Source organism: Ochlerotatus camptorhynchus, unplaced genomic scaffold (assembly GCF_037179485.1).
Source record: "Ochlerotatus camptorhynchus isolate MF236.1 unplaced genomic scaffold, CSIRO-AGI_Acam_v1.1 ptg000494l, whole genome shotgun sequence".
In the NCBI taxonomy this organism is placed as follows: Eukaryota; Metazoa; Arthropoda; class Insecta; order Diptera; family Culicidae; genus Ochlerotatus; species Ochlerotatus camptorhynchus.
In genome coordinates this window covers 1729013-1801101 of record NW_027040979.1, presented here as the reverse complement: position 1 = coordinate 1801101, position 72089 = coordinate 1729013, and the positions used below count along the sequence as shown (strand labels likewise).

Sequence of the window (72089 nt, the reverse complement as noted above, 5' to 3'; positions counted from 1 at the left end):
CCAAAGGGGGAGTTTGGTAAAGAGAGATGAAAAAACCGATTTGTACCTTCCTTAAAAGTTGTTCTAGCTCGCTATTCTAATATCTATATGCAATCTTCACACTGCCGTACTCTAACGGAACTATCAACTCTATGCTTTCATATACTCCATCTATCGTATAAAAATTACCACTACAGTCTGTTATTTGAAATTAGCATCTTCAACTATGTAAATCGTTGACTTCACGTAGAAGTAATACTAAAAACATATAGTCAAAGTACAAGTTTATTTATTTTATTGTCATTATCAGTGACCAAGCCCCCCACCCCCGTGTCATCCAGTGACGCTACGCCACTGCCTGGGGGTACCCGGAATATATCCGGGTGTAGTCTATTTGGTGAGGCTACCAATCACCTTATCATCATATTTTAATGTGATTTAATTCAATTCATATTCAAGCAACTTCCCCGGGGTACCCGGAACATGTCCAAGTGTGTCCAATGTGGTCTGGAACACTTAACACGACTTGCATTGATCTTATTTTTGAATTCTGTAGTAATTTGATGTGTCGCATGATGGTTTTGATACGTTTTCCGTTAAATCCAGCGTGAAGGCCCATATTAACCGGATCTTATTCCGGCCATATCTCCGGAACCGGTTCACCGATTCCAAAACCGTTGAATAGCGTTCAATGGGTCCTCAAGACCTATCATTTGGCGCCGAGTTTGTCCAAATCGGTTAAGCGGTTGCTGAGAAACGTGAGCGCATTCATTTCGTTACATACACACACACATACACACATACACACGTACACACACACACACACACACACACACACACACACACACACACACACACACACACACACACACAGACATGTTCCGATCTCGTCGAGCTGAGTCGAATGGTATATGACACTCGGATCGATAGTCGGTTTTTCAAGTGATATCTATACCCTTCTTTGTAAGAAGGGTAAAAATCATGTGGGACTGATATGCGATTATAGGCAGGCTGCATTTCAAACTTGCATTTCATTTGCTGTACATCATTTCCGCATTCACCATCTTCAGCTAACACTTCTGAAATGAGTGAGTTTGATAGAACCACCAGCACCAAATTGTCGGTGTACACTGGCAATATATTGGAGTTGTAAAGTTGTTCCCTGGTTGGTTTCACTTTAGTCCAGTTCATATGCTAAATGACTTTGGAGCAATTTTTAGTTTGAACGGCGTGCAGTTTAAATAGATTAAAAACAGTCAGCTTACCGGGGGTCCACGGTATTATATATTACGTATTACAATAGTTCAATAGTTTTGTATACCGTGATATCAATTCGAGGCAACAGGGGTAATTTAGGTAAAATAATCCAATAACTGCAGCGCAATAGTTTTAATATGGAAATGTTTCCCAGATATTTATCATTCATGTAATGCTTTAAATTTCCAATCAATTTGAGAAGCGGAACATTATACGAGGATTTTTTTTTCATATACCAGGATTTTGTTTTCATATTAACAGTAAATTTAGCGAAAATGATACAGAAATGTGGGAAAACTCCTTTCTGGCACCATTTGTTGCAAATAGCGTCATTTGTTATATTCATGCCACAACACGAACCACTCAACCAGTTTACATCTTTTGCACCCTTATTCTGCTAAACCGGTAGACAACAGATTCACGACCATCATGTTTACCTTATCATCCCTCGAAATACCGCAAATCGCTAGTAGGACGACGACGGGTAAAAGCATACTTCATCTCCGGACGATTTTAATAACAGTTTTAATTTTAAACTCGACGTCGGAGTATTTTGTTTGCTTAATCTTGCTTTTAGCCGTTGTAGGCAAACAAACCCAGTTCCATCCTCCGACCGATAAATTTTCATCGGAACAGATCCAGAAGAGTGGTGAAATCTTCCCGAGGTAGTCAATCGGTAGTCGTTGAAGGGGAATATTATCGGAAAGTTAATATTTGACTGTGGATGGGTCGGTGAATATGAATTCGGTTCACTTGGAGGAAGTCGGGTCCGTACGCACACGTAACATAGACGGATGTCAATAAAAAGATAATTAATTTCTTCGAAGAGTGAACCACTTGCCGATCTCTAATGGAGACGGTACGTATGTTTTTGGGATTCCGTGGGTATGGGTTTCGCTTAAACAGATCTTCTCAAGGTGCTTTATTTTCGTTAATTAGTTTTCCCGAACTGATATGGGTTCCACGATGATGATGAAAATGTAATCAACGATGTAAATATCGTGTCGTCGATTGAACAGCCGCAATTCCAGCAATTGCTTCCATTGAAACGTGCTGAGCATTGCAAAACATCAGCTTACCAACCGACCAGCTCAAGTTGTTTATTACCCTGGATTAAATCCCACTGCGACTCAAAGGATCTGCACAAAGCTGTTTACGACAAAGCTCCCTCTTCAATTCCCTTACCTCTCGGAAGGCTGGCTTTAAATTTACACAATCATCATCATCCCTTTGCCCCATCGTTAGCTTGCTTCATGCGAAGGATGCGTCGAACGAAATCCACCGAATTAACAGATAATTCTCCGAAGAGTTGTAAATGATATTTACGGGAATTAGATTTCAATAAAACCTCGATCGCATCGTCCCCTTACCCTGTTTTCCCAAAACCCACCCCCATTAGACTTTGCAGGAAGGAAGTGAAAGTCTACTAATGCACGTTCACCGAGCTCTGGTAGCATCGATAAAGGTAGACAACGACGGTGGAGACAACACCAAGGAGATTATGTTCCGTCTGCTCTCCTCCCGGTCTCGACGAACCGAACGGTATGCAAACCCGGAGAAGCAGAGTAAGCATCGATTCAATCGTTTGAAGTGCTGACAAATTTAAATTAAAAATGCTTGAAAACGATTTCATTAATTTTGCACTTGAAGCGGGAGATTGGAGGACACGGAAGAAGCACTACAATATAACCCAGCTCAGTTGCTCTCACTCCGCCGCCGGCCGTGACAAGGAAGCAAGGCACATGCGAAGAGACACGTGCTCTAGTGAGCTAAATTGATATTTATACGCTTGGAGACTCCATGGTTTCTGGTGTGACAAATCCAAAGCTACTGGGTACTACTGTCTGTCTAGTGGTGGGTGTCGGCAAACACCTTTTTCATTAGCATTCTGGGCAGCACGAGCATTTGGCCGGAGAGCACATGCTGCACGACGAGAGGTTGTTGCATTCGGAAGCGGTAGTGCTGGGATGGCTTGTGTCATAAATATTGATTATCGGAATCAAGAGCCGATGAGTGCCAGGATGATCGGTTGATATTGCATTTTGAATAATAATAATAGAAAAAAACTATCGATTTCTACGTTAAATTTTGTTTGTGAAATTATGTGATCACATTGAAATGTCGGAATGATTTAACTGTTGATAACCACTAAAAAAATCATTTCTGAATGCTATTAGCCAAGTGAATTTAGATTATAAACTGCATTTTTTGTATGATCACCATTTTTGCTGATAAGATAAAAGTTGAAGCATTCCATCATCTGCGCTATTTATTTTCCTATTCCATTTTTATTTGTACTAGATATACTCAACACAAATAATCATCATATTGTATGTAAATACATCAAACTGCAAAGCAGTCACGTTTTCTCTTCTTTCTTTTTTCGATCATGCTCAAAATCTTCAGAATTCAATTTGATTGAAGCCTTCAACCAACGATGAAAAAAATAGAACTCTGGATCGAAATCCAATACCGCTTTTTATGAAATTCATGATTTTCTTCCCGCAGCTCCCAACAATCCATCTGCCTGTTGGAAAATGTTCTTGGATTTCGGTTGAGAAATTGCCGTAATTTGAAATTCGCGTCATCCTCTTGAAACGAGTGCCGACGCGACGCCAAGAGGAAAGAGTGCGAATTGAATTTCAACGCGGTGGATTTGTTCCAATTTCCACGATGACGACCGCGGCGACGCCGTCTAGAAGCTGATGCCTTTGGTTGAAAGACATAAATCACTTGCTACCAACCAACCCTTTCCGTGTTGCTGGTTGGGTGCAGATTTGAAGTTACTTTAAAAAATGACTTTAAATGATGTCATCAGACGAAGAATGGTTGAAAGGCATCATCGAAATAAAATCGCAATCCATAAACCGGAGAACGGCTCGAAGAGCGGGAATCCCTTCGGTCTTTTTTTTTAAATCCCCTGGCATTAGGAGGATATTGTGTTTATTCGGTAAGGATTGCGGAAGAGGTGCAACATGTTTGTAAGAGTGTTGTTGAGAATAGAGAGAGAGAGAAAAGGGCCAGGATTAGGTGGAACGAGCTGTAGCCAAATCTCTTTGCTGACAGACAGCCTTGCCAAGGGGATGGAAAAAAAGTAACATTCAAACGGTGAGGGTTACGATAAGTGTTCCCACTGTGAGGGGGATTGGGAAAAGGTCGAAGGGAAATCAATCCTGCCAATTCATTTGATTGCTGTTTTTCTTTCCTCCCTCTATTTCATCTTACAGTTCATATGACTGTTTTATTACATTTTACTGTTGGCGTAACTTCCGTCTGATTGCGGTGTGTTACTTTCAATCTGGAAATACAAGTGATACACAGTGAACTGGTGTAGCTTATGGTCATCGTGATCGGTTTTAAGTTAAATTTTAAGCATATAAATGTGCCATGTCAGCTAATTTAGATAATTTGACATCATGCCAAAAACTGTCGAATGCTTTTTCTATGTATAGAAGAGCAACTCCAGTTGAGTAGCCTTCAGATTTGTTTGAACGAATTAACTTTGTAACTCTTAAGTGTTGATGAGTTGTTGAATGCCTATGGCGAAAACCAAACTCTTCATCTGCAAAAATTGAGTTCATATTGCTGTGAAGCATTTTCAAAAAGTTTACTTATTGAAGAAAGCAAAATTATTGGCCGGTAGCTAGAAGCTTCAGTTGGATTTTTATCCGGCTTCAAAGTTGGAACAACTTTTGCATTTTTCTATTTATCGGGAAAGTTTGCCAAACGGAAACATCTGTTAAATAATTTTAACAAGAAAAAGGTACTCTCTGGAAATTTTTTGATGAGGATTTAGAGAATTCCAGCTTTCATTTTATAAAACTTTTCAGTTATAGATCATACTTCGCCCAAATTAGTCCCCCAGGTATCATTAAAAATAATTCAGATAATCCCGAGCAACCTGATTCTCAATAGGACTAGTGAGACCCAAACTGAAATTATGGGAAATCTCGAATTGCTTAGCAAGTTTCTGAGATTTTTTCCCGAATTTGTAATCAAAATTTTTTCACCTTCTTTAAGCGCTGGAATAGGCTTTAGAGGTTTTTTGAATTTTTTAGTGATTTTCCAGAAACGTTTTAACTCTGGTCTAATTTCTAAACATTATTTTCAAAAGTTTTGTTCCTCAGCTCAGAGAATCGTTTTTGAATTTGTTTTTGCAAATCCCGCCAGATAACTTTCATGGCAGGATCGCGTGTGCTTTGATATTGCCTCTTACGGACATTTTTAAGACGGATCAAGAGCTGAAGATCGTCGTGTATTGGCGTGAGGCTGCACTTGCTTCAAGTATAGAGTAGTCAGAGATTCAAGAGCATTATGTTGAATCTTGTTGAAATACAGCATTTGGCTTCGGACAGTACTGTTATTTGATCCACGGAAGAACATACTTACTTAAAATCCCAATGTAGACCTCCGTGTTGACCTTGTCGCCTTCTGAAATGAACACCGGGTCCATTTTTTTTTGCCATCGGAAGCCACCAATCCAAACACAATAACGCTAGCAGGATGCTTGGTCAGATACACGTTCTTGTGCTCGTCGGCCACGTCTTTTACCGGGAGAGAACTAATACACCGGTTGGTTCTGGAAGTGGATACGGGATCGACGGTAAACATGCTCTCGTCGGTGAACAGGATTACCGGATTTTTTCGCTTAAGGAAGTTCCAGATTTTCGGTTGGTAATCATGTGAGTTTTTTTTTTCGTGCCCTCGACTTCGCCTTGCAAGCTTCCTTTACGATTTTCCGTGCCGTAAAGTCACTGATCCCGTGTTCCTTTACCATTTTCCTTATTGAACGCGCTGGATTCACCCGAATCTTCCTTTTGATAGCAGCGATAACCCTCGGAACCCGAGCTGACCTCGGACGACCGGTGGCCATCTTCGCGAATAGTTGTCCTTTCTTTTCTCGGTCTAAAACCCTTTTGACGGTCCACCGGGACACTCCCACGGCGATTGAAATGTCTTTTTGCTGCTAGAGTTCATTATTATTAGGTCGAATGTGTAACAGTTGATAAAAAAAATAAGAAAGGTAAAGAATAAGTTATGTCCATCTTACTGTAAATTTCAACCTTCATTTTTTAAAAGTTAAAAATATCTCTTTATCATACAATATTGAGACTATCACTACATTTTTATTCAATTTGCCAATATTATCGACCTACCACCTCCTAGGACACCCCTTTCTATGCAGAAAATAATTATGCGCCTAGCCACCAAGACCAATATGTCAAGTCTTCTTTCCTTTATTTAACGTCAGTCTCTGTTCCGCAATCTAGTGCCAATCACCGACGGACATCGATTGCCATCCATTGATGGCAATCGAATGTGCAGGAAGGCAGCTTCCACACCTGCGTAGGATATCGCACCCATTCAACACACATGGGCCGGGACCAACGGCTTTACTTCCCTTCCTAAGGAAGACGTGACCAGAGATTTTTATGCCTTAGAAAAATCCCACCGACCTCGTAGTACCGAGTCATCATAGTAGTTAATTGATTCAACATCACACTTTGTACACTTTGGTTACATACGACCTGTCCAAAAGTGATTCCAGAGCTCAAACCTCCAGGTACACGATAAGAAAAAAGATCCCAAAGTGACTCATTTTCGCAAATCTCGGCACTATATTGCAGGAAGCCAAAAGTAGGTAATGTGGATCGAAGAATTTTCATTTGATTGTGTTCAATTAGTATAGAATTAACAATTTGCTTCTACCCAAAAATAGTTAGTTGTACCCAAAAGTAGTTGAAAGTACCCAAAAGAAGGCAAAAATGAACTGGCCGCTGGATATTTTTTCTTATCGTGTATGTTTTTGTTTTTGAATCATCCTTTTGCCGCCTTTTGCATATCAGCTGATGGCTTCGAACAGTGAAACCAGAACGACACATATGTTTTTTATAGAAGATTTCTAGGTTCATTTACTTTCATTTTTTGTCTTTAAGAAATATAAGAAATTGTTTTAAACATTTATGGTTTCTAAATTGAATACAGTTTAAGCACCTTAAAAAACAATTAAAGCATTGGTTTTACACACTTTGATTCAATTAAATCGACAACACTGGATACGATGATAGATAATTCGTAAACACACCTTCGTAATGCGTTGATTGTTCCGGAAGTGATGGAGGGAGCGTTTATTTCACCACATCCGCAAATCACCTGCCAGATCAGGAACTTCTTTGCAAATTTCGATTTTTTTTTCTTTCGAACATCATCCGGAACATCGAACTTAGACTCGGCAACAAAATATTCTTGTCCAGAAAGTTGACGGAAGTCGGCCTTGACGTAAGTTTCATCATCCATCACGATGCAAGACGATTAGGTGAGCAACTTCGTGTAAAGTTTCCGGGCGCAGGTTTTCGCAGTGATGTTTTCAAAATTTTTTCACGGGTATTTATTGTTTTGGTGACATGACTGGAACTACTGTATGAATAACTATGAAACTAAGGTGTAAACAATACACTATGAATAAGATTTACTCAAATTTTCAGGTGTTTTACGGTTCAAAAGTTACAGAAAATTTTCGGAGCGCCATTTTTGTCGAATACACGTTTTAACTATACATTACTTCAAATCTCTCTCCCTTTACTTTAATTACCAGCCACATTTGTCACAAAATTTACCACAGCTGGCAGGCATCCTTTAGTTCTACCACTTAAGAAGTCCTGGCGATGCGTCTAAGCTCTGATATTGAACGGATTTTGCAAGCAATACCCCTATAATGATATTTGTTGTAAAGGGTGTCCACGATGAAATTGCCACACTATGAAATTGCTCTAACTTTTTAACCGTTGGGTAGAATTTAATGAAAATTTGGGTGGATTTAGTTCATAGTGCATTATTTACATCCTGCAAGTTTTAAAGTCCTGTGATCAAAACTCGCGGAAATTGAGTCGAAAGAACAGCTCGTGCGTGATAAAATCTTGCGCATTCATCACGAGAACAAGGATCTCTCGCATCGTTCCATCGCTAAAACGTTGGGAATCGCGAATTCCACGGTGTCGCGAGTGATTAAGCGGTTCGAGGAACGGTTGACCACCGATCGGAAGCCCAGAAGTGAAGGAAAAAGTATTCCGTACAACACCAAAAATCACAACCGCGTAGTTGGGGCCTTCAACCCAAATCCGAACGCCTCCGTTAGGGATGTGGCTAAGAAGCTGCACCTAAGCCGAAGTTTTGTCCAGAAGGCCAAAACTAAGGCTGGGCTTCGAACGTTCAAGGTACAAAAGGCCCCTAATCGCGACGAGAAGCAGAACAAGTCCGCCAAAACCGTGCCAGGAAGTTGTACCTCAACATGCTGACGAAAGTTGAATGCTGCATCATGGACGACGAAACATATGTGAAGGCCGACTTCAAACAGATCCCCGGCAACCTGTTTTTCACGGCCAAGGATAAGTTCAGCGTTCCGGAGCATGTCCGCACTCAGAAGATGTCCAAATTTTCGAAGAAATTCCTGGTTTGGCAAGCCATCTGCACGTGCGGGAAGCGGAGTGCACCTTTCGTGACCCAGGACACGATGAACGGACAGGTGTACATAAAAGAGTGCCTCCAGAAGCGGCTGCTTCCTCTCCTGAAGGCCCACAACGTCCCAACAATCTTCTGGCCGGATTTGGCCTCATGCCACTACTCCAAGGACGTGCTGAAGTGGTATGCGGACAATAAGGTCAATTTCGTGCCGAAAATGTTCAACCCTCCCAACACTCCGGAGCTCCGCCCCATCGAGAAGTACTGGGCGATTATGAAGCAGCACCTTCTTAAACGACCTAAGGTAGTGAAGACAGTCGAGGAACTGAAGAAAGTATGGGTTTACATGTAAAAAACGGTTGATTCACAGGTTGTGCAGAATCTTATGGCCGGGGTTAAGGCCAAGGTGCGGGCATTTGCGTATGGACTGTAAATAAAATACGAGTAAAATGGCAAAATGAAGTTTAATAGTTATTTCTCAATCCCTGAAAATTTGATGGCAATCGGATGAAAACTCGAATTTTACGAATAATTTTGTGTGTGGCAATTTCATCGTGGACACCCTTTACACATTTTAAAACAAAAATACTTGAACCTTTACCGATTTTACCCATTTAGAATTGCATATTTGTTCAATTGGTAACAATTATTCTGAATTTTTAATGAATACAATGACTGGATGGAAACAAACTTCAATTTAGTCAATTATTCCAATTGGTTCAACCAACCGGGGGATGTAAGATTCGCATATAATTATGTGGGATTCATCATCAGAGGATGTTAGTGGAGACCACATGAGCCGAGGATGCGATATACCTAGCTGCAGTCCACTGCAAGAAAATGGAAAAAGAAAAAAATGTGGTGTGTATTAGTGAGTGAAATGAATCATGTCGAAAAAAAGATTGCAGGCGGAGTGAGGGACTCGAACCGTGATCGTTTCGATTAGCAGGCCTGTTTTTTTTCACTGCTCTCTCCATGCTTCTGAATATGCATAGCCTATAAGCAAACAAGAAACGCTCATTTCCTCTCATACTCGACTTCGTATACTTTTTCTGCGGGACGAGTGTGTACTTCGTTCTACAATGTTATAAATAAAAAGCTTACTGCATTTGGAAGTTGAGTGTGTATACAATGCTTGCAATGATGAGTTTTCACCGTTTGCTCTCCATTTTTCAAAATGACGTCCAAGCAAGAGGAGCAGCGTGTCAAAATTTTGTTCGCGCGGCAAAAGAATCCGACGTTCTCACACGCCAAGTTGGCAAAATTGCTGGATGTGGCCAAATCGACCGTGACAAATGTTTGTGTTCGGAGAGCGTCTGTCGACCGCCAGGAAGCCTGGAAGCCTGAGCAATCGTAATCCGGACGTGGCAGCGACGACGAAGATGGTGGCGGCGAAATATAAGCGAAATCTTAACCCCTCCATCTGGGACGTCGCTAGCAAGCTCAATGTCTCCCATACTTATTTATTTATTTATTTATTTATTTGTCGTCAATCAGTGTAGACCGTTTTACAATAGTGCTGTTGCCTTACATGCTATTTTAAAACATACGTTTTATTTGAAATTGTCAGCAAATGTAGACTGCATATACAAATATCTAAAAAATAAAAATTGTTTTAAACTTAACGAGATGAAATCCTAGCAGTTAGTGTTCTCCTTACTGTATCTTTAGACATCGTTAGATCTATATGCTCACAATAATTATTATACACTCTCATCATTCTATTAATTGGTCCATTTTTACCATAATTCGTTCTGTGAGGTGACAGTTGAAATACATTTCGAGTTCTTAACATGCGTGATGGTACGTAAAAATTTAATCTTGCTAATATTTTTTCTGAATTTACGCGTTGTGAGATAATATCATTGACAAAGGAAATCATGGAAATTTCTCTTCGTTTCTTAAGTGTTTCAATGTTTATCAACATGCAACGGGACTCATAAGAAGGAAGGGGAAAACAGGTCCAGCCTAGTTTCCTAAGAGCAAATAACAAAAACTGTTTTTGAACTGATTCCATACGATTTATATAAGTTTCATGGTATGGAGCCCAAACCACACTGCAGTATTCGAGAATTGATCTCACGTAAGCTATATAAAGTGTTTTGATGGTATATGGGTCTTTAAAATGATAACTAAATCTTTTTATGAATCCCAATACTCAATATCCCCATACAGCCAAGAAACGAGCCGGGTTGTCGACGTTTAAGTAGGTGAAGGTGGCGAACCGAGATTACAAACAAAACACGTCGGCAAAGCAGCGGTCCCGAAAGCGCCAAACCAGATTCGTCTAACAAAGTTCGACTGTGTCGTCATGGACGACGAAACTTCTGGGACAGAAGTTTTATTATGCATCAGGAAAAGGGAAGGTGGCTGAAATGTTTGAAACCATCAAACTATCGGAGTTCCCGAAAATGTATCTCGTCTGGCAGGCCATATACACGTGTGGTCTAAAAAGCGGCATTTTCATTACTACGGGAACCATCAATCAAGAGATCTACGTCCAGGAGTGCCTAGAAAAGCGGCTGCTCCCATTCCTAAAGCAACATAATAGACCTGTGCTGTTCTGGAAAGACTTGGCGAGCTGCCACTATGGGAAAAATGCAATCGAGTGGTACGATGCGAACAACGTGGTTTTGATACCCAAATACCACAAGCCTCCCAAGAGCCCAGAACTCCGCCCTATCGAATTGGGCCTTGGTCAAACGGAATCTAAAAAAAAAAAATCCATGGAAAACGAGCAGCAGTTTAAATCTAACTGGCGTTCGGCGACGAATAAGGTCGATGAGACCACTGTGCAAAATTTGATGGAAGGGGTTAAGCGGAATGCACGGCAGTTCTTATTTGGCAAACCAAAAGAATAAACGAACATTTTTTTTTTCTTTAAATATATGAATTAAACTACCAAAAGAAAAATAAGAAGATTTTTGTGACATGAATTTTGACTGAAAGAAACGATTTTTTTGTCGACCAATTTTCGCGCGTTCCAGTCTTTATAAAAGAAAAAAAAACATTACATCACCTGCAAGGTAAACTTCTAACATTCGTTACGATGTTCATGAACAGAGGATGATAAGAAAAAGAACTACATACACTAATTTATATAATTTTTTGGTTTGCGTGTAGAACCAACCCTGGGCAAAATGAGAGTTCCTAAACGAAAGTCCTTCGAATGTCTCATAAATAATGGCCTCATACGTCAAAATGTCAAAACTGCTACTCGCCCACACAAGCTTACACCACCATCAGGTAGGGCAAAACTTCACAATATTCAATAATAGGCTTTACACAACTTACTCAACACTCATGCATATTCCGAGTAACCTTTCGATTGTGACCGGAATATGAAAGGTAGGTAGATTAAACAGGGTTTTCTTTTTGGATTAAACAATTAAACGTGAGATTTCAAGATTCGGTAACAAAGATAAATATATTCATGATATCAGACTAGGATTCAACTAGGAATTCTGGCACTTCGTAAATTTTTTAGAACATCTTAGAAATTTTGAAAATGAATTATATTAAATTCCAACGGTTATTCATGCCATACCGCATTGCCGGACATCAAATTTCAAATTCAATACTATACACATTTTGTAGATAAATATTCTTGAATACTAAAAATTAATTGAATAATCTCCCATTTGAAAAACAGATTCCAACTAATTTCATGATGATCTTCCTTAAATAAATACATGTTCCACACCACACACAATCCAACAATTTCTCCCAAGGAAGTAATTGAATCTAACCTTAGGCAATAAAGTCAGAATGTTACCAGTTAATAACATAAATTATGTATTTCATTCCCACGCCGTTTTTCGAACCGTGTTAGGTTTCCCGTTTCTCCAACATGCAATTCTTCCTCGAAAATAACATCAAAACAAATCAAGGCAAATAGGTATAGCCATCGGGCCACTAACGACCGGGTGGAAACAGTTTTCCTCGACTTATCAGCCAGCAGCCACCTTTCAGCGTCGATGGCATAAAGGCATAAAATAATCATAAAAGTTCCACCACAATTCCCCGTTGGGACGTGTGTCTACCGTTCCGCGTGGTCGTACCGAGTTCATCAAATATTCACCTTGGCGTGGCAATTTGTGCTCACCCAAAAACGAGGAGGGTTGGACTTCGTCGTCGTGGAAGTCGGTGGTTACCCGTTTGTCGAGGGTAATTTCCCTCCGGGAAACTTCCCCTAATTTGATTCAACTTCAAACGAATAAACGACTCCCAGGTGGTGGTGTGTGGTCTAGCGTCACATCGCACAGTGCAACCTGTTGATTTTAGGAATGATTTGCGAAAAAAATACTCTAGCATAAGGATGAGAGATTTTGATGAATTTGTTTGGATTCATACCATAATGAGAAGTAATTACAGGTTCGGTTTCACTTGAAATTGCTCCAACATGTGATCACACAACGTCTGTACACACTAATCGAGTTAGTACGGTTTTATCGAGTTTTTGAATTGCGGAACTGTTCGGTAAAAGTTTAAAAATCTGTGGAAAATTTATTAATGAGAAAATTTGTTCTGAACTTGTACATACTAAGTTCTGTTAACCCCATTTAATGATAGAAAATAAAATTGATCGATTTCATTGATTCCTTATGGATAACGGTCATTTGAATTTTTACCGACTTTTTCAGCAATTCAAAAACCCAGTAAAAAAATACTGACTCCTGTAAAAAAATCTTAGTGTGTACCGAACTATGTACAATAGAATCCCCCAATTATCTCGTGAATACTCTCGCTCTCTCGAATCACCCTTCTTCATCAATCAACATCGTGTGAAACCGTGGTAACCAGCGTTAAATGGTTTCAGATGCCCCTCATTACTAGCCCAACCACCGACCGTCGTAGCGTCTCAACTTCTTGCAAATTCCCTGCTGCTTACGAAAATAGCAAGACCGACGAAAGAATCCCATCTGGAACAATCTCAAAGATAAGAAATCAGAAACGAAATGGGAAAAGTCCGAGCGGCAAACACAAAAATAGGAAAATTGAATTCAGTCAACTGCCTGATGTAAAAAAAAGTAAGAGAAAGATTGGAGTAGACGAGCAAAGCAATCATTAAAAATAGCTGTTAAAAGATTGAATCTTCCAGATTACGGCTAAACGAATGAAGTGAGGACGGTGTTCTGCTGTCCTTCTTGGCCGGGATGTGATTTCCAATGCCATGCGGTTCTAGAGGGTGCGTGATTGCTTTCTACGAATGGACTTTGGGGTGAATCCCTATCAACGATATTGTTTTTCTGCTGTTTGTGAGGAGATAACGACCGTAAGGATGCTACCTAGTCTATTAGGTTTGTTTGCTTGATTCTAAGGGAAGCCTTACTAGGGGTATTTACAAGGCACTCGACAGTTTCTGAGAAAATATTGAGGGATGATGTTTCAAAAACTATCTATAATTATGTTTTAAAATAAATTTATCAAGTTGCAAAACTAAATTTATCAACAAGTTTTAAATTACTCCTATAAACCCTGGAAGAAAGAGCGACTGACAGTGAAATGGTTAGAACAGTGAGTTTTCCACATATGTATTTCATATTTTGTGAATAGAAAGAGATTTTATTACTTGTCATGACTGTGAAGGTATCGAAAAACTAGAAAATTTTAATTTAAATTAGAAGAAAAATTAAACAGGATTAAGACCTCCCTGGAATTGGAAGAATATCGATTCCTTACCGATTTGACATACAAAAGCTCACTGGAAGCACAAAAAAGAAAACTTCCAAGTGCACCCTTCAAAAGGAGACCAGCCACATACACCTGGATAGGATGCAGAATGCACAAAATTGTATGTATAAAAATCTGATGCTTTTAAAGCTTTTCGTAGACACAAAACCTCCACATACTTCGAGGATTATTCAAAGCTTGAGACAAAGCAGAAACAATTAATCAAAGCTAAAAAAACGCGGTTACTGGCGCAATTTCGTCGAGGTACTCTCACGAGAAACCTCAATGAACACCTTGTGGAATATGGTTAGCAACATGCGTAACCACTTATCTTCTACTGAGAGTGAAGAATACTCCAACCGATGTATATTCAATTTCGCTAAAAAGGTCTGTCCGGACTCAGTTCCAGCACAATATATTCTTCGAGAAACGTCTCCAAGCGGCGGCTCTCTGGATAGACCATTCACAATGCTGGAATTCTCTATGGCTCTTCTTTCATTGAACAACTCCTCACCGGAAAGCGATATGATTAAATTCAATCTTGAAAAATCTCCCAGATATCGCTAAAAGACGCTTGCTAGACTTATTAAATTCTTTACTAGAAAACAATATATGTTTTTTCCTTGATTTGTTTTTCATCGATCTTGTTTTCCATGCTGAGCACCAATGCTACCGACGTCAGAGAGGCAGCTCCCACACCTGGACCCTACCTATCGACCCATCAACTCATGCACTGGGGACCAACGGCTTTACTTCCCTTCCGAAGGAAGGCGTGATCAGAGATGTTATGCCTCAGAACATCCCGGCGGCGCCGACTGGGATTGAACCCAGGCCTGGTGCGGTGAGAGGTAATCACGCTTCCCACTACACCACCGGTGCTGCTTCAGAAAACAATATTGTACCGCCTGAATGGGACAGGTCAAGTAATAGCCATTCGAAAACCTGGCAAACCAGCGTCTGACCATAATCTATACCGTCCGATTGCTATGCTTTCGTGCATTAGGAAATCGTTGGAGAAAATGATCCTTCGGAGACTCGATCAGTGGGCCGAATCAAATAACTTGCTATCAAATACACAGTTTGGGTTCCGCAAGAGCAAAGGAACAAACTATTGTCTAGCGCTGCTTTCCAAAAATATTCAACTGGCCTTTGCGCACAAGGAGATATTGGCTTCAGTATTCTTGAAAATTCTTTTAGACAATCTGCACAGATGTGGATTTTCTGGAATTTTAAATAATTTCTTGTACAAATTGTTGTCAGAAAAGCAAATGAACTTCTCTCTTGGACAACTGTCAACTTCCAGAATATGTTACATGGGCCTGCCCCAAAGCTCATGTGACAGCCCTCTTCTTTATAACTTTATGTGTCAAAGATATCGACAACTGTTAGGCAGAACAATGCACGCTAGGACAACTTGCAGATGATGGTGTGGTTTCCGTAAGAGGTTCACATGCCGTGAACTTGCAAGGACCATTGCAAAGTTCCTTAGACAACTTGTCTTCTTGGTCTAGGAATCTAGGGATCGAATTCTCGCCGCAGGAAATTGAACTGGTAGTGTTTGCTCTAAAGCGGTACTCAGCGCAAATGCAGTTTAATCTTTTGGGCAGAAACATTAATCAATCATTGTCTTTCAAGTACCGGGACTGGTTAGATTTCAAGTGCACTTGGAATACCCATATTACGTATTTGAAGCAAAAATGTAATCAGAGGATCAACTTTCTCCATTCAATTTGCGGCACATGGTAGGGTGCTTACTCTAACGGGAGACCTCATAACGCTTTATAAAACAACTATTCTCTCTGTTCTAGAGTACGGCTCTTTCTGCTTTCTCTCGGCAAGAAAATGTCACTTAACACTCCGAATACGATGCTTCCGAAAAACGTGTAACGGCAAGTTTGCAATGGCACAACTTAGCCATTTATTAATGAATTTCAAAAATTGTGGTACCTTTAGAATTTCTAGGGTTTCTAGATTATTTTGACTGCAAAAAAAAATTGAAAATAGAGTCGTCTACTTTTTTAAAAAGCGAAAAGAGTTGTTACACGTTTTTTTGAAAGGTGTGTTTGTAGGGTTTTGCAAGTGTCGCAAGATCTGTAATTTAGATTAATGGGCACAAATGTTCACAATTAGGCAGAATACAGTCATGGTTCCTATATATGGATCCTGGAGACAACGGAATGGTCCTCGAAAAATTCGGAACATCCGTGAAAATGGTCAATCCATGATCCTGATCCTAGAGCTCTGCGGTTTTTTTGAAAACATTAGGAGCTGTGATATAAACAAATATTTGGGGTTGTGACATAATCATGTACCTGGATGGCCATGGGACCGTCCTCCGGAAGATCCGGAATATCCGTAAAAGTGGACAATCCATGAAACTGATCCTAGAGCTCCGTGTTTTTTTTAACATTAGGATGTGTGATATAAGAATGAATTTGGGCCATGGACTCAGATGGCCATGGGACCGTCCTCCGGAAGATCCGGAACATCCGTAAAAGTAGTAAATTCACGATCCTGATCCTAGAGCTCTGCGATTTTTTTATAAACATTAGGAACTGTGATGATAGAAAGAATTTGGGCTTGTGACATAAACATGAACCTGGATGTCCATAGGACCGTCCTGCGGAGGATCCGGAACATCCGTAAAAGTGGTAAATTTACGAACCTGATCCTAGAGCTCCGTGGTTTTCTTGAAAACATTAAGAACTGTGATGATAGAAATAATGTAGGCTTGTGACATAAACATGAACCTGGATGTCCATGGGACCGTTCTCGAAAAGATCCGGAATATTCGTGAAAGTGGAAAATTCACACCCTAGAGCTCCGTGGTTTTCTTGAAAACGTTAGGAACTGTGATATTAGAATGATTTTGGGATCGTGACATAACCATGAACCCAGATGGCCATCGGGACGTCCTCCGAAAGATCCGAAAAATCCGTAAAAGTGATCAATGTATGGAACTGATCCTAGAGCTGAACGGTTTTTTTTTCGAAAACACTTGGAACTGTCATATATAAATTAATTTGCAGTCGTGACATAAACATGTACCCAAGCCCATGGGACCGTCCTCCGCAAGATCTAGATTATCTTTAAAAATGGTCAATCCTCGAAACTGATGCTAGAGTTCTACGGTTTTTTCGAAAGCATGTGGAACTGCGATATAAGAAATATTTTGGGGTCATGACATAAACATAGACCCAAATGGCAATGGGGCCATCCTCTGGTAAGTCCAGAACATCCGTAAAAGAGGTTAATCAATGAAACTGATCCTAGAGCTCCGCAGTTTTTTTTTCCAAAAACATTAGGAATTGTGATATAAAAATGAATTTGTGATCGTGACTTAAACATGATTGATAGCCATGGGACCGTCGTCCGGAAGATCAACAACATCCGTAAAATGGTCACTCCATAAAATTGAGAGGTGGAAGCATTACTATGACGAGCACCTCAACGGTGATGCAGCAGAAAATGAAGGTGGCACGGCAACAGACCTTGGAGCACGCTCAGAAGACGACAGGCTACCAGCCCCTGATCTTCAAGAAGTTGAGGAGGAGATCGGTCGACTGAAGAACAACAAAGCAACTGGTGTAGATCAACAACCAAGTGAGCTATTAAAATACGGTGGTGAAGCACTGGCTAGAGCGTGGCACTGGGTAATTGCCAAGATTTGGGAGGAGGGGATATTACCGGAGGAGTGAAGCAAGGTGCTGTATGCCCAATCTACAAAAAGGGCGACAAGTTGGATTGCTGCAACTACCGCGCGATCACACTGCTGAGCGCCGCTTACAAGGTACTCTCCCAAATTATACGCCGCCGCCTGTCACCATTTGCAGGAGATTTCTTGGGCAATACTAGCAGGAATTCATGGGTTCATATTCGCGATTCGGCAGGTTCTGCAAAAATGCCACAAATACAACTTGCTTACACATCATTTGTTCATCGATTTCAAATCCGCATACGACACAATCGATCGTGATCAGCTATGGTAGATTATGCACGAGTACGGATTTCCAGATAAACTGACGCGATTGGTCAAGGCAACGATGGATTGAGTGATGTGCGTTGTTCGAGTATCGGGGACACTCTCGAGTCCCTTTGAATCTCGAAGGGGGTTACGGCAAGGTGATGGACTTTCGTGTCTGCTATTCAACATTGCGTTAGTATGTGTGATCAGAAAAGCAGGGATAAACACGAGTGGCAAGATTTTCAGGAAGTCCATCCAGCTCCTTGGCTTCGCCGATTACATTGACATTATGTCACGGAACTTTGAGACGAAGGCGGAAACGTACATCAGACTCAAGGCTGAAGCTAGGTGGATTGGACTTGTCATCAACGCATTAAACACAAAATACATGAAAGGAACAGGTTCGAGGGAAGATAATGTTAGCCTCCCACCCCGAGTTCAGATTGACGGTGACGAAATCGAGGTGGTCGATGAGTTCGTGTATTTGGGCTCTCTGGTGACCGTCGAAAATGATACCAGCAGAGAATTTCAAAGACGCATTATGGCAGGGAATCGTGCCTACTTTGGACTCCGGAGGACGCTCCGGTCGAATAAAATTCGCCACGAAGTTGACTATCTAAAAGACGCTGTTTAGACCGGTGGTCGTCTACAGCCACGAGACCGTGGCTATGCTCGTGGAGGACAAAAGCGCCCTTGGATGACGGAACGTGGAGGAAGCGAAGAACCAAGAATTGCACCAGCTGTTGGGAGAACCATCCATCGTTCACATTGCAAAAATTGGGCGACTACGGTAAGCTGGGCATGTCGTAAGAATGTCGCACGACGACGCAGTGAAAATGGTTCTCGAAAGCGCCCCAACAGGAACAAGAAGACGAGCAAGGTGGATCGACCAAGTAGAAGGGGACCTGCGGACCCTTGGCAGACTACGAGGCTCGAGTAGAGTGGATACGACTTCTTCGGACAGCAGAGGACAACAAGGCTTTAGCCCGATTGCAAGCCATAAAATTGATCCAAGAACGAAAAACCGTGGAACTGTGATATTAGAATGAATTTGGAGTCTTAACATAAACATGGAACCGAATGACCATGGGACAGTCCTCCGGAAGATCCGTAAAAATGGTCCATCCATGATACTGTTTCTAGAGCTCCGTAGTTTTGTCGAAAACACTTCTAACTGTGATATATGAAAGAATTTAGGGTCGAGACATCAACATGAACCTGGATGACCATTGGAACGTCCTCCAGTAGATCCTGATCACCCGTAAAAGTGGATCATCGATGAAACTATGAAAAAACCGTGGTTTTTTTTTTCGAAAACTCTTGGAACTGCGATTTAAGAAAGAATTTAGGGTCGTGACATAAACATGGATCCATGAGACTGTCCTCCAAAAGATCCAGAACATCCGTAAATTTATCATACTGTGAAACTGATCCTAGAGCTCTGCAGTTCTTTTTTAAAAACTGTGATGTAAGAAACATCTGGATCACTTTTACGGATGTTTCGTATCTTCCGGCGGACGGACCTATGGCCATCCAGGTCCATGTTTTTTTTATCTTTATTAAGGCGACTTTCAGCCCTGGGCTGGTTCGTCTCCGGTACGTGTTTATATCATGACCCCGAGTTCTTTCTTATATCGTTGTTCCACATGCTTTCGAAAAAACCGTAGAACTCTAGGATCAGTTTCAAGGATTGACCATTTTTAAAGATGTTCTAGATCTTGCGGAGGATGGTCCCATGGCCTTCTAGGTACAAGTTTATGTCACGACCGCAAATTAATTTTTATATGACAGTTCCAAGTAATTTCGAAAAAAACCGTGGAGCTCTAGGGTCAGTTTCATACAATGACCACTTTTACGGAATTTTCGGATCTTGTGGAGGACGGTCCAATGGCCATCTGGGTCCATGTTTATGTCACAATCCCAAATTCATTCTACTATCGCAGTTCCTAACGTTTTCAATAAAACCATGGAGCTCTAGGATCAGTTGTGTGAATTTTCCACTTTCACGGATGTTCCGGATCTTTCGGAGGATGGTCCCATACTCATCAAGGTCCATTACGACCCCAAATTCATTCTATCATCTCAGTTCTTGGTGTTTTTTTTTTCCAAAAACTGCGGAGCTCTAGGATCATTTTCATTGATTGACCACTTTCACGGATGTTCCGGATCTTCCGGAGGATGGTCCTATGGACATCCAGGTTCATGTTTATGTCACAAGCCCAATTTCTTTCTATCTTCACAGTTTCTAATGTTTATAGAAAAACGAGGAGCTCTAGGATCGGGATCGTGAATTTACTACTTTTACGGATGTTCCGGATCTTCCGGAGGACGGTGCCATGGCCATCTGGGTTCATGACCCAAATTCATTCTTATTTCACAGATCCTAATGTTAAAAAAAAAACGGAGCTCTAGGATCAGTTTCATGGATTGTCCACTTTTACGGATGTTCCGGATCTTCCGGAGGACAGTCCCATGGCCATCTAGGTACATGTTTATGTCACGACCCCAAATATTTTTTTGTATCACAGTTCCTAATGTTTTTAAAAAAACCGCAGAGCTCTAGGATCAGGATCATGGATTTACCATTTTTACGGATGTTCCGAATTTTTCGAGGACCGTTCCGTTGTCTCCAGGATCCATATATAGGAACCATGACTGTATTCTGGCTAATTGTGAACATTTGTGCCCATTAATCTAAATTACAGATCTTGCGACACTTGCAAAACCCTACAAACACACCTTTCAAAAAAACGTGTAACAACTCTTTTCGCTTTTTAAAAAAGTAGACGACTCTATTTTCAAGTTTTTTGCAGTCAATATAATCTAGAAACCCTAGGAATTCTAAAGGTACCACAATTTTTGAAATTCATTAATAAATGGCTAAGTTGTGCCATTGCAAACTTGCCGTTACACGTTTTTCGGAGGCTTCGTAGTCGGCGTAAAGTTTTTTACCCACCGTATTCGGAGTGTTAATAAAATTGGAAGGAATTCAATTTCGTTGTCTGCGTATTGCTCTCGGCTGTATGCACTCAACGTATAATATAAGTCTCGAGGTTCTGGCAGGAGTAACACCCAGTGCTGAGTTGCATCACGGTACTGAAAGCCTTTAGATTAGCAAATGAGATTCCTACGGTTAATAATCGAAACAACTGAGAACCCTCTCTCCGTAAAACTTCTCACCAGTATGATACAACAACCGTGAGATATCGTTGTTTTGCTTTTCTCACTCATTCGCAATATCACTAACACTGTGGTCATTGACGGTCATCTCATTTCCAGCATAAATACGGTTATGACGGTCATTCCCCTTCCAAAATCACGGCTCATAGCTGTGATGTATCAAGGAAAAAGTCTTATCCTGCGTTACACAATGGTATCATAACCAGTAATTATTATTGTGATAATTCATATCTGCATGAACACGTACTACCTGCAGTCACGAATGCTTATTCATGGATAGAGATTTTGTAGCTATTCATTTTTTCGGATACCGTGACGCTTGAGCTCCAAGAATTAGGATGCTGACCGCATATCGTATCCATATTACCGAAGCCCAAGTATCAAGGGATCCGTAAAAAGCAAAACCAATAAAAAATCCTTGCGTAAATAGGAATTCCCCACTAAATATTGGAATTGTGGCTAGAAATCAAAGCAACCATTGGTATCCATCAACAAAGAAAACTTCAAATCGTTACTTTGAAGTCCGTAAGGAGACGCAATGTATTTCAATATATCTTCGCTAAAATGAATAGCAAATTTGTTTATTATTCAGTTCCAACCTGGATCGGGTATCAAGATTGGATCTGCATGTTTTCGGACAAACGTCAGTTTGATCGTTTGCTTTTAAAACCCAGCTCAGGTTGATGTTTACACTTACAAAAAGTTCGGGTTCGCACTGAATTGTCGAAGTTCCACCTGTTGGTTCCATGATGGTCCTTGCAATTTTTCGGAGCAATTCATAAATTTAATATTTTTCGCTTCACTTTTCGCATGAAACGTTATAACGTTGAAAAGATGTTTGTTTTTTGATTTACGGTTTAGTGACTTTGCAGTCAATTTAATTGTTTATAGGAAAGTTTGAACATACTGAGAGGTAAGCACATATCATCGGTAAGAGAATTGTGTGTGAGAAAATTTGCGAAAAAATCTAAGGGCACCGGTGGGATTCGAACCCACAATTCCCATTCAGTACACGGGTGCATTGCCAATTATACAACGGTGGACCTATGGTCTACGGATGTATTTGGCTAATGACATTTGAGTTTCGAATCCGGTGCCCTTAGATTTTTTTTCGCAAATTTTCTCACACACACGTCTCTTATCGATGATATGTACTTACCTCTCAGTATGTTCAAACTTTCCTATAGATATTTGTTTTGACGGTAAAATTCTCGTGAGCTTGTCAATTGTGAGTTGTGCCAGTTTTGAGATTTATTAAGCATCGTAAACAATGACGCGTACGTAAAAGAGAATTGATAGAAGGTGATCTAAGAGACGTTTCTCAGTGGAACTGACAGCTAGAAATCTGTATGTGTGAGTGATCTGGTGTTAATGGTGCTGAATGTAATCATAAACAAAGCAGAAATTCATATGAGAATAAACTGTCAGTTCTACTGTGATCTGTCAAAAGGGAACAGGGAAGGTAAACAAAAAAAGTCAACTGATCGCAAGTGTCTCGTGAACAACCTTATTGCCGATGGATCATAAAAAAAAGTGAAAGTGGCTTTAATTTGCAAAAATTGAATTTTTGAAGATAAACGGATATTTTTCGACATTGTAACGTAATAGCACCCACATATTTATTTGTTAAAAGGAAAATGAAAATCCAACATTTTCTGCAAAATTTTTCGTATGTTCTGAACTCAACAACTTTTAGCAAGAACAGGAAAATGAGGGAGCATTATTCTCACTTCCCACTTATAAATGCCCAACAGAGATGATCAGTGAGTGAATGATTGTGCTACTCCCTCCTTGTCATTTAATCTCACTGTCATGGATGGCTTTTATGAAGATGGTCTAGTGAGGTAGAGGTGTTTCCAAGTGATATGCTAGTTGACCGTCATTTTTGAGATGTGACGGTTATGCGAGGATGACCGTCAAGGAACCAGAACCGTTTCTGGGAGCTCTCTCTCAGAATACCATCAAATGCGGAGTGATGAACACACTTATAAAAGCAAATTTAGTAGAAATTCTTGGGCTGAACACACAATCTCGATTTATGAGAATCCACCACGACTGCATATCGTCGGATATTTGTCTTTCTTGTTACACTTCAGACCGTGCTCACTTCATCAATCGCAGTTTCTCAATTGAATATGATCTGTCCATGAAACAAGTGATCAAATTCAAACTATTATTATCCCACGTATTTTTACTGAAAAGTACCAACACGTCAATTGCGTGAGAATATATGTTACAGACGGGTTACGCCTCAATGGATCCACTGGCTTCGGTGCCTTCAATGAAAATTTTAGCGCATTCCGCAAACTTCAGCAACCTTGTTCCGTTTTTGTTGCTGAGCTGGCAGCAATAAACTTCGCGTTGGGGATGATTTCCAACATGCCCGCAGACCATTACTTCAACTTCTCGGATAGTCTCAGTTCGATTGAGGCTATTTGGTCGATGAAACCAGGTAGGCACTCATCTTATTTCCTTTCAAAGTTAAGGGAGCAGATGAGTGTGCTGGTCGAAAGATCATATATGATTACCTTTGTATGGGTCCCCTCACATTGCACAATCTCAGGCAATGAGTAGGCGGACTCTTTCGCAAAGGTGGGCGCGCAGGAAGGCGAACTGTATAACAGGCAAATTCCACACGGTGAATTTTACCATTTAGTGCGTCAGAGTACCCTTTCGAGTTGACAACCGGATGGGAAATTGGTAATCTTGGACGGTGGTTACATTCAATTATTCTTAATGTTTCTTCGAGAGCGTGGTTTAAAGGCTTGGGCTTAAGTCGTGACTTCATTCGCGTGATGAGTAGACTTATGTCCAATCACTACTAGCTAGATGCGCATCTCTATAGAATAAATCTCGTGGACAGCAACATCTCTCGGTGTGAAAACGGTTACTATGACATTGATCACGCAGTTTGGCAATGTACGGATAATGACGCCGCCAGAGAGCGACTTTTCAATACCCTCGAGGCCCAAGCAAGACAACCCTATGTTCCTATCAGAGACGTGTTGGCAACCCGCGATCTCGGCTATATGCAGTAGATTTATGTGTTTCTGCAAATGTCTAGTATAAGAATTGAGTTCCTTTGTCTTTTGTTTCTCTTTATTAGTTTTTGTTTGTCTTGTTCCTCCGTCTCGATGAGTCTCATCGTCGGTTACTGGTCACCATAGCCGGTCGAATTCCAGACGAAAGTCAAACGTGCACTCTTTGACACGCCTGTGGATTTGAGGAAATACCTCACCCATTAAGTGAGCTAGACAAAGGAGTGCGCATTTGATTAGTGTTGTCGCATTAACGGCCCTTCGCCCTATTTCAACTTCTGTTCAATTTCCGTTCAAAACGGAAATTTAAATCTACACAGCAAAAAAATAATTTTGATATAAGCTTAAAGTCGATGCACTTCAACCGTGTCAAAAATATGGTGTAATATTATTTGCCAAAAAGGACAAAATTATCATTAATACAGTGCATGAACTGACATTACGCTGTTTATTTTTGTGGTCATAAAAATTACATGAGATTTTCAACATGATTGAAGTGCATCCTTTTGGATGTAATATTAAAATTTATGTTCTGCTGTGTATCCTCTTCAGCACTTTATCTAGCACACTAAAACTTTGAAAAACGTAAACTTTACGTATGAAGTAACTAAAAACTTTGATTAAACAACTGTGAATTTCGCAATCAAAGAACTACAATAATCGATTTAATGATTCGTGAGCATTCATTCAGAGTGAGCACTCACGACTCATAAAATCACACAGCAAAAAAATAATTTTGATATCACATCAAAGTGGATGCACTACAATCATGTCGAAAATTTCATGTAATTTTTATGACCACATAAATAAACAAATGCAGTAAAAGCAGCGTAATGTCAGTTCATGCATTGTATTAATGATAATTTTGTCCTTTTTAGCAAGTAATATTACACCATATTTTCGACATGATTGTAGTGCATCCACTTTGACGTGATATCAAAATTATTTTTTTGCTGTGCACAGATTGTGACTCTCTGATTAAAATATCTAATGATTTCATAATTCCAAAATTCATTTTTTAGCGGTGTCATTCCTGGATTTCAGCAATAGTGACGTTTGGTTGTTGAATCCTGGAAAATGTTCCACTAAATTTCAGCAATGTGCGCAAAAAAGTAAATATGGGGAAACAAAACAATGTGTTTGGTTATTTTTTCTAGGTCTACATTTATGCGATTTTTTAAGCCCCAGTTTCATGATGGTTTTTAGTACTCCGGGGCTTAAAAAATGATCTCGATAACTTATCTTACCTTTGTGCTTTACCCTTACCCAGTGCTATTTTTGTTGTTTTGCATGTTTAATTATAACTATCAATTACTGTATTCTTTTATCTGCACTAAATATATGTACTAAATGGTAAACTTTTAATTTCAGATGAAGACAGTTTGCACAACAAAGCAATTGTGAAAAGTAGAGATAGCATCTTACACACAACACAGTCACAAACACTTGCATGATTGTATATTTGTAGTGTCTGTAAAATAGTCAAACTGTTATTGTAGTGAAAATGCATCAGTAAGTATTGTGATTTATTTTTCTAACATCCTGTACAATCATTAACATTAGGGTGGGTCAAGTTTGTATGTTGGTTCACAACCCCCTGTGGTCTTCGATAAAGTTCATCTGCATTCATTGCCTAATTAATGTCCCAGTTATGGGAAATATTTAGTAATACGTTAATTGTTGATAATGTAAATGAATAGTTTTTCTCCGTTTCCCATACTTTTTCCCATACAAAATTTTAAGCTATCCTGCATATCCAGATCGCAACAAAATCCGTTCAAATTAAGCACAATTTTTGAGGACCTCAATACAGATCGAAAGAGCAGCGGGTAACAAGAAGTTGTAAAGCTGACCCACCCTTATGATCATACCTAATATATTGTATAATATCAAATTCATTACTTGTCATTCAGAGATATTTGGCTCTTTGTTAAGGAATATTCGTTATTAATTTTCATTTTAAATTATTGAATCCCCCTTTTCCCATCTCCATGCAACATCAATTACTCAGGAATAAAATGAAAGTGACCTAGCGAGATGATAAAAAAAAAATAAAAAAATTGTGATCTCTGAGTCACTTCAGATTGAAAAAAAAGCTCTCTTTGATTTGTGTGAAATAATAAAAGGAAAACATCGACGAGAGCTTTTTGCAATCTGAAGTCATGTCTCAGAGACTACCATTTTTGACATTTTAATTTACCCACTAGGTCACTTTTACCTTCAGTAAACTGCGAATCGTTTCATAGCAGTTCCACGCCAAATGACGAATCGAAAAAACTTGACCATCTCCGATTTTCAGGAAACTTTGCATCCCAAGCAACACGGCTTGTCAAAAAGAAGTTGAAAATACTTTTCAATGACTTACGTAAAGAATCTATAATACTTCAATATACATTATTTAATACATTTATACAACCTAAAAAGCGCAAGACACGGAGCTTATTAAACTAATTACTGGTCTTATAACATGTTTTGGAAACATCATAAAAACCAGCAGCAAAAAACAAACAAAACAAAACTTGAGCATGGGATTCGAACACGGGTCCTTTGCGTGGTAGACAAATGACTTCTTAGCTTGACCAACTCCGCTTATAATTATCTATCATGTTCTTGCCAATGGCATGAAAATTATATTCTCGTGCAACACGCCTTCGATCCGTCATAAAGACGTGTTGTAAGCAGCAAAGCGTACATTTAGCTGCCAGACATGAACATTCTGAGATAATTGAGTATTAAGATTTATTTTTATTTTTTTTTTCTTAAAATAAATTAAATACATATTTTGATTATCTTTCACAGAAACCCATTATTTTTCTCTACAACTTTGTCTCAGGCATCATTTCGATCATAAATGTCGTTCCCACCCATATTTTTTTTTTTTTTTTTGAAAAATTTCATGGATGCTATTTTGATTATTTTACAAGGTTTTTACGAAAAAAAAAATGTGCAAATCGGAGAAGTCAATTCAAAACATCGAACGTCGCACAACTTCTAATTTTTTAGTGCGAATTATACGTTGTATTATTCTAAGAAAATAACAGTTGCTTAATCTTTTCATGCAGTTAAAGTACACCGATTACACTAGTTTTTAGGGGTGCCGGTGGTGTAGTGGTAAGCGTGATTACCTCTCACACCAGCAGGTCTGGGTTCAATCTCAGTCAGCGCCACCGGGATGTTCTGAGGCATAACATCTCCGATCACTCCTTCCTTCGGGAGGGAAGTAAAGCCGTTGGTCCCCGGTCCATGAGTTGATTGATCGATAGGTAGGGTTCAGGTGTGAGAGCTGCCTCTGGTATCGGTAGCATTGGTACTCAGTACAGAGACCATCGGCTTTATCAGAGATTTTATGTCTCACAAAATCCCTGCGCCACCGGCTGGTATTTGACCTAGGCCTTTTGGGGTGAGAGACAGTCACGCTTAGCACTACAGCATTGGCGCCGCGTTAATTTAAAAGGTTGACATGAATTCCTGGTCATTTTCGAATACATATTCGTAATAAGTTCTGAGATTTATTTTGAGAGTTTTAAAGGTCTAAGGCTAAAAATCTCTTAAATAAAGAATTAAAAAAAAAAAAAAGTTTTAAAGATAATTCCATGGATGTTCCGAGGATATTGACATCTGAGGATAGTTCCAAAACAATTCTATAGCAAATTCTAAGATAAGTTCAAGTTAATTCTAAGGAGAGTTCCAAGGGCATTCTGAGAAGAAATCCAAGGGAATCAAATGTTGAGAGTAAAATTTCAAATAAATGCTGAGAAGATTCTTATGATTCTTATTCTAGGGATAATTTCGTAATATGGAAAATTCAAGCGATTCAATTGTAGAATTATAACTGAATGCTTTATTGAATTCCTGGAAGAATCTAAAAACCCACACTAAATCTTAGGTTGAATTTCATACTTTGTGTAAGGATTGTTCAGACTTGAGTTTCTGGACTCTTATAAAAAAATTTAAGGGTAATTCCGAAAAGACTCTCAAATTTATTGAACAGGATTCCTGAAAAGAACTGAAATGAATTTTAATAAATATTGATTAGAACATTCTAAACGAAAATCTGTAAAGAGTTCGATGCCAATGTTTAAGGTACTTAAAATTTAGAAACATTTTGCGGCTTTTTATTCACTCATTTAACTTAGTGATGCTTTTGGCTTAATCGCATTTGGTTTTATGCTGAACTAACTGAGTGTGCCCGGTCTTGTTCGGGATTCAATATTAGCTTGAGTTTATACACCGATTAAAAAAACATGCTATATCGTACCTAGCCCCCCTCCCCCCCCCCTCTACTCCATATGACCTCCACATGTAGAATCTGGTTCCATTTGCTTGATTAGTTCTCGAGTTATGCAGAAATTTCTGTTTCATTATTATGGGAACCCCCCACCCCCCTACAGAGGGGGAGGGGTCTCGAACTGTCATAAGAACCTTTCCCGGCCCAAAAAACCCCTGCATACAAATTTTCATGCCGATCGGTTCAGTAGTTTCCCAGTCTATAAGGTTCAGACAGACAGACAGACAGAAATTCATTTTTATATAGGGGAAATGGCATTAATGTTGACCATGGATCGAAGATTGGGCCCATCGCTTAAAATCTGCTATTTATCAATTTTATCTAGATGAACGCGTCATTGGGACGCAAGTCCCCGGCAAGGTGACAGATACCATAAGTTTCACGTACCCACTTGCAAATAGTAGATGTCGCCACACGACATAAACAAAGGGATTGGCCTTAACCGCCGCAACGGTATTTCTCTATGGAAATCCAACTTTTGGTTTCACCATGTGTGGATGTCAAACAACAGACAAGAGTGCCATATGAATAGAGCTAATTTATAATTTTCATGGTGAAATGAAATAATTCCATTCAAATTGAACCGAGTTACATCTTCTTATATCATCGAATGGCAATTAAAATACTTTGGTTTCTTCAGATATTTTTTCTCTTGAATTTTATTATCCTTCAGATTATTGCTTTGAGCATAGCTGTGCAATGAAGGCTTGTCCTGGACTCGTAAAAAAAAAAATGTTCACTTTCCGTGTTTCTCTAATGGTTAAGTAAAGTAAACTGCTGAAATTGAAAATTAGTCAAATTACATGATATATTACGCATATATTTAGCTTAATGTATTTAAGGCCTTAGAAAGACACTCAAAGTTCACCACTGTACCATAGAGGTAACTCTAAGACCAGAAGGTTCCGAAGAAACGTGCTCAACTTTTTGGCTCAGCTCTGGTACTCTCTTCGGTCTCAAGCTAATCGATGCGCCCCTCGAAACATAGAAAAATCCATGAGCCCCACATTTTATCTGTTATCAAAACAAACATAGTGTAGCACTAGAATTTTAACTATAATGGGGTACACTTATAGATGTACTTGGAACCAATAGGCTAGCCATGTAGTGAACCAATTTAAAATCGTTAGTTTCCACTGGTTGATACTACCCCAGACAACCAGAAGTCGTATAACAATGTACAGTAAGTATCGTAAATTACCACAGTTTAAGTCAACATCGCATATAAGAATGACATGCATCGCATTACGTTTAAGTTAAATCGTATAGAATGCAAATTTCCGACTTATTTCCGATGAATCATTTTTTCATCGTACTGTATCACAAATTAAATCGGATAACATCGTAAAACTTTTCAAAATAAATTTGTTATTACATATTAAATCGTATATGCTGTTAAATAAACTCGTTTAAAAATAAATTAACAATTGCACGTATATGGCCTCCACTTTTGTACGTGTAAGCCATTTTTTTTGCATTCTTTACGATTTGATTGTTTGTATATATGTTTGTATATCACAAAAATAACTTTGAATATACGTGCATTTTGGTTGTCTGGGACTGTACGCAGCTAGTACTGCAAAATGTACAATTTGAGGTACTTTCTTAAAAGAGTACAGTCAACCAGTTGGAAGCTAACGATTTTAAATTGGCTCACTGCTTGACTAGCCTATTGGTCCCACGCAAATCCATTAACATACCCCGCTCTAATCGTAATTCTAGTACTACGCTATGTTTGTTTTGATCCGCTATGAAAGTTTGACAGATAAAATGAGGGGTACGTGGATTTTCTTATGTTTCAAAGGGTGCATCGATTAGCTTGGGATCGAAGAGAGTACCAAAGCTCACCCAAAATGTTGAACACGTTTTTTCGGGACCTTCTGGTCTTAGAGTTACCTCTGTGGTATCTTCCTACTCTAGCTCTTCCTAATCCGACATCACAGTCTCTTATACCATTGACAGACATACAAAGCAGTACCGTTGTACCAACAATCAATACGAAACTAACGATCTTAAATTGGCTCACTACTTGACTAGCCTATTGGTCCCAAGCAAACGATTAACGTACCCCATTCTAGTCGAAATTCTACTACTACACAATGTTTGTTTTGATTCGCTATGAAAGTTTGACAGATGTAATGAGGGGTTAGTGGATTTTCCTAGTTACCTCTATGATATTATTGTTATCGTCGATGATGAACAAAACAATAATGGTTTTGCAGCGAGTAAGAGCGTACTTATTACAGTATCCCCCCGCTAATCCGACAAATTTATACAATTGTTAACCGTTAGTTTCCATCGGTTGGTAATAGCGTCAAAATCACCGATAATATTCCTCGTCCAATTCTCATATGTTTCGGTTAATTCGATGACAATTACATATTTTCGTTTTACAAATCATATGTTTAAGTTTTTGGTCCTGTTCTGCTCAAAGACACACGAGACTGTAAAAAAAGTTCCATGAACTGATTATTAATTGTGCATACAACTGAAAAACCAAAAGGACATTTCTTGCTGGCATCAGTGGACTTCCTATGTCACTAATGTTAATTTTGGCATCAGCATTCCGGTTTGGTGGGCGCGCGACAATGATATTAATTTCAAGCTTGGATTTTAATTACTGTTCATCATTTCCGCATTCGCCCTATTCAGATAATCCTTCTGAAACTTGTGAAAGTCACCAGCACCAAATTGTCGGGGTACACTGGCAATATACTGGAGTTGTCAAGTTGCTCCCGGATTGGAACATACCTACAAAATAAGGGGTGCTCAAGTTTTTTAAATGCATGATTGAAAAAAATCACCAAATTTGAGTCGACCAATTCTTTACCGTTCCACCCTTTATGCTGGTCGCCATGAAAATTTCAATTTCTGTTAAATTACTTATTTAACCTAGTGACACCTTCAACTCTTATTCGGCCTAATCCTCCATCGTATAAAAATATGTTTACGCTCCTATATTTCAAAAGCTGGCTACGCCCTTGCCAATTCTAGATATAGCTGGAATTAGCATGTAACAGCTTTTGTAAACAATGATTTCTTGAAATTCAAGGCTCGGATTAATTTGCAATACAATGATTTCTAAAACTGCCCTTAAATTTTTATTTGATTTTGAATTCTTGTTTCAGGTGTTCCAGTTTAGTTAAAACTGGAAAATGTTTTATATATATTTTTTCAGCTCTAAAGTTGCTATATACTTACTTCTAATTTAACAAGATCTAAATAGTTTAATATTATCTAAATATTATTCAAAGCTTCTGGAATAGTTGAGCCATGATTCGGGCAGTAGAGGGTTAATAATGTTCAACTTTTTTTTTCTCCGTCCCATCGACGAATGTCGTCAGGTCTAGAGAAGACCCCACCGAAGACGCAAAGCAAATAGAAAAGTGAAATTAAATGAAAAAGCCCACTTAATGTCATTTCCGTGCACACAAATTGCTTTACATTTCCATTCCACTTCAGAGGAAGATGGTTGGTTGGATTCTTCCACTGCTTGCTTTTCTTCGATCATTCATGGAGGAAAAGTGTTCCGTTCAAGTGCTTCAAAGATCCGCGTCAGCCTTTATGCAAGATTCACACTTTCTCCGTGTCGGAAGGAAGACGAAGACGAGACCGCTGCTAGGACTTCGAGGTGGAGAAGGAAATATGAATACACGTCATGATCCGTCCACAGCCAGCGTGGTTCCTGTAACGGGCGCGTCTGAATGAATTAGATTCGCGTTTTCCCTCCCGCCGAGATGATGAATCGTTCCGTTTATGCGTGCAAAACAAGACCCCGCTGGAATTCGGTTTTCACCATCATGTTCTGGCAGTGGTGGGTGGTCTCTCTCGGCTGGAGAGATGTTGGAAAAGAGGCCACATCCTGTCCGAGTGTAGGGAGATGGAAATGAACGAGCACTCGACAAGACAATGTAATGTAATTGATAATTTGTCCACCGGAATTGTAGGAAGGAGGCTTTTTGTTCTGCGAGGAAGTCACTATTTCATCTGGTAGTGATGACGAGGATAGCGACGATATTCTGCACTGAAGGTTGAGAACATTGGGGGAACTCAAACATTTAACGACATTCCATAAAAAATAATGATTCTGCACGTACTGAAAGAAATAATTGAGTTGATGAATGTCACCCAATAAATATTTTTGAAATCATGCCTTCCTTCGCATAGATTCAAATCCACTTGATCCAAAACACTACGGTGACAAACAGAAATCCCTAACGACTTTTTCTTCCACCCACCCATCGATGCGTCATAACTTGTTTTTCTGGTTTCCCTTGTTCGGCAGCAGCCCCATCATTCAGTCCCATGTGAAGCAATAAATCCTCGGATCCTAGCCGGCACCCCCTTGGCCACGACAAAGTCGACCAGACTTATCATCGGCAAACATAATTAAGTTACTTTTTCGGTATTAATAATATTGTTTGCCAATATCCGCTTTCGAGAGTTTTGTGTTTTACTCTCTTCCCTTTTACGGTGCTTCCATGGAACTTTCATCATAAAGAAATGATCTCGGTTGGTCGGATCAAATCTCGCCTTGTTTGTTTTGGCGAATAGTTTTCTCGACGGCGACAACTGGGCTCTTAATCCTGTAGGCGGCGAGATGCGGGAGCACAAGTCATTTGGTGATTTTCTCAAGCATTATCGGCACGAGTGAAGACAAATAGGACGTGCGTTAATCCATAATTACTCGAAGCTGATTTTGTTTGATTGATTGCGACGATAGTGGTTGTGACTTTTAGTTGGATTGGTGTAGAGTTGCACGTTTCATTTATTTTGGATGTTATTTTTTTAGTTTATCTTACTAAATCTTAAAAACATAGCTATATATGAACAGTACAGTTAAAAAAAAATTCTCGGTTTCGATCGTGCTATCGACAGTTGTTCACTCGATCACATTATTCTTTTGGTGCGCTTTGTTTTTTGCCTCCAGCTCGGTAAAGAACATCCTTTCTTTTGCCTATTCAAATGGCATTGCAAAGCCCACTATGGGTGAGATTGCCAATTTCGTGAAATCACTGGATGCAAATTCAGGTGACATGGATGTAACGTTCAGGTTGGCGGAGGAGAAAGCGGTATTGATCAAGTTTAAATTGGAAACAAGTATGCATTATACCACGATGTATAGGGTCTGTTCATAAATTACGTTATGAAAAAAAACCCCGTAAAAAGTGGAAAAAAAAGTCTACCGTATTTCGATATTTGGAAATTGTCACCTCTCCCTTCACTAGACCATTATCCGTACACATTTTAAAGATTTATATGGAACACTTACCTAACGACCTATATAGCTCCCTTTTTAATTCATGGAACATGCCCTAAACAGTATTATGAAACTCCGCAGTTTAACAGAAAAGTGAAAATTATTAAGGATAATATCAAATAATAAGATTTTTTTTAATTTTGAATTTGAAATACTGTCAAATACCCATTAAAATAGGTATTTTTTAAATCACGATGACATCTAGAGGCGATTGAAATCTAAGATGGTGGCTTCCGATTTCAGAAAAAAGTGGGAAATACTGTCAAATACTCATCAATATAAGTATTGTTTTAATCTAGATGACGTTTAGAGGTCGGAAATCAATGACCGACGCCATTTTTAAATCCATGATGGCGGTGTCCGATTTCAGAAAAGTGGGAAATACTTTCAAAGTGTTTTTATGTTCCTTCATACGTGAAATTCTATCTAATATGAAGCTTTAGTGTGATAATTTATTAACTAGAGAATGGTCTGAGAACGTAGGTAGATAGTTTCGCTAGAGTACGGTAGTATAAAAATTGAATTGAAGTTGAAAATGAGTGAAGGGCCATTAATGCGACAGTAATAGTCAAACGCATACTTCTTTACCTAACTCGTACAATGTACGAGGAGATTTGGCGTTTTTCTTAAAATCTACAGGCAAAAAGTGCACGCCGTCTACATTTGAAAGCAACATTTCTTGCAAGTTGCTAGTTTACTTGAAAATTAAGTTTACATGCATGAATGTTTGCATGCATGAATGTTTGCATGCATGGATGTTTACATCACCATTAAGGTATTTTTGGAATCGTGATGATATCTAGAGAATGAAAATCGATATCTGACGCCATTTTGAAATTCAAGTGTCAAATACCTTAAAATATGGATGACACGTAGATGCTGAAAATCGATTTCAGACACCACCTTTAAATCCAAGATGGTGACTTCTGATTTCAGAAAAAGTGAGAAATACTGCCAAATCCTCATCAATGTGGGTATTTTCGAAATCCCAGTAACATTTAGAAGCCAGAAACCGATGTTTGACGCCATTTTAAAATCTAAGATGGCGGCTTTGTTTCAGAAGAAGTGAGAAATACTCTCAAATACCGATCTATGTGGGTATTTTTACAATCGAGGAAACATCTAGACGCCAGAATTTGATGTCCGTACTTTATGTGAAATCCGATAACCGCCATATTGGATTCCAAAATGGCGTCAAAGTACACGTTCCAAAAATACCCATATTGTAGGGTATTTGAGACTTTTCCTGAGCCCGATGAACTCCAGAATAACCTCGTTAATTTAGTTTTCGTTTAATATAAAATAACATTTTATTACTACACGCAAACCAAAAATCTATTACAACGAATGTTAGTTCCGTTTCCTATCATCCTCTGTTCATGAACATCGCAACGAATGTTAGAAATTGACCATGCAGGCGATGTAATGATTTTTTGTCTTTTTTATTTCGTGTTCTATCTACGCTTTCGACAATACCAGTAAGCTTGTAGAACGACGCACATTGTAGAACATTGTAGAACGACGCACACACTTGTCTCGAATCTCTCCAGCAGAAAAAGCATACGAAGTCGAGTATGCGAGAGAATGAGCGCTTCATGTTTGCTTTTAGGCAGTCCTTATTCAGAAGCATGGAGAGAGCAGTGGAGAAAACACAGGTCTGATAATCGCAACGTTCGTGGTTCGAGTCCAGTCGGCAGTCTGTTTGCTATTTTTTTCGACATAACTAATTTACCTCACTAATACACTCCACATTTTTCGGTCTCCAATTCTCTTGCATTGGACCGCAGCTAGGTATATTGCATCCTCGGTTCATGCGGTCTCCACTTACATCCTCTTATGATGAATCCCACATAATTGTAAGCGAATCTTACATCCACCGTTTGGGTGTACATATAATCCGGAAGCCATCCCTATCGGCAATTGATAGTGTGTGGGTACAATCTGGATACTATATTTTGATGCCTGACGACGCGACGCGTGACAAGTCGAATGAGCCCCAAATTGTAAAGAAAGTGGTAAAAACGAAGGAAGCAGTTTTTTAGTCATTCATCGCGTCAATTTAAACAAGTCTTTGCTTCAAATGAAATGAACTGATACAAGCGACAGTCAAGACATGTTTGACAGAAGGAATGTTCAGCGTGACTCGATAAAAAGAAACTCAATGACTTAAACGAAAATGATATTGCTCAAAATGAAGCAATTCTTTTCTTTAATTCGAAAATGCAGAACCCTGACGCCAACTACCAAATCGGGTTTGAGATGAAGTCAACTCACTTGCCTCGTCTAAGCTCGTTTTAACGAATCATTTTGTCATTATGAATTCTTCCTGTATATCGTTGTTCGTTATTTACTAAAAATTACAAGTCTTTAAAAACACAAGTGATCCAAGCCAAACTGTAAAGTATTTTCAAATTGCTTTGGTGAACATCGAATCCATCACCAACTAATAATCCATTTCTATTCTCCATTCCAGAATGGGCTTCGAAAAGTTCGAAATGCCAAAGCATGGCTACGACCAGATGGATGGCAACGGAAAGGGCCCAGGTGGCGGCGGCGGTGATGGTGCTAACGGTGACTACGGAGTGGACGACGGTGGCGCCGATTCACCGATGTCGTTTGACGAAATCGAACGGCCACCACTGCGACACATAGACAAGTACGTGAAGGCACAGTGTCCCTGCATTAAAACTACCCGCTTCACGATCGCCCTGATGACCTGTCTGGGGTTCATCATTTCCTTCGGCATGCGCTGCAACATGGGCATGGCCAAGCTCCAGTTTGAAAATGCGGTGAGTTAATGAGTGAGCACGTGAACGGTAGGTAGAGGTAGTTGGGCGTTATCAGTCGGTGATTTGATGGCTGGTATTTTTTGATCCTTTGTCGAACGTGATTTCCAACGGGACACGTGCCGATGACCGGAATTAGCGAAAAAGGGTTCACCCTGGGGGAGGGGGTTTAATGAGTTATATCTTTCCACACCGATGAACTGGTTGATTGGGAGTCACGCCAAGAACGATGATTGGACATCTAAATGGAATTCGCTGGAGCTGGTGTTATTTGGGATTGAAACGATTTTGGCCAATGGACAAATTGTGGAGCTAAATGGAAATGGAACGAAATGAATAAAAAACAGATATTATGAATTTCTAGGGTTAAGTCTCTAGAATAAAAAAAAGAACGAAATTGGAATCAAAATGGAATTTAAAAGGAACGAAGATAAAATGAAAATAGGATTGAAATGTAAACGAAAATTCAACGAACATGGAACCAAAAATGGAATTTAAAAGGAAAAGCGAAAGAGAAAGAAACTGAAACAATACCTATATGAACCTTTTTAAAAACTTTCGATAACCATATCGGAAGTCAGAGCAAATATTGATTATTCGTTTTGCAGAATCAAAATGTTCCCGTCGTTCATCACGCTCATTTTAATGAAAATATTCTACCACCCATTTTTGCTGTCGATTGCGAAAAGACTAATGAATTCGTACGAAAACCGATGGTAATGAGCCAACGACGACAATGATGATGCGACGGTACATCAATGGGAAAATCCCCGATCGAAAGATGACGATAATGGTGACAGGAGGAGTCCCCCACAAATGGAAATGGCTAGTCAAAGGGAGCATTACAAAAGGGAAATGCGCAGGCAGGCAGCGGCAGGAGAGATATGAAATTTTATGAAGTCGAACATAATGGAAGCATTTATTCCGTAATACGCGTCACAAAAGATGATAATTTTTTATTCATGCCGGGCAGACCGACTGGCTGCCTGGCTGGCTGGCTGCCCGTGAAGAAGATCCGTTTCCTTTTCTTGGTGACTTGGCATGGATTTCGGTTTGTGTGCGATGAGCTCGACAACATTGTAATAAAACATGCGTCATAGCGTGGGGAAAGCGAACCGGATGGAGCGTCTGAAGAAGTGAACGAGGGCAACGGGAGACTGCACTGGCAAGAAATGTTCTAGATTCGGGTGGCGCCGTTCTGGCGACAAAGAGAAGTTTTTTTTCCGTTGCTTGGTATGGATGTGATATTGCGGATTCAAGTGTTAAATGGAACGAATGGCGAAACGAGCGTTGCGCTCCCGTCTGACGAGGGGTGGATTCGATCAAGTGCGATATACTTCCGGTTGCTTCCGGAGCGGTGTTATGACGGGAAATGGATGTGCTCTTGTTGTTTGAGCTTGGGAATGGGTGGAATATATTAAATCCATATCGGTTTCGGGTGGAGCTTTTAGCGTTCCGATTTTTATAAAAATGACTGCTAGCAGGTATTTGTCAATCGCAAATAACCAGTATCAAAATCGATACATCTCAGAATTTCGTAGTAACGTTTAATCACACGACTCACCATTGACTGCACAATTTCGAGTTGTTTTCCGATGTCCCGATGAGAGATTTGATGATTTTCCAGGTGCTTGAACAAAATCAATTCACGACGTTGCTTTTCGGGTGACACCATTTTTTCCAACTTTCGAAAAACTGACAGCGATAAAAATACAGTGTATACAATACACTCTAAACTACTTCTACCCTAATTTTCAAGAGAAAATACCCAATGGGTATTTTTCTACAGCGTTTTTTTCCGTCATGCAATTTGATGTTGTACATCCTTTACGTCTTGAGACCGAAAATCGATGACCGACGCCATCTTGATTTACAAGACGACTACTTCCGGTTATATAAAACTGGAAGTACTGTCAAAAACCCTTGAATATGGGTATTCTCGGAATCGGGGTGACGTCTAGAGACTGCCAAAAATTTTAATTTTGCATAATAAAAGCTGATTAACTTCTTCTTCTTCTTCGCATTTCAAGCTTATTGCATATTAGCTTATTGCGTGCTCTCAACTTAGTGTTCTAGATGCACTTCCACAGTTATTAAATGAGAGCTTTCGATGCCTATACCATTTTTGCTTTGGTATAATTGTGTGGCAAAGTCTAATCATACTTCTATGCCCAAGGGTGTCGAGAAATTTTCAAACCCGAAAAAATCCGAGACTGGACCGGGAATCGAACTCAGCCACCTCAAGCATGGTCTTGATTTGTAGCTGCGCCTTTACCGACTGACCCCCTAATAGTTTAATAAGCTTTTATTGAATAAGCACATTTCTGCTCTTTTTTTTAACTAGTTCATTTATTTGGAAGGCTCAATCGCGTTAGCTTTACGGAGCCGATAGTTCATTGTTCTTTGTTTGTAACAAAATTCAATTATTTCTATGTCTAGTAGGAGTTGGGCCGAATACTCGTACATAATATGGAAAAAAGGATGGACTTTGTATGTTAATATAATTTCATGTATAGAGGTACCAGATATGTTTTAAAGTCAGTTGTGTGTAATTCACCAACATAATATAATCAAATATGTCTTTCAAGCATTTTTTCTTCAAATTTGAAAGTTTTGGTGCAGGAAGAAATTAAGGGAAAAACTTCTGTTTTTACTAATAATTGCCCGAGGCGACAATGAGCAAAAGCACGACAGCAGCGCTGTTTAAATCTTTTCAGGTTCAAACAGAACGATGTGCAACTGAACCTGATAGGATTTCCCGCCGTTTTTTTATGAATGGGGCGGAGCAAAAAGTTTCTTTTGTGCAGAATACGTAAAAAAAAGGATGGATGTCAATATAGTAGGATATACAGAGGTACCAGATATGTTTTACAGTCAGTTGTTGATAATTCATCGAGTATGTCTCCTGTTAAGCAATTTTTTTGTTTGGAAAATGTTGGCTCGGCATGTAAAAAATTAATTATTTATACATAATTGGTTTGCTTAAAATTTATTTCCCGGAAAAAAATGATCGTCATAGTCCATGTCTTTTTCGGGTTATGTTAAGGGGGAGGGGGAGAGGTTGTTAAGGGGGAGGGGGTTTTACATGCACGTTTTTTTCAAGTCTCATTCCTCATTGTGGTGGACACACCGTGATCCACCTTTGGCAGCTGACTTGGTCCTGCTTGCTGCACGACCTAGTGCAACGCCGAAGCGGTAATGAGCAGAGGCAGGAGAGCAGCGCTGATTTATATCATTTCAGGTTCAAGCAGAATGATGTGCAACCAAGTGGTATTCGTTTATTATGGCTGGGTTTGGGAAAAAGGCTTATTTCATGAAAACAGTGATAAAGTTATCATTTGTACATTTTCAAAAGCTTAGCTACAGAAAAATTAAAAAAAATATTTATTTCAGCAGGTTCGTAATGTAATATCCTATCGATTGGTGTATTTGGATTTAAATTTCATTTATAAATGACAAATTTACAAGCGTTCACAACTTAAAACTCCTTCACCACACATATTTTTTGGTTTGCACCCCAGTATAGTCGACAAAGACGTAGTTCTACGTAAAAAAAAACTTAAAAATACTGTCAAATACCCTGTGTATACATTTTATGTATGCAGGATAGATTCCGGGCCGTTTAAATGAAGTGAACGCACCATTGTATATCGATTGTGATTAATTACCCAACTAACAATTTTAGCTGCAGATTAGCTTATACAGCAGAAAATTGGCTCATGCAGCTAATTTTTGCCTGTATAAGCTAGTCTGCAGCTAAAATTGTTTGTTGGGTATGGCAAGTTTGTCCCAGTTAAAATCAATCCGTTTGTAGCCTCGATCGCACATGATGTACTGTTTGGTTTTAGTTTTTTTCCTAGTTCAAATTTAGCTTATTTCGTTGTGTTTGGAATAGTCGGTCACGATTTGTTTGGTCGCGCTTTGCTTTTTGTGCATTAAGGCTTATATTGATATTTGATTACATTATGCACAAGATTGTTTCTGAACGTGCTGGTTGGTCGGAGTGTTGTGATATAAGAAAAATGATAGTGTCGGTAAGGTGTGATGGATCCTCGACCCAGGTGGAAAAACATAGTAGAATCTTGCTGAGAAAACTGACTGCTATTGTAGAAATTCATAACTGAAAGAGCTCGGGCGTAATGATTCGGGAAAAATAATAAGTTAAGAAAAATATTACGCCCGCTTACTTCAGTTTGGAAAACATTGTTAACTGCTTTCCGAGATGTAATTTAATTTGAATAGCTTCTTTTGCCAGGGCTTGAACAATCATCGCGTCGGTGATTGAGATGCAAGAGGCATGGTGGTAATGTGTAGCTTTTATGGGTTCTGTTACCGTCTTACGTAAGGACCAAGTCGAAACAATCAATGTCGCGTAACAGTAGAATTTAATACAGACCTAATTGCTTGTTCGTTGCTTTTTGTCTCATGGTCTTAGCGGTTGATGGAAGTGAGGGGGGGGGGGGGGTGTAAGAGGCACCACCGTCGGGTTTGAATGGTTATAGCAACACCTGGTTCCAAAGTGATGTGTTTTGATATGAGGGACTCGGCTGCATTAGGCAACCATTTTCGTTTACTGAGCAGATATACGTGCACACTAATCCAGGCCTCCGCAGTTCGGTAGTTTTTGAACTACGGAACAGTCCGATAAAAGTTTAAAATTCAGTGAATAATTAAAATTTTTAGAAATATTATTCCAAACTTGTACAGACTTTGTCCAGTTAGTCCAGTTGAGTTCAATGATAAAAATTAAAATATGTCGACTATACTGATGTCTTACGTCTAACGGTCATTTTAAGTTTTACAGACTTTTTCAGCTGTTCAAAAACTCGGTAAAAATTTACCGGCTTAAGTGATCTGAATTCAGTGTGAGAGATCAATCCTTGGTCCTTTCACATTACGGAGATTTATAGTCACATTACTTGCTTATCGTGAGTTTTGTTAAAATTTTCATTGCGTCGTCATTTGACAACTCGATCATAGATGGAATGATGTGATATGAAGGCTCGATGGCCTTAGAACGACCAATTTTGCTTTATAAGCAGAACATTTTGAGCTTAATCTCAAGCATCTCCACATTCAAGATTCACTATTCTCTGTTTTGTCAGTATGAATACATTGTAATTACATCAACTTGATCACAAGTGATGTGTTGTAATATAAGGAGCTCTATTGCCTATCGGCATACGTTTTTGATTACTCAATAGAAGACCGTGGGATCAATCCAAACTTGCTCATGTTGAAGGATCTTTAAGATCTCCATTCAGCTTATCGTTTACCAAAACGAGTTCTGCTGCAAACCCAATCCATTTATCCAACATCCCACTTATTTCTCATGAAAGTGCACTCACTCAGAAATGATTACCGACTTCGGAATTTTTTTCTGAATTTTCAACAGCTGAACTTGTCGGTTAAAATCAAACATTTTAATTCATTAGTTTTAAAGCTTCAAAACAAGGAAAAATTCATCGCAATTGCAAGACTCGGTTATTTAAATAAAGCTGACCGTGTATTGAAATTAAATTTGGTGATACAGCTTTTGAAATGAGGATAAGATAAGACTGAACGTTCAGCCGTTGAAAGTTCGGTAAAACATCACCGAAGTCGGTAATAATTTTTAAGTGTGCAGAGGATTTCTCGGCTCCTATCGAAGCGAGTGTAACGTCTAAACATTCCTTTCTTGACATGCGTTCGGACGCGGCCGACGCTACTATTGCCTAGTTTGTGATCACCAGTTTTTACATGATGAGGGTGAATGCTATTCCCATGCATCATCTATTGGTTATCTGTGTAATTACAGCTGATCTGGAAATAACGGAGTAGCATCTACGGGTGGTCAATCATGCTCATACAGCACAAGTTGTGTATGATCTTGTTAGTGGAGCTTGACCAAGTTGCTCTGATAGGATAGCCCACTGCTATGTGTAGACGCCTTTCTTCTTGAGTTGTAGTCTCAATCATCATCACCATCATCATCAGTGTTCATATAGTTGCATAAGATATAGCAAATTATTGACATGTGAGCCTGTACGAATAATACGCATAAATTTCCGCTGAGAAATATCCAAAATAGAATCAAGGGGATCACGTGTGTTCACTCTCTCCATGAGATGTACTTAAGGTTGGCAGCGTCCCTGGCAAACCAATAAAATTACGCCCCTCCTCAATTGGCATTGCCTGTATTTCACATATTATTTTAAGTTTATAATATGTTGAGTTAAATAAATACATCCAGCAATACTTTTTGTTTTTATCAGTTAAGAAACGATTATTCATTCTTATTCGCATTCTTATTCGGGGCACTAAGTAAGAACATCCTATGACGGATAATTTTGCTTCGGCTTTTCAGTCTTCAAGAAAAAGCGCTGATTACAGTATTATCATCGCCAACGTTTCGATCCAGTGGTTGGGATCATGACACCCCTCTCTAAACAGACATCCATCAGCTAGGTTGCAAATACTCATGTCAGCTAAAACAATGTTTTTTTTTTATTATGAAATAATTAGATACTATGATCATATTTTGAATTGGTAAGATACAAGAAGAGGTTGCAAAGAATGTGTTTAACATATTAAACCTGTTTATTTCACTTCAGCGATTTTTCACACACTCACTCACTCACTCACTCACTCACTCACTCACTCACTCACTCACTCACTCACTCACTCACTCACTCACTCACTCACTCACTCACTCACTCACTCAGCGATCAGCAAATCGCTGATTGTGACTCATAGAAAGCAAAATTTACAGGTTTTATGTTACAAACGCATACTTTGTAGCCTCTTCTTGTAACTTACAAGTGAACCATGTCATCATACCATTTTTTTGGTTTTATTATTTCGAAAAACATAATTTTAGCTGAAATGAGTATTTGCAAGCTTGTCCATCAGTAGGCCAATCACACAAACCACACAAACTGATTAATATCGAGCCCTTATGATGATCCCAGCCCCTGGTTAAAATTTAATCAAAGTTTTTTTTCTTGAAGACTGAAAAGCCTATACAAATTATCCATCACTTAAAATAAATTCAAAATTTTGCCTTTAACTACAGAACTGGTTCAAAATGTCATTCAAATCAAATTCTGAAGCGGTTCACGCCGGAACGTAGTGGCTCATTTGGCAACGTATATAACTTGTTATGGTTTTGAAATAGCTGCAGCTGCTTTCAAACGATGTCACTGTAACAAGAAGCGACAACACAAAAATCTTAGAGCCGTTTCGATGATAGGATAACTTTTTGCAAGACTATTTTCAAGCATACAAAATGTCCAAAGGAGTCGAAGAGCTCAGGTCAGGTAATAGTTCTTTCATCTGTATTTGAAATACTTCTATCTATGATACATCCTCCACTATAGTGGCGCCGGTGGTGTAGTGGTAAGTGTGTTAACCTCTCACCCCAGAAGGCCTGGGTTCAATCCCAGTCGGCGTCGCCGGGATGTTCTGAGGCATAAGATCTCTGATCACGCCTTCCTTCGAAAGGAAAGTAAAGACGTTGGTCCCGGTTCATGAGTTGATGGGTCGAAAGGTAGGGTCCAGGTGTGGGAGCTGCCTCCTTGGCGTCGGTAGCATTGGTGCTCAGCACGGAAAACAAGATCGACGGAAAACAAATCAAGGAAAAAAAAAATGCTCCCCTATATCAATATCAGAATAATACTTAAACCCGAATTATATCAAGACCTTCTTCAATTGATGCAGGGGAATAACTGTCAGTCCGTTCGTAATCGTAAAAGATTACTGCTCTACGCATAAAATGTTATCAAATGTTGTCAAATATGGGGGGCTCGATCATTTTTATTTTTATTTGAGTTCTTGTTTACGCAGACGCTCAATAGATTTTTCATTTGCGTACTGGATAGCACGATCATCTCCATTTTTTTCATCTTCTCAAAGATGTCATGTAGCCTCTGATAAATATAATTGTCATATCTATGGTGATTGTTCATGATTGCAATGATTCGTTTACCTATTAAATAGGTAAGAAGTTTATCTATTACATATGTAAGAAGAAAGAGATTTATCTTTTTAGAGCTGAAACTACTTGTCGTTTTACGGCCATCTTGTATCGAAATGTTCTTTTAACGTTACTTCCAAATAGGAATGAAAAATACTCCAACGCGTAGTTGAACTATTTGAATCAGAGGTTGAAACGGTCTACGTTTTTTACTACACTCGCTTCGTTGTCATGCGCGACAGTCTGTTTGTATTCGTACTCTCATGCGCTACCGTCGTCTCTCTTACACAACACAAACAACAACATTGGAGCAGGAAGAAAATTTTAAAATAACTATCATATGACATGTGTGATTTCGTTCTAATTCCTTAATTTGGTGTAAATTAAACCATTTCTGATCAGAAATGTTATAACTAGGACATCGTTGCTTACTATTTTCAGAATTCACACAAGCACAACATCAGCAGTTCTTATTATGAGAAAAACTAAAATACATACATTAGTGACGGTCTTCGGTGACAGTGTCGTATGACAGAGCCTCTCATATGACATTTTAGTTTAGTACTGTAATTTGATAGCTTGTTTTGCAAGTGTCGGAAGCAAAGGCTGTCAATTATCACAGAAAATGTGTCGACTACAGTGACTGCTTACAAGACTGAATTGAATATTTGAACATCTCTTGTACAGTTCCAAAGAAAGTAATCACTGTATACTGGCTGCGTAATATCTGAAAAGATTTAAAATATGAGCAGTGCAAGTACAGCAGTGTAAATTTCTGAAGGTCAATTGCTGATTTGAGCACCCCTGGCCAGGGCCACTTTCGCCACCTCCTCACTACGCCCCTGCTCTCCCCTATGCTTTGGATACCCCTGAGAAACCAGTATTTGCCTAACATCCAAGTATATCCTTCTGAAACTGCAGAAACCCTTTAACTTCAAAAAAATTTGATGATTAGAGACTTCTTGACCACAAGCTAATCTTTTGAAATTCAATACATTCCACTAATCTGAGAGCTTCAGAATTCTTCGGCAACCCTTCGAATGTCTGGAGCTGCAGCTATCTTTAAAGCTGTTTGGAACTCTTACAAATTACAATTACGCAGAGAATTCTCAAAACTTCCATCACATCATAACCGTAAAACTTGGGAAAAACTAAAAACTATCAAAACTTCGTGAATTTTTGGTTTTTATACAATATTGTATAATTTAAATTTATAAAATATTAAAACTCTTGGTAGCTCTGATAATCTGAGAAAATTCCACATATTCAAGTGGAAGAAGTCTCGCAACTTAGCACTCTGACATTCTTTTTGGAACTCCAGGAACATTGAGAACGTTAGAATTTTTCCCAAATACTGAGGTGTTTCACTCGAGCACCACGAGCTTCTGAAGCTTTTATCTCGCAATGCATCTTGGATTCTCGGGAGGTTCTGGTATTGCTAGAGCTTCAGCAACGCTGGAAATTGTGAACGGTTTTGATTGACAAGCCCCCGAAGAAAATGCCTAAAAAATATTCAGACTATTCATAACAATCATCAAATATTAATTCTTCTATTTGCTACACAAACATTTTAAGATCTCCTGCAGATTAACACAGCGAGAGCCTCTCATAGCAATGGTTCCGAATGCATCCACTCATTTGAAAACAATACCAACCTCCAATGTTTTCTTCTTTTTCAGACCGTCAAATACAACTGGACCGTTGCCATGGAGAGTGCAATCGACTCATCCTTCTTCTGGGGCTACCTGGTCACACAGGTGCCCGGTGGTTTCCTAGCATCCATGTACCCTGCGAATCGAATCTTCGGAACGGCAATCGCCTGCTCGTCTTTCCTGAACCTGCTGGTACCAGGTGCAATGGCACTCGATCCGATTGCCCTAATCATGGTCCGTGTACTGCAGGGTCTGGTGGAGGTAAGTAGATGCGAGTGGGGTAGTACATAAAGAGTTGTAAACCATCGATTATATCCATAGGGTGTGACGTATCCTGCCTGTCACGGTATCTGGCGCTTCTGGGCTCCCCCACTGGAGCGGTCCCGACTGGCAACGATGGCCTTCAGCGGTTCGTACGCAGGTGTGGTGATAGGTATGCCAATGTCCGGTATCCTGGCTGGGTGGATCAGTTGGCATGCTCCGTTCTTCTTCTACGGGCTGTGCGGTTTGTCGTGGTACTGCTTTTGGCTGTGGTTGTCGTTCGAGAAACCGCGGCAACATCCAAACATCTCCATAAAGGAACTGAAATACATCGAAAAATCGCTAGGAGAATCGGTGTCACTGCCGATGCCGAAGATTTCCACCACTCCCTGGCGAGCGATGGCCACATCGATGCCGGTCTACGCCATCATTGTGGCCAACTTTTGCCGCTCGTGGAACTTTTACCTACTGGTACTGTACCAAAGTGCATATCTTAAGCATTCGTTTCAATTCAAAATTGAAGAGGTAAGAACTCAAACCGTGGTCATCGTCCCTTGAGTTAGGTCTCAATGATGATTTGCAAATTTCAGACTGGTATTTTAGGAGCACTGCCACATCTACTGATGACAATTATTGTACCGTTTGGAGGAATGCTTGCCGATTACCTGCGGAAATCGGGAATTATGACGACAACCAACGTGAGGAAATTGTTCAACTGTGGAGGCTTTGGGTTGGAAGGATTCTTCTTCCTGGTAGTGGCACATTCGACTAGTCCGGTGAGTTGCTTGATCCGCATAGACAAAAATCATTCCAAATAATGAGGGTCAATTTTTCGCAGATGGCAGCCGTGACGGCACTAACGTTAGGTGTAGCCTTCAGTGGGTTCGCCATCTCCGGCTACAACGTGAACCATCTGGATATTGCACCTCGCTACGCCAGTATACTGATGGGAATATCCAACGGCATCGGCACCATCGCCGGTCTTATATGTCCTATAGCGATCGATCATTTAACGAGGGGACAGGTAAGTGAAGTCTACCTTGATGCGAAATTAACTCAATTCCACTCAAGTCAGATGAAACTCATAAACGTCAAATTACATTGCTTGGAAACGCAACTCCCCTTATTCTATCCACCCTACTAAGAAGAATCGGACAAAACTCCGTCTTTTGTGCTCCCGTTTTCTACCGTCAAGCTCTTTATTTCCCCGTCCCGATGCATCCCATTTCAGATAAATTAAATTTGTTATGATGTTTTACGCTTGATGATTTTCAACAATAAATCACGAGAGCTTGAAAATGCGAACAGTAGCGACGTCTACCGCTCCCAGTCTCTCCCCTTTCCCGATCTAAACGCCTCATAAATGGAAAATCACAGACTTTGCAATAAAAGCGATCGTCGGAAGCAGCGCCAACCCTCCACCCATCAACTGCCAGGTCTTCCCACTTCATAGAATCGGTGCGACAATAACGCAAAACAGCCGGCGGTGGTTCCGGGGTTGAACGGAATGGAAACCCTACGCTGCTGAGCCTTTCAGCGATTTGGTACTTTTGTGAGAGTTAGATGTGCATATATTTTGCTTTCTCAAACAACAGTGAAATATTTTCACATGTAAACAGGGTTTGCTTTAGTTGGGTGTGGCAGTTGTTTGACTCCATTCGAGAAATCTGAAGTTGCAACTCAATTTACGATGACCGACTCGCATCCAGTGAGATTAAAGACAACTTGAGATCTGCAAAGCATGTTAAATCAAGCCGACGGGAAAATTGGCCAAGTCATTATGTATTAGATGCTGACGAAATCCAGGATAAGTATATAATAGATTTGTAACAGGTTTTGACGTAGGAATACGTCTTTGATTTCTATATGGAGGTACACTTTGTAAGAACATAAAATGAAACGTGTAACGAAATTATGAAAGAGGTTGAACGTTAATAACTCAGCTGCTCAATTTCAATAATTTTATCATCAATCGATCAGAAATATTTCTACATATTGATAGCTTTCGACTGTTGATATTCAACAAGAAACGATTGAAAAGTGGTAAATGTCAAGCATTGTACAAAATCGTCGAAAAAACTATCAAATCCACCAATTACGTACATGCATATGATGCTTCCCCAACACTGTCATCAGAGAGTCGTTAATAGACCAAACAAGTCAAAGTGTCATTCGCCTCCAATCTTCGCGTGTGCGTGTGCAAATAGAAGGCAGTGCTGAGATTCGTGATTGTCATTGGTAGAATTTCGCGCGATATTGACAAAGTTTGTATTCACATAGTCACTGATAGACTCTCATGTTTTGATTAATTACAAAGATTCACCAGGTAACAAAAAGAGTAATTTCGTGCATTCTGAGTCTCATTATTGTTAGCCCAGCAGCTCAGGACATAAGTGCTTGTTCATATTAACGGCTCCAAGTAATTGTTTTGCTCAAGTCATTTAATTTCATTTCAAATTTAATTAGTAAATAAATCTGCTTATGTTCGTCACTGACAGCAGAGACACTAAAAATTGACATGGTTTGCCTTGAGGATGACTGTTAGCTCAAATGAGTGACTAAAGCAAAATTTTGAGTATCGCCGTGTATTGTCGAATTTTTGCGGCACTGATAGGGAGGATGCAATTGCGTAGCATTTTGCAAACTCATCTCCATATTCAGAACCACACGCCCCCAACGAATACACAACATGCTCTCCACAGTTGCAAGCTTGTAACCAAACTTGGAAGCAGGGATGCAAGTTTTTTTTTTTTTTTTTCTTTTGGTTTGTTTTTTCCGTCGATCTTGTTTTCCGTGCTGAGCACCAATGCTACCGACGTGCCAGGAAGGCAGCTTTCACACCTGGACCCTACCTATCGACCCATCAACTCATGAACCGGGGACCAACGGCTTTACTTCCCATCCGAAGGAAGGCGTGATCAGAGATGTTATGCCTCAGAACATCCCGGCGGCGCCGACTGGGATTGTACCCAGGCCTGCTGGGGTGAGAGGTAATCACGCTTACCACTACACCACCGGCGCCGTTAGGGATGCAAGTTATTCTGATCGATTCTCTTCATCGACTTTCTGTTTCGGTAATAACTCGACGGCAGTCTTCACGAAACATAGATGGCCTTGAGCTAGAGTTTCAATTTCTTCAGTGCACGTTCATTGAACGCGCGTGTTACCTTTCGAACTCAAGTGTACTCTGCACATCGAATGTGATACTTCGTACCTGCACGCAAGTGTGAACATTGAGGCTTGCTATGTTGCAACAGGAAGGGCAGACGAAATCTATGAACGCTTCTTATACACCTGTAGCCTACACATCTTTGAGAGTAATAACAGACGAGAGGTGAACAAGCTAGTCTGATTGACTTCAAAGTTCATGGTTCGAGCGTGTGAATTGTTCCATTTTATAATTCTTGTTAATATCATTCATTCTTTCCAACGCCAACGCCTTGAATAAGAACGATGTTTTTTAAACGTTGAAGCAAACGATGTGCGGACATAAACGTTGTTGAAGTGTGTGTATGAGAGAATGCTTATGTAATGCACATCAGTGAAGTTGGTGAAGTGGTTGAAACTAGGGTACTGATGTCAATATCGGTGTCATTTCTTGATTTTGTTACTAATAACTTGTACAGACTGTTGTACTACCGTTGTACTTCTTTAAGCTAGTATCTTAAATTGTACCTTTTGAGCTACTCGATTAAAGAAGTACATACAATGCACAGCTAAAAAAAAGTAGTGTAAATTTCCGTTACTATGATGCACATAAATGGAGCGTAATAAATCATACAAATTTACATTATAAATCGTGTAAATTTATAAGACATGTCATGCAATATTCCATATATTGTATGCAACTTTCCACCTTTGTTTGCAAAATTTCTTGCAAGCTGCTAGTTTACGTGAAAAGGAAGTTTACATGCACGAATGTTTGCATGCATGGATGTTTACATCACCAGTAAAATTCAGATTTTTTTAGTGTGTGGTACTGCTTTGTATGTTTGTCAATGATATAAGGAATCCGATGTTGTCTGACAAACGGGCGTGCCTTTAGAGGGTGCTGTAACTCTTCGAAGGAACATTTCAATTAAAATCGGCTCCTTGATATGAAAACAAGAATGACCGTATCAAAACCGAATGCTTCATCATTTCTCAATAGTTATGGAGTTAAACGATATGCAGAGGGAACAAAAAGTGGGGAGGTGCCTTACATGATAAGTATGGAAAGATGCGTGACCTAAGAGGGCGGTTATTATTTTTTTCTCCTTTGGTTGGTTTTTTTTTTCGTCGATCTTGTTTTCCGTGCTGAGCACCAATGCTACCGACGTGCTTGGAAGGCAGCTCCCACACCTAGACCCTACCTATCGACCCATCAACTTATGAACCGGGGACCAACGGCTTTACTTCCCATCCGAAGGAAGGCGTGATCAGAGATGTTATGCCTCAGAACATCCCGGCGGCGCCGACTGGGATTGAACCCAGGCCTGCTGGGTTAAGAAGGCGGTTAGCAATTTGAAAATATTGTGCACGACATATTTAAAACGTCCTTTGTACTAAACGGCAAAGTTCGTCCACTTTTTTCAAGGTTAAGTAGAAAATTATTAATTAAATTATTTTTTGAACCAAATAATCAAATTCACATCATTGTGAAACACAACATCAAATAACCAGTCGGAGAATTATTTATAGGATTTGTTGAAATTTACTTACGGCAGCAAATTTACTTACGGATAGCACATGATAGCTTCACAATAACAACCGCTTCCGGGGCAATAACTTCCTTCCAATAATAGATATTCGGATGAAAATTAGTTTTCCACTACGCTGAAAATGTATCGCGTTTTCCAGTCACCCAATAACAACGGAAAGCAAAGCTGAGTCCAAAAACTAACGGCGAGTTGCTGCGCTTAAGTTCGAACGTTGTATTTCAAAAGCTGAAGCAAGCGATGTTCGAACGTAAACATTGCATTCATGCTGGGGTGCAAGATCATTTTCCTGAGTGCATGCGTGAACATAGACAGATAAGTGCAAAAGCCTGCTTGCACATCAGTGCTATGCTGCACCTTGAAGACTGCTCGACGGCAAACACATCCATTACTACGTTTGTTGTTCTGGATGATAGAAGAGCATAGCAGAAATAGTGCGCAATAACTATGTGAAGCCATGGTCTTAAAAAGACGTAATCGATGAAGATAATTGACTATCACCCCTCTGCTTCTAAGCCACTTAATTCAGTCGTCTTCATAGCAATGAAAACAAGCATCGCACCGCTTTTGGTTCTTGGGTTACACTTGCTGGTTGTAATTCTGCTGTTCGACATTTTCGAAGGACTACCAAAAAAAAATGAAATTACACTATTTTCTAGGGACACTGATATTCTGCGGCCTTCCAACCTGTCGCAGACACCAGTTCAACCCCCGTCCAGCAGCAGACGGGCCGAGACTCTTGAGAGTGCCCAATAATTGAACCGAAGAAAATGGGATTGTCCGGTCCGATTTTCCAGCAGTTTTCATGCTGACTACACGGACGATTCCGTCTTTTCCTTGATGGAGCTTTGTTATACGACCCAAAGGCCATTGCGCTGGTGGGAGATTTTCCTCCTTCACAATCACGATCTATCCTACTTGCATTTTAACCGGAGAACTGCAACTCTTCTTGGCTCACGATTGCAATTGGGCGAGATATTCCGGATACCATCGGTTCCAGTAGCGCTGATGCAGCTATTGAGTGCGTTGCCAGTGGTCTAGACAATTTTTCGACTCCGGAACAGCTTGGAGATTCGAGCCAACAAGGAAATGGCCTGATGTTAGAACTTCGAAGTCGGCAGAATCGATCGGAATCGGAGTCAAAAGACGAGAAATTAACCACATTTCGATTTGTGCAAACAAAGTTGTCATCCCAAGTAACAATTATGGTTTTACGATTGTTCTGTAGACCATGATTTAGACTTTAAAACCACGATAAAACTAGCAATGTTACTTGGGATGTGCTCAGGGCATAGTGACGTCTGACCGATTTTTTGCAGAAGATGATGCGTACACGATTTCACGGCCGCCTCCCACAGTCCTCCGAAATGTGGAGCACTTGATAGAATAAACTTCCACTGGATTTCTTGATCCACACACCAGTGGAATATGGTGTCTGGATCAGTGTCATTGGGTTCCAGCATGTCATAGATGCGGACGAGTGAATTCACTGCTCCCTTATAGGCCGTTTCATTGTCAGAATGAAGTTCCTGGATGCGACCACGACGAGCGACAAAGCGACGGAGAGCGGTAAGAAATGCTGGCGTTTAGAGGACTGATACTAGTTTGATATGAACGGCTCTTGTGGTGAAACACACGAAGATCGCAAGATATGCTTTGATCAGTGCTACGCACTGGGAACTTGAGAAATATTGGACCACATTAATCTACCCCACTAATGGAGAATGGACGAGCTGGTACAACACGACGGCTTGGCGCGGAAACATTTGAAGCATCGGTGATAGGTGTAGCTAAAAAGATCTCTTGCTTCAATAACCCAGTCAGCTGGGGTTCAGCATGGAGGAGAGTCTTATGGTAGTGTTCAGAAAGCAAACGGGCCAACCGGTGCCTGGCCGACAGAATAATAGGATGTTTGCTTGCTTCTTGAACATCAGCGTTGGCAAGTCGAACACCGACACGAATAAATCCGCTATCCGCATCGGAGGAGTCTTCACAATTGCTGAGCTGCTGAGATCTGCAAATTCTTCCGAATATAGCTGTTGTTGAGCTAATAGGTACGATCGGAGGCTGTTAGATCAGCTGTTGTTAGACATAGTGATGATTATTTAGCGAACTTCCACACTACAGCATGAATTGAATGAATGTACGTGATGCAGTAGGCAGCTACTCGGCGCAGTTTGGTGTACGAAGAATAGCGGGAGAACAACTGATCGACAAACTGGTTTTCATCGAGAGCTAGTGATACTAGGGTGATCTTCCGTGCTTCTTCAACGGTTGATGAAGATTTTTCTTCCGGAACAGTGGCCAGTGGTTCGAAGGCTGTGACAACCATGGCGGTCCGTTCCACCATCGTGACTGGTTTTGAAGTTCGGTAGGTGTCAAGCCACGAGATAGTTCATCAGCTGGATTTTCAATACCGGCAACGTGTCTCTGTCTTCAATTGAATCGTTGATATTCGGTTCGCGACGAAAGTTTTCCACAGTAGTGGAGTCTGACCAGAAGAAGACTTCAGCGGTGAATTTTATCGAGTGTTCTACTTTTTGGAAGAGTCTGCTCGACAGAACTGTGGCGCAGAGTTCAAGTCGAACGATGGAGTGTTTGGTAGCGAGTGGGTCCACCTTTGATTAGACGTTAGAAGTTGTACGATGTCGCTCTCGAATCAGACGTAACAGCATGTCCCGTAGGCTGGCTCTGACGCGTCAGAAATCAAATGTAATTGCATCCGAGGAGCAGCGGCGAAAGAAACGAAGTGGGAAATTCGTTGCTCAGATAGCACGTCAAGCGTTGCATGATATGTTTCCATTCGTCCTGCATCTTCGATGGAAGAGGTCTATCGCAGTAGTATGGATGATCATCGTCAGCTTCCACAGTTGCTGCATAAATATTTTTGTGGTCACGATAACAGAACCAACAAGTCACAGAGGATTGAAGAGCAATATAGGATATCACCTTGCGCTTGGTAAGAATCGGTGTTGCGATTGGCATCTGAAACAAAGCATGTCTGTTTTTGTGTCCCAGATTAATCCCAACGTTGACACCGCTTGACCGCCTTGCAGATTGCGAAAAGGTCGAATTGCTAGATCCTCAGGTGAGACGTCTTACAAAGTTTCCGGTACGTTTGACATCCATTTTCTAATAATTTGGCGCCGTTTTTCGATTGCGGATTCGAGATTGTCCGCACCCGAGAGAAGATCATCCACGTAAAAATCTTCAACTACGGCTTCAACAGCTTCTGGATACTTGTCGCCTTCGTCCTTCGCTAATTGTTGAAGTGTCCATGTTGTCAGAAACGGAGCAGAAGCGGTGCCGTACGTAAGCAGTTCGTACGTGTCGAGAGGATCAGTCGGATTTCTGCAAAACACGATTCGTAGGAAGTGTCCACATCAGGGATGAAGGCAATCACGTGGAAGCGGAATCGAATGGTGATAGTGACGAGATTTTGTTTCACGGCTGGACCAACGAGACGTGTGCCGTTAAGCAATATTCCTGAGGAGGTCTTGCAGGACACGTCGGACACCACACGTGCTTTAGTGGTGGAGCTGCTCTCCTTAAATACCGGTTGGTGTGGCAAGTAGCAGTGCAGAATTTCGCCGTCAACTACATTGAGTTTATGCATGTGACCAAGGTGGAGGTATTCTTCGATGAACGCGTGGTACGTTTGATTTAAGGCGGGATCTCTTGTGAAGCGTCGTTCGAGGCTGTAGAATCAGCGGGTGGCAATTGCTTTAAATTGCGGATCTTCGGACCGAAGAAGGCGAACGACGTACCTTCCTGAGTGAGTTCGGGTGGTATTAGTGGCATGAATATCTTCGCATTCCTTCCCGAGCAGGAGAAAATACATTATGGATACCAAATTCAGGTATGAAAATAGCATAACTGGCAACCTAAACATGGTATTGACGAGGCTGACATAAGAGGTAAAATACCAAAAACAATACCTCAAAAATGTTCTACGAATAACGAACTAGTAATTAATGTAGTTATTATAATAACTGACGAATAACAGACGCTTTTTTTGATGCCAGAATACCATAGTTTGTTATTTTGAAGGTCTTCTAATACCAATTCAATAACTCTTTTAGGTGTTATTGTCTAAAAACTAAAAGATCACATTTTGTTACTCTGGTATTCATTTGATATTTTACAAAATATTTCGATTACTAAATAATTTCAAAACAAAGTTTTATACCACAAGCATACCAAAATAAGGTATCATACCACATTAAGATATTCATATGTTATCGGTTAGTAATCGGTTCCTGCTCGGGTTTCCTCAGTGGAATACGTCGGGCCATGATCGACGGTTTGTAGCTCCCATAAACGTTGAATTGCTGAATCGAGAGATCGGTCGACGGTTGATAGGTCCAGACTGGTGGTACGATAGATGTTTTCCCAGAAGCAGATTGACAAACGGACCGGTGTGGATTTCATGATAGCAGTCTCCACCGATAATGATGTCGATCATGCCCGGAATGTTGAAATGCGGATCGGCTAGCAGAACATTTGGCATGTTCCATGTAGCAGTATTGATAGAGATTGTTGGTAGATTAGCGGTTGGCTTCTTCATTATTAGAAATTCGAGTGTGGTAGAATAGGAGCTTGTTCGTGACTTGATCGTGGCAATTGGATTCTCCAATTCCAGCAACGGAAATTTCCAAGGAAGCTTGACGGGTGGCCAGTGCGTTTGCCAGTTTCTTCATCGCTGCTGAATCGAGTAGGGCTCTAATACGAATTTCTTTTCCGTTATTGTCGACGATGGTCAGAACAACCATTTCCACTAGGACCGTACTATAGCGTGATTGAACAAAGAGGTTCACTTCAGGTGGATTTGACGATGCAGTGGTTCCCAAGTTCCTCAGAATTCGACGAGTTGGCAGAAGTCGGTTTGGTTGCAGGATTCGGTGTGATCTTTGGAGGAGCAGCTTGGTCATGCAGCACCGTGTAGTGCCTAACCTGACACGTGCTGCACGAGAACTTAGATTTGCAGATCTTTGCTTGATGATTTGGGCGAAAGCAGTTCCAACAAAAGCATCGCTAAGGTTGGCGAACGTTGGACATTGATAGAGTTGGTGCTTCTGTGAGCAGGCATGGCATTGTAAAGCGTTTGAATTGGATTCATGCGTTGCAGCCAATGGACTTGACGGAAGCTGATTTCTTCGGAATTGCGCCGGCCACCTTTATGGTAGCCCCTTGGGAACGATGCTGTAGATCACTGGAAACTGACGAGTTGCATGCTCCCAGGAACGCAGCGTGGATGCATCGAGCTTGTTACAGAGGATGAAGGTGAGTGGAGTGTCCCAGTGCTTTATAGGCTCACAGAGTTTGCCCAAAGCCTTGACGTGCCGCTGAAAGTCGTCGACTAGAGTATTCAGCTCCTGTGCCGAATCACACTTCATCAACGGTCCAATCCTCCAAGGAGTCATTGAGGAATCGTATATCGTAATAGCTTTTCATTAAGGCAATCACGCATAGTTGTCCACTTGAATATCAATACTCTCAAACGGCTTTTTGGCATCTCCTTCTAACGACTGCATCAGGTATTGAAGCTTGTTTACAGTCGGAATTTCATCGTTGCTGTGGATTATGGAGAGGAAATTATCTCGGAACGATATCCAGCGTGATTCTTCCCCACTAAACTTCGGAAGGTCGATTTTTGGCAGACGATAATGGAAGATAATTGAGTTGTGGACCGAAGCGAAGGAAGGTTACATCGTAGAGCTTAGAAGAGGATGATTTCGTTCCCGTTTAGACAGCAGAAAGCCCTTCACCCTGCATAAGCGATTTTCAAAACCAAAGTTGTTATACTGGGATAGACCAACAAGCCAGTGTCATTGGATTCAGGTTTAATTGGGAACTACGCCGCTAGAGGTGCTTCACTTTTATGTTGCTTATGACGGGCACTATAATATTTTGATCATAGGTCCAACATAGAATATTTCGTGATCCTGGCCATATAGAAAGTTACTGTCTTCAGCAAAGTTGTTCAAGTGACCAAATCTTTTCGGATGGTGGCCATATTAGTTCAGAACTCTCTCACTACGCAGCGCTAGTGTGCATGCGAACTTCCTACATAAACTGTATCTCGAGAGCCTGGCCATATAGAACGTTGCTGTCTTCAGCAAGTTGTTCAGGTGACCAAGTCCTTTCGGATGATGGTCATATTATTTATGAACTCTCTCACTACGCAGCGCTATTGTGTACATGAACTTCCTTAATATGTTATTTCTGGAAAGCTTGTCCATATAAGATGTTGCTGTGCAATGTGAGGACACGAAACGAAATAGGGATGACGTGTAGAGAGGCTGTAAATCGATTTTGGACGCCATTTTGAAATCCAATATGGCGGTCATCGATTCAAGAAAAACTGTCAAATACGCTACAATATGGGTATTTTCGGAAAAGGGGTGACGTGTAGAAGCTGGAAATCGATGTCAGACGCAATTTTGGAATCCAAGATAGCGGCCATCGGTTCAAGAAAAACTGTCAAATACCCTATAATATGGGTATTTCCGGAAAGGCGACGACGTGTAGAGGCTGTAAATCGATGCCAGATGCCATTTTGTAACCCAAAATGGTAACAATCGGTTCGAGAAAAACTGTATAGCTCTATATATTTAAACAAATGAGATCATCCACCACAGCCTCTATTAGTGAAAATCCCATAAGCTGTCTGTTTCCTTATTCGCGGATAGCCCGGCAAAAAGGACCCGGCCATAAGGGATACCGTTAAAAAGGAATCCGGCAATAAGGATTTCTGACTGTAAGTGGGATTCATCATCTGGGGATGTTAGTGGAGACCGCATGAACCGAGGATGCGATATACCTAGCTGCAGTCCAATGCAAGAAAATTGGAGACCGAAAAATGAGGAGTGTATTAGTGAGTGAAATTAATTATGTCGAAAAAAATTGGAAAAAGGTTGCCGAATAGACTCAAACCACAAACGTTTCGATTCCTGTACTTTCTCGCTTACGAAGCGCTCCTCTCATACTCAACTTCGTATGATTTTTCTACTTGAGAGATTCGAGTCAAGTGTGTGCGTCGTTCTACTATGTTATAAATAAAAATATTACTGGTATAGTCAAAAGCGTAGATAGAACACAAAATAAAAAAAAAGACAAAAAACCATTACATTGCCAGCAAGATCAACTTCTAACTAACATTCATTGTAATAATTTTTTGGTTTGCGTGTACGAATCGCGGATCCGCTAGAATGCCACCCCGTGTATTCAATTCAATTGACACGCACTTCACCGTGGGATTGGGTATCACAAGTTTACGGAACAGTCCATAAAATCACTCACGCACTACGACCGACGGAACATCTCGGTTTGTTCACAAACTGTGGATCGTTTCGGATCTGTACGATGAAATTAGATTGCCTTGCACTGTGCCACACTTCATTACTTTCGTCAACGATGGACGAAAACAGGCTAGCTACCGAATGCTCCTGCTATTTATTGGCAACTAATTTTAGATATAAGAGTTGGTTGTTGATTTTCCTACGGATCGATAGAAGAGGTTTCCTACAGTGATCACGTATGATTGTTGTGTCGGTTAGAATTCAATTGTGTTCAATCTAAATTAATATTACACAAGTAACCAACAAGCTCGCTAATCGCCCTTTTTGAAATATAATGCTGATATACGGCTGATATAGAGTTGTAAAGCCTTATAACAACCTTATATTGCAAAAAGGGCGATAAGAGTGCTATTAACGGGCATGGTGGTTACTTGGGTAATTAATATTTACAAATTCCATAAAAAGTGAACTATTTACATACTCATGATCAGTGTACTAGGATTGGGCGATCTTCAGAGAAAGATCGATCTTGATGAATCGATCTTATATTTGGCTTTAGAATCGATCCACTGATTAAATCGGTACCAAAGAATCGATCTTTGGTAGATCGATCTTTTGATTTTTTGTGATACGCTTGACTTTTTAATAATTATTATAGCACTGCAAAAACTATTTCTGTTCGCCACGAGGGTGATGATGGATTTTTAATATTTTATTTTATAGTAGATTAATTTAAAAAAAAGTAGTCTACAAAGGTTTGAGCCTCGCGCGCGTATTACGGATATAGAGGACTGAATTTAACATTTGATAAAAAAAAAATGCAATTTTGAAGCTTATTTGAAAGATACCTTGAGTTAATAGTAAGTTTTCTGGCAAATGTTAGGGGTTCGTGAGCATTCCTGACATTGCTGAAAATTATGATAGCATCAGATTGCAGGGTTACTAGTGTAATAGGATGCTTTGTTGATTGTTCATTAACTCTTGATTGCTTGTAATACTTATGAATATTTTAGGTGGACAAAAAGGCGAACTAAGAGGTGGACGCCTGAGCTTTTCCACTTTTATATCGCTGTGAAGCAACTGTAAACTTTAGAGGGAATTTATATCTGTAACTGAAACCAGTTCGATTTTGTTTGCCAACCTGGTTAAAATGTCATATTCAATTATCTTAAAGATAAATCGTCCAGCTCAAACCTTTGTAGGGGTAAGAGGTGGGACCATCATCATCATTTACGTTGGTACCCCAAGGAATTCTTTCCTTTATAATATTCAATTAAATCACCGGCCAGAAATTTTTCTTTGAATAAAATGCCCGCAAATCAACTAGCAAACGAAAACAAAGAAGAAATGAATGTCACACTTGCTCACTGGCAATGTGTGTGTCAATTCAGTTCGATTGCCACGGAGATACAGAATGATTCATTAATGATTGAAGTTGCTGTATTCGTAAATATTGGGAATGTAAATAGTGACGTCATTGTAATCCAGCTAATAACATAGGGAGCGATGCTGATGTTGACGTTACGTTTGTTAAATTTACCACGAAGTCTGGGGTTGGAGTAAATCGTTTTTTTTTTCGATGTAAATGCTCTTAAAAAATTGAACACATATTTTTTATTGACGATCGAAAAGATCGAATGAAAAAATCGATTTTTCGATCTTTTCGTGGACAAAGAATCGATCCGAAAAATCGGTAATCGGGTTGAAAAAGATTGCTCTTCCAAAGATCGATCCAAGATCGCCCAATCCTACAGTATACCTTCCGTAATTACCTTTCATTCATTTCATTTAAAAAAAAAAGCCTCTAAAATTTTGCGATAAGGAACAGATTTTTACGAAATTCTGAAAAACACTGTGTCGTTTTGCTATGGAATGGTTGCAAATACTTTATTACTCTTTATCTACAGCTAACCACGTTCAAAGCAAAGGAATGTTATGTACTAAGTATGTGAAACTACGATAGAAATCATTCCATATCGTCATAGATTTTAACTGATAATACATTGGAATCAATGGAATAAATAAATCTTCTGACATATTTATATTATCCGATAGGTTGAATCCAGAACCGGATGCCAATTTATTTCAGTATTTTCTAATATTGCATCGAAATAAATTTGGTAAAGAATTAATAAAATCTAAATTGATGATGGCTCACTAACCCTATCGGAATAGGGGAAAAGAAGCTAGTTGCCCGGTTGCCAAGGATAGGATATTCCACATTGTTACCATGTTTCACATTCTTTCCACATGCTCCATTGTTCAGTGTTTTGTGGCCATCGCAACGCACTTGGAAACCAGCATCATTTTAGATGAACAGAATGAAAACGTTCTTTGTAGGGTTGCACAACATCCTTCCTTTCGTATTCTCTTCCCCTCCTCCGTACCATCGTTGGTATCAGAAACCGACAGTGAGCATGCATAAGGGCGTATACGCGATGATCGATTCTCTTCATCGTTTTTCTCTTTGCATTGCTCCAGCTAAGCGAAACAATTTTTTAGAATTTGTTCAATGCAGAGTTTTAACAGGTTGTACTGGCTATCGTACCGATAAACGTTAAATCTAGCGAGTTAATAACAAAAGAGAAAATCGATGAAGAGAATCGATCATCGCGTATACGCCCTTATGAATGCTCACTGTCGAAACATTCGTTCGTTCTGTAAAGCACTGACTGATGGCATCGCAATTCCACACAGTTGGCATGAAGCCATGTGAATGTCTCAGTCTATCAACAAGTAACAGATTTATGAGTTATGTGAAGAATGCCTTCCCTGTCCTAATGGGGTTCCGTTTGATGGGGGGATGATCTGAGAGTTTTATTTAATTGATTGCCGTTCTTTACTTCCAGCCCAAATCCTGCTGGTCGACGGTGTTTATGATAGCAGCCTCGGTACATATGGTGGGTATCACCTTCTACGGAATATTTGCCTCCGGAGAGCTGCAACCGTGGGCAGAACCGACGATCGAAGAGCAGAAAGCCTGGGATCCGGTAGCCTCGGGGTACGAAAAGGAAACGACATTCAACGATCCCTCTGGCGGCGGAGGAGCAGCAGTTGGAGCACTAGGTCCAGCAGCCGCCATGGATCCTTCGGCACAAATCAACAGCACCAAAACCGTAAGCTACGGTGCCGTATCGCACGTGGCTGGCAATCCGTTTGCCTATCCCAATGTGATTAGCGAAGAACCGGTGCAACCGGAAGCCAAGGACTCCTACTTACACGGCAATCCGGCCGAGCGTTCGTATTGACCTGCTCGATTCAAGAAAACCGTAACGTTCAGTTTGAATTAGGTAGTGTCGATAGGATCTTGCGAACACATCAGAGCGACGCAACGCAATCCAAGTTTTGCTTCGTTTATTGTGATCTTAGGTAGAATACCGTTTCCGTACAAGTTTCACTGTGGAACGAATTATCTGTGTTAAAAAATATCGACGAAGGTGGGATGGGCGTCGAATTAAAATAGCAACAAAAGTGAACTGTTCAGTATTTCATGGTAAAATATCAAAACATAACTCTATTTCAGGTGATGGCTCGACTAATATCGTGGAAAGAATGGAAAAATTAACCCTGCTTAAGCAATTACAATTTAGATAGTACTAACAAATACTTGAGCAACTGATGGTGTAAGATCAAGATTATTTTAGTGAAACCAGAACTATATTCAAATCAATCAATTCAAATCGGTTACTTGAAAATAAAATTGTAAATATTACTGTGAAATAAGAATATGGCGAAGCTTGTTAAGCATTATAGCGCAGAGCATTTGTTAATCCAAAGCACGAGTAATGCTTGTATTAGGCGAGAATATATATTAATCATTACCAATGATAGGGTTAAGTTAGTGTACAATAGTCCGGTGTTCTAGTTTTAACCGTCATAGCATCCCATTACTTCCACAAATCGAAAGGTGAAGATCCGGAAGAGTAAGTAATGTCTATTGTAACTCAAGAAAGTATGCTTTCGGTTTTGTAAAATACGCGAATTTCTTTCAACTAAAAGAGTCAATTTTACACTTGTACACTGTAGAAACATAGCTATCGATAATGACGGAAGGAAATGGTAGGTATGAAGCAGCCGGAACCGACAGCCTGTACTGCACAATTGTACTGAAAATTTAATCCTGATGAATGTTGGTGAATGATAGCGTCTATAATGGAAAATCCTGTAGAACGGGAGCGAGAAGTAGTAGTAATTTCCATTTAATTCCACTGCCTTAATTAAGGTAATGGGATTAAATAAAAAAAACTACCAATCCTTCCCTCCTTCTTTATCAAGGTAAATTTAGTTTATGGTTAAGAGCTGAGGGGTTCAGATGATGATTCATTTTAAAAGCTGCAGTATTTGTAACGGAATTTTTTACAATTAATAACTGTTGAACTGTTTTTAATATGTTTTTTTTTTCCTTTCTTCATAATACGTTTAAGAAGTGCACAATTTATTGATATTTTTAGATGAAATCACAATTTTGATGAATAATCCAAAAATATATTCTGTGAAAATGAAGAAATCTTCATTAATTTTTCATCAATGACAAAGAATCACTTGGTAACAAGAATTGTAATTTTGTGCTTTCTCTTCACATTGTTGTTATCTAGGCAGTTGCGAACGTAGCTGCTACACTGCAAAATATTCCGAATTTTAATTGTGATGTGAAACATTCATTCTGAAAAGCTTGTATTTAATTTCATGCAAACGAGCATCTTGTAAGCAATGTTGTTTACAAAGATAGGCTTTTGAATACAGAATTTGCAAAATTTCATGAAATGTCACACGATTTATAATGTATACTTATATGTGCATACACTGCCTAATTGATTTAATTTCGATGATGTGACACAAAATCTGCACATGTTCGTCACTGACTACATTGTCACACGGTCAATGACACGAGAAAGTGAAGAAAGGTGTTTTGTCAATATCACCGTAAATGGTCGATATTTTTCAGCACTGCTTTAGTGCATGTGTTATTTTGAATCCTTAAAGCAATTCGAATTGCAAGGCTAATTCTGCATAAACATAACTGAACCCAAATAAGCTCAGCTCTAGAATAATGTTGCCTAAAAGAAAGTGAATGCAATGGTGGGATGTATGAGTGATGTGAGATGTCATATAATTTTCTTTATTCTTTCCCACCGGAAGCGGTTGATTTGATTCCAGGTTCAATCTAGATGTTTTTCCCGGAAGGAAATTTCTCGACTTCCCTGGGTACATAATACACAAATGTATGCATTAATTGGCATTTAAAACTCCTAATTAATAACTGTGGAAGTGCCCCGTAACGTGGGTAGATCACCTTTTCGTGGTACGTTACGGGATGTAAGATCTACCAGCGATTCCTAGTCCCGACTACTTCAAACTAGGGGAACAGGATTTTTCAGTAACCAAAGGAACATATCTTAGTCCTTGTTAGTTTTTATGCCTTGTTGATAGTGACAAGACTCGGCTTTGGCCACCGAGGATGACCTAGAAACAAGAAAAAAAATGAGTTAGTCTTCATCTATGTGGTTCCTAATCTTCTATTCGTTGTTCTCTAGTTTGAAGTGGTTAAGACAAGGGTTCTGATGCATGGTCTTTATGGGTGTCATTGCTTATTTTTGTTGCTAAGGAATCCAATTTTGACTGACAAAGGGGCGCGCCTTTGAAGAGTATTCCTACACTCCGAAAGGTATAAATAGCGGGACCTTTCAATTAGAGTCGGATCTTTGGGATAGATGCAAGTATGACAACTGTAAAAAAATCAATTACTTCATCATTTCTCAATAGTGATGGAGTAATACGACATGCACTAAACTAAGGACACGGGATATACTACAATAGATCAAATTACTGGTCGCAGTGGTGTTAGGTCCCGTACAGAGGAAAAATAAAAAAAAACTGGGGAAGTGCTTCAAAGAAAACTAAAGAGTAAAAGCGTCAAAGGCAGGAAGAAGCAGAAGAAGATATTATCTGTTCATCTACTCAACGCACACGGCAGACCTTTTAAAAGCGATTATTGCGTGTCCTTTGCAGAGCCGAGGATTCTGATTCACTATACAAAACATCTGAAAATAACTAGAGTCAAAAGGTACAACACAATAAACACTTTATCTTCCGCAATCCAATAAGCTCCTATATTAGAACGGGATCTACTTCCAGTGGTTTCATTGTATGGCAGTATCGACAACGGCAAAGCGCTTTCGAACGCAATGCAGCAACGGACACAAAATGTGTACATCACTCACACACTCATCACGAAACGGTTGCTTTCCAAAGTCGACGACGCATCGACCGAAAGAACTGCCGATAAAGAACAATGAGGACGACTACACAATGGTTGCTGCTGAGTTAACAGACGATCGCTTGACACACATCGAGAGTGGCTTGCTTCTATCAACAGCCGAGTGAACACTAACGGGGTGATTTGAAAGCGACACAAAACTGGTTTGAGTCTATGGTAAAGGGGAAACCTTGCGGGAAAGAAATAAAACGGAAACGGCAAAAAAGTGATATTTCGAATTGCGTTGGGGTTTGGTGAACTTGACGAAAGTTCTATGAACATTTCGAAAATTCTATGTACACTTTGAAAGTTCAATATACTGTTCAGCCGGCCCTTTCATCAGCAGAGGCGGCGTGGAAGGCATTTTTGTCTTGGCGCGGTGACGGCTTAGCGGCGACTTAGACTTTAATTCAAACCAGAATATTGCATAACTGTATGTGTGCATTTTTAAAAAGTTGCCAGAAATATCGTTGAACGTTTCGGAATATCATGGAATCTGGTAGATTTTATAGTAATTATCGAGTACTTTTTCAAAAGGGCCTAAGTATCAAATGTAAATCACTCGATATTGCCCTTCTATCATTGAATGTACAAAAACGATTTAAATTTACTCCAAATTGACCAATATACAGTTTAGAATGATGGGCGAGGTAAAGGCTGATTTTCCAAAGGTGAGACATGGAAAACCAAGCTAAGGTAATAAGTATGAGCACCAGCAATTTTTCCGTTGTTGGGTACTCTATTCTGAAGTCTGTGAAAGGGAATATAGATGATGTAGAACAAAACCCCCAATGTAACACTCTTTAATTAAGTCATTGAGAAAAAAAAGTCCAGTATAACGTATCCAAAGTACAACTTAATGAGTCAAAACGTTCTATGTGGATTTTCTTCACATTGTAGTACGTAATTCAAAATAAAAGTGCAATTTATCCATTCCTGCTGAATGTTTACCGTTATTTTTCAAAGACTACGGCAAAAATAGTTTTGTTAGTTTTTCAAAATACGGCGGAAATGTTACATTGGTCCTTTTGAAAAAAACAAAGTACTCGAGAATTGTAATGATCCTGAATTAAATAGCTTTATCAATTATGGCACGGTATTATCAAACATAAGACGGTGGGTTCAATTAACAGCCATCCAACGCCAAATTCAATTGGATGGATTTACTACATTATATGGGGAGTCTGACCACTTGCTCAGGGGTACCTGCAATACGTGTGGATATGGACAATGTAGCTTTGGATACTCATTAACGGCTGTCCATAAACTACGTAGACATGTTAGGGGGAGGGGTTGTGAATTATCCACGGCTCATACAAATTTAAAAAAAAAATTTATGGACAGTTGTCTACGCAGAGGGAAGGGAGGTCAAGAATCCCAAAAAACTGTCTACGTAGTTAATGAACAGCCTCTTATGACTTTCATTAATTAGTATTAGAAGTTCTATTACCTGCTCGGATATTCTAAGATCATCTCGGAGGTTCTACGAGAATCTCTGAAGTTTTATGGGTACCATGAAAGTACTATGAACAACTCTATGAAGTTCTGTGAACTGCTAGGAAAATCTGTAACCGCTTATGAAGGTCTCAGGTTCTCGAAAAACCTGTCAACTGCACGGAACTTCTATGAAATGGCCGGAAGTTCTAGGGACATCTCGAAAGTGCTATGATCATCTCGAAAGTAGCATTTAAGTCTTGCTAGTTCTATAAACCGCTCAGAAATTCAATGAGAGATGTGTTTTTAATAAAGACAACATCTTGAAAGATCTATGAACAGCTGGGACATTCTATTAACATCTCTGAAGTTCTATGAACTGCTCAAAAAGTCTGAAACATCTTGGAAGTTCCATCAAAATCTCGAAAGTGCTATGATCATCTCGCAAGTCCAATGAACACCACGGAAGTTCACACTGTTCAGAAGCATATTGTCAGCTAGTCAGATATTTTTCTGAAGATCCTCAAAAGATCAACAATTCAAGTCGCGTCTCTCATATATTTTTTAAAGATATCAGGTTGACCAGCAATTATTCCCAACTGAAGCAAAGACCTTCATAAAGTCCTTTGGACATTTTTTAAAGACTGCAGGTTGACCAAGAACTGTTTTCAAAGATATAAGGTTTATCAGGCAATATTTCAAAGAACTTCAGAAGATTAAAGATCAAATATTTTTTCAAGACTTAAGGTTGGTCATGTATTATTCTGAAGATCTTCAACTATTCATTAATGCACATAACGTCTCTCAGATATTTTCTTATAGATAGCAGGTTAATCAGGAATTATTCCAAAGACCTTCAGTTGATCAAAGATCTCCATAGAGTCCTTTGAAGGTTTTTCAAGACTTCAGCTTGACCATGTATTATCCGGAAGATCTCCAACATTCCATAATTACAAATTATGTCTCCCGGACAATCTTGCAAGATATCAGGCTCATAATAAATAATTCCAAAAACCTTGACTGCCTATAAAAGCATAACAGTCCCATATTGAATAAGTTATCCATTAGAATCGGCTGTTAACTATCTGTATGTTACACTATGCACTAAAAGTCAGATGTATTGTTCTTTTCTGAATGATGTTCTTATGCTGTGAATTTTCAAAACTTGTTTATCCCATTCATAAGAATCTACGGATATATAAATTTTCAACAGCGTTTTTGTCGGCTTGCTATTTTTCCAGATGGGACTGATGAGATTTCATGATCAGTTGTCTTTTGGATACATTTTGATTACGATTCTGATTAACGGCTTTTGAGTGAGTAGTAATGATTTTGGTTATGGAAATGTTAGAAGCTGCTGAGATATTATCTCAAAATACCAGGTTCATCAAAAATTATTTCAAAGGCCTTGAGTTCATCAAAGATCTCCATAAACATCCTTTGGATATTTTTTCAAGACTTTCAAGGTTGATCGTGAATTATTCAAAACCACTAGCCTTTATTTACTGCAGTAACATATGTCACTGTCAACAGAAAGCAGTAGAAGATCAAGAATTACGCTTAAGATCTCCAACTGTCGAACAATTCAAAACTTGTCTCCTGGATTTTCTCTCAAGATGTTAAGTTCATCGGAAATTATTCCTAAGATCTTCAGTTAATAAAATGTCTTCAATAAGTCCTATGGATATGTTATTGAGACTTCAGGTTGATCAGGTATTGCTCTGAAGATCTCGAACTGTCCGACAATTAAAATCAGAAGATACCAGTGTGATCAAGGGTTATTCCAAAAACTTTCAGTTGATCAAAGATCTTCATAAAATATTTTGAATATTTTTTTAAGACTTCAGGTATTAATCTTAAGATCAACAACTGTCCAATAATGTTTATCATGTTTCCCGAATATTCTCTCAAAATATCAAGACCTATCTTCATAAAGTTCTATGGATATTTTTACAAGACTTCAGGTTGATCAGGTATTATACTGAAGACCTTCAACTGTCCAACAATTTAGATCATGTGGGAGATATTCTCTCAAGATACCAGCTTCATCAGAAATTATTCTAATGACCTTCAGTTAATCAATGATCCCAATACATCCTTTGGATAGTTTTGTAGACTTCTGGTTGATCAGGTATCATTCCCTCCAACTGTCCAATGTCTTTAAGATATTCTCGCACAATTGCAAGTTGATCAAGAATTATTCCAAAGACCTTTAGGTGATTAAAGGTTTACAGAAGTTTGCAGAACTTCAGAAAAACTGTAAGTAGTGCTATAAGAGAATCTGAAGATATTTTCAAGGGTGTACTAAGGAGAGATTCAAGTTAACTTCAAGATAATACCAAGAGATCCTCTTAAGGGAGTTTGCGAAGAACTAGGGGGTGAAAGCCAAATAAATTAGGGTAGAATTTAATTCTCTATATCAAATGGCATATCAAGAGAATTCTGCTGAATAGTCCAACTTCTTCCCAACTTCACGTGTTTATTTACATTGCTCGATTGGAATCACGTTTGACGGTTCGATTGGAACTTTTGCTTTCAGTCTTCACACGTCTAATTTGAAACATCGTCTCTGACTCAAATTAGCTGAAAATCGAGGCAACGTTGAAAGATAAACCAACTACCTGAATGCATTTGCATTTTGACTTAAGAGGAAGAGGAGGCAACTGGCTTATTACTCTTTTATCTCTATATCTATGTCTAACTATCTCTATCTCCATCTTACGCACTTCAAATCGGCCAATCATGAGCTGGTTCCCCTTTGACAGAAAAGTGGTTCATTTCGCCCCCGTATTGTCTCCTCTTCCTCTTAGATTTTGACATTTCAATATTCTCTTCATCAAGGCAACCGCTGATTTTAGAACTCAACATTTGTTTCTGTTCATTCGTGGTTGGTGGCTAAAGGCCCAAGCGCAATGGCAGCGGAAGCGGAACAGCAGCAGCAGCGGAAAAGCCCGATCAGAGTAAGCCTACTTGTCGGCTTGAAAACAAGTTAGAATCAAATCGACTTCGGTTAGGCAGCTTGATGTCATTTGTGGCAACTGTCAAACTTTCCGTTTCCGTTCCGCTTCCTCCCACATTGCGTTTGGGCCTTAAGGCATGGTTATGCGGCTTTGTGTGAGTGTGGTTTTAGAGTAAATTGTAAACAAACTCGATCGTTCCTCCATACATAAATCCAACATGGCTGATCAGTGTTAGGAAAATATCAAAAAATCAAATCTCACCAACACCCAAGATCACGCTTGATTTTCGTTGACAAAAAATCAACAAGCAAATAATTGCGTTTGATATTGCAAGCTGTGATATCACAGCGCGTAATATCAAGCTGACAAAACTCACCAGCTGTAAATCTAAAAAAATATGATGATATTGAGTTTTATTTACACCCGAACGCAACCGAAACTTCCATAACGACTGGCAGCAGTCACTTTATGGCTGCCATCGGTGAAGAGTGGAAAGAGATAGCAAATTAAAATTTCTATTTCTAAGAAAACGAGGTGCAACGGAATCATTTTTGTGTCGAGTCAACTCACAGCTTGATTTTTGCACGTTGTGAATAGTCTCGCAAAATCAAAGGAGCTTGTAAAATCAATATTAGTTACAAATCCTCTGAGCAAATATCAATTTGCATACCAGGAAGGTAAGTCATCAGTACTACCACTCCATACGGTTGTTACAAAACTAGAAAGATCTTTTGAAGCGAATGAAATTTCACTTGCTGCATTCCTTGACATTCAAGGTGCATTCGATAATTCATCTCACGATTCAATGACTACAGCTATGATGAAATGTGGTTTCGATCAAAGCATTGTAAATTGGATCAATGAAATGTTAAAGAGAAATATCAGCAAACCTTGGAAGCTCACTCATCAGTGTAAGGATGCCCGCAAGGAGGCGTGTTATCACCTGTATTGTGGTCTTTAATAGTTGAAGATCTTCTCAAAAATTTAATAGCCCAAGGCTTCGAAATAATTGGCAGATGATAAAGTCATAATTGTACGTGGCAAATATGATTGTATTATCGCTAACATAATGCAAATTGCTTTAAATTTTGTCTCATCGTGGTGTGATAGGGAAGGATTAAACATAAATCCTTCTAAAACTACTAGGAAGAAATTTTCATTAGACAACATAAGACCCTGGGCGTAATTTATGGCAATTTGGTGGCCCGGTGCTTCGTCCAGGATCGATTGTTTTAATACAGATGGTTCAAGATTGAACAATCAAGTGAGAGCAGGAGTAGCTGGCCCAGGGATAGAAATATCGGTTCCTATGGGCAGATGGCCAACTTTGATCCAAGCAATTTTAGAGTGTTCCGTTATATGTTTGCGTAGAAACTATAAGATTTCAAATATATGTGTCATGTCCAACAGTCAAGGTGCTCTAAATGCTTTAAAGTCGGCGACATGTACATTAAAACTTGTCTGGGAGTGTGTTCAATCACTTCAAAAATTGTCTTGTCATAATCAAGTCAACTTATATTGGGTTCCTGGTCATTGCGGGATTGAGGGAAATGAAAGAGCTGATGCACTAGCACGACTCGGATCTTCTCATAAGTTCATCGGGCCAGAGCCCTTTTGTGGCTTATCGGTAGCATCTCTTAGAATGGAGCTAAAAGCGTGGGAATCTTCAAAAGTGGAGGAAAACTGGAAGAACACTTCTATTGCTAGGCAGTCGAAGCGATTTATTAATCCAAACATTTCTGTGACCCACAAAATCCTGGAACTTTCTAAGAAAGATCTTAGTATATATACAGGTCTTATAACAGGTCAATGTCCGAGCCGTTATCACTTGAAGCTGATTGGAAAACTTCAAGATGATGTATGTCGCTTCTGTGGCATAGAAAAGGAAAACTCGGAACATTTGCTATGCCACTGTCCGGCAATTTTCAATGAAAGGCGTAAGTTCTTCGACAAGGGGCTGATAGAACCCTTTGACATTTGGAGAACAACTCCCAGTACGGCAGTGCACTTTATTCGAAGTATAATGCCGTGCTGGGATAATGCTATTAGTCAAACGATGGCGATCACTCCTAATAATAGTAATACTACTACTACATCTTGATATAGCTAAAGAAAAAAATGGGGAATATATCCAAAAGATCTGAAAAATGGTCGCAGTGATGAAAATACCCGACAAGGAAAAAAACATCAATATCAAGCATTTGTACCAAAATCACGCGTGATATTGCGAGCGCATGAGAGCGGAAAAATATCAATTGCCAACACTGTGGCTGATACATAAATTTGACACATTAGAACACCTATATGTACTCACCTCAGGGCAAGACCATGATGGAGGTGACTGGGTTCGTCTTCCCTGAGCATAGACTATGATAGTACTTGTCACACAATTATACTAATGCAAAAATGATTTAGGCATCGAGATCTCTCAATTAATAACTGTGGAAGTGCATCGAGAACATTAAGTTTAGAGCACGCAATAAGCTAATATGCCATAAGCAATAAGCTTGAAATGCGAAGAAGAAGAAGAAGAAAAAGAAGAAGAAGAAGAAGAAGAATATGTACTCACCTTGGCTGGATGTCCATTATCGCCTATGTTGTTGTCAATAGTAATATTCATTCTCATCTTGGTGGGTTGGGGTGATGATTCTAAGTATCAAATGCAAAACAGATTATAATCAATTTACACTA

At 39.7% G+C, this 72089-nt stretch overlaps 1 protein-coding gene across 1 annotated transcript; it reads left to right on the top strand.

The window, feature by feature from the left end:
* The first annotated feature begins 25962 nt into the window (after positions 1-25962).
* On the top strand, positions 25963-63564 carry VGlut (Vesicular glutamate transporter). Its single transcript, XM_065235556.1, has 7 exons — positions 25963-26061; positions 36571-36886; positions 46517-46750; positions 46811-47275; positions 47341-47526; positions 47589-47774; positions 61598-63564. The coding sequence occupies exons 1-7, from the start codon at positions 26054-26056 to the stop codon at positions 61994-61996; spliced, it is 1794 nt and encodes a 597-aa protein (XP_065091628.1). The 5' UTR covers positions 25963-26053; the 3' UTR covers positions 61997-63564.
* The last annotated feature ends 8525 nt before the right edge of the window (positions 63565-72089 follow it).

Coding starts and splice junctions, on each gene's coding strand:
- VGlut (XM_065235556.1), top strand. Junction 36,887..46,516: donor AGCTCCAGTTTGAAAATGCG/GTGAGTTAATGA, acceptor CTTCTTTTTCAG/ACCGTCAAATACAACTGGAC. Junction 46,751..46,810: donor TACTGCAGGGTCTGGTGGAG/GTAAGTAGATGC, acceptor TTATATCCATAG/GGTGTGACGTATCCTGCCTG.